The 72,089-nt window shown below is 44.3% G+C and overlaps 1 protein-coding gene across 1 annotated transcript; it reads left to right on the top strand.

Moving 5' to 3' along the window:
• Window positions 1-24,811: 24,811 nt before the first annotated feature.
• On the top strand, window positions 24,812-42,395 carry LOC103697276 (dihydrolipoyl dehydrogenase, mitochondrial-like). Its single transcript, XM_008779108.3, has 2 exons — window positions 24,812-25,266; window positions 40,804-42,395. Exons 1-2 carry the CDS (start codon window positions 24,856-24,858, stop codon window positions 42,052-42,054), a joined length of 1,662 nt encoding a protein of 553 aa, XP_008777330.1. The 5' UTR covers window positions 24,812-24,855; the 3' UTR covers window positions 42,055-42,395.
• Window positions 42,396-72,089: the final 29,694 nt, after the last annotated feature.

The raw sequence follows: 72,089 nt of genomic DNA, 5'->3' as shown, positions 1-72,089 counted from the left end.
AGGAGTTCGGGATCGAGCATCGGTTCACATCTGTGTCGCATCCCCAAACCAACGGTGAGGCCGAAGTGACAAATCGGACAATCCTCCAAGGAATTAAGGCGCGAATCGGTCGGACGAGGCAAGCTTGGGTCGAAGAACTCGAGAACGTCCTTTGGGCGTATCGGACCACGCATCGGACCCCTACCGGGGAGACGCCTTTCGGCCTAACCTATGGCACGGAAGCGGTCGTCCCCGTGGAGCTCGGACTCCCCTCGCCCCGGGTGGCCGCGCACCGACCCGAGGCCAATTCGGAGCAGCTCCGAGGGAACCTGGACCTCTTGGAAGAAGCGAGAGAAATGGCGCAGGTCCGAATGGCGATGTATCAGCGGAGGGTGGCCCGGTATTATAACTCCAAGGTCCGACCAAAACTTTTCAGAATCGGAGATCTGGTGCTAAGGCGGGCCAAAGCATCTCAGCCCGCGGAAGGTGGGAAGCTGGCGCCAAATTGGGAAGGCCCGTATAGGGTTCGCTGGGTAAACCGACCTGGCTCCTACCAGTTGGAGGCACTAGATGGTCGAGAAATTCCAAGGAGCTGGAATTCCGCTAACCTGCGGGTATATTACCAGTAGAAAGACAAAGCCAGAAAGACAGCTCAAAAAATATATAGTTCTTTTCATTTCAATAATTCCTGGTTACAATGGCGTGTTCGTGTGATTACAAAGAATTCCCAAAGGGGGATTGGGGAGTAAAGAAACTAAGGAAGAGGTGGGGACTCCGTGGAGCTGAAGATCTGGGATCCCGAACCCTCCGCCCGAAGCAGCTGCAATCCCACTGGCCGTGGGTGCTTCCCCCCGGAGGCGCCATCGACGCCTCACGCAAAAGACGAAGAGCCGACGCGGATGAAGAAGAAGTTCACACTGCTTCTAGAGGAACGCCACCTCCAAGGGATATTCCGGTCCTCCCCAGGAGAAGGGGAGGAAAGGAATATAAGGGAGAAGAGCGCGAGGAGGCGTGATCCCGGATGAAACGCCTAGAGCGGAGTTCCACCGGGGAGAATCCTCCCGTTGATCCCAGATGAAACGGCTAGTTGGTGGAAGTCGCGAGGGGCGCGCCTCCCGTTCCTTCGGCTGGGATTTTCCAGCCACGCGCCGGAGAGGAGGTCCACGATCCATGGCAACCTGAACAGCTCCGGCTTGGCAGGCTCCACCGCACCTGCGCTTATATTTATAGCCAAACTGTGGCCCCCCGGTCGTTCCGATGCGGGTGGCTCCAATAAATGCGGGCACATCGAATCCGGAGCCGTTCCGGCTCTCGAAGTTTATCCCCCCACGATCTCCTAGGCGTCATTCTCCTTAATTGCATTCTTCGTGCAGGACACTCCGGACGGCGTGTATCCCGCGGCCCACGTATCTCCGCATGCGCCCAGGCCGCATCCGCCTCGAAGAACGCGCGTATCACGGCCGCTTAACTGGCACTCCTCGCAAGCAGCAACTGGCCGGTCCGATTTCCCAGGTAATGCCTCAATTAGCATTTAATGGCCTTCTAGTGTTCCCCAGGCGACGCTTCGAGAGGAAGAGAAACACGATCGCAGCTGGCCACGGAGAAACCCCGTCGAGCGGCAAGTGACAGGCGCGTGGCCAACGAGCGGAATTCTCCGAGGCTCGGCCCTCGGATGCCAGGCTAACCCGATGATCATCCCGGGAGCAGACTAGCCTGAAGCCCCGACCGGTCGCCTCGGCTTGCGCCAGCCTTGGCCGACCAACGAGCGGAATTCCCCGAGGCTCGGCCCTCGGATGCCAGGCTAACCCGATGATCATCCCGGGAGCAGACTAGCCTGAAGCCCCGACCGGTCGCCTCGGCTTGCGCCAGCCTTGGCCGACCAACGAGCGGAATTCCCCGAGGCTCGGCCCTCGGATGCCAGGCTAACCCGATGATCATCCCGGGAGCAGACTAGCCTGAAGCCCCGACCGGTCGCCTCGGCTTGCGCCAGGCTTGGCCGACCAACGAGCGGAATTCCCCGAAGCTCGGCCCTCGGATGCCAGGCTAACCCGATGATCATCCCGGGAGCAGACTAGCCTGAAGCCCCGACCGGTCGCCTCGGCTTGCGCCAGGCTTGGCCGACCAACGAGCGGAATTCCCCGAGGCTCGGCCCTCGGATGCCAGGCTAACCCGATGATCATCCCGGGAGCAGACTAGCCTGAAGCCCCGACCGGTCGCCTCGGCTTGCGCCAGCCTTGGCCGACCAACGAGCGGAATTCCCCGAGGCTCGGCCCTCGGATGCCAGGCTAACCCGATGATCATCTCGGAAGCAGACTAGCCTGAAGCCCCGACCGGTCGCCTCGGCTTGCGCCAGCCTTGGCCGACCAACGAGCGGAATTCCCCGAGGCTCGGCCCTCGGATGCCAGGCTAACCCGATGATCATCCCGGGAGCAGACTAGCCTGAAGCCCCGACCGGTCGCCTCGGCTTGCGCCAGCCTTGGCCGACCAGCGGAAGAATTTCCTGAGGCCTAACCCTCGGATGCTCGGCCTAGCACCAGAAAAATTTCCTGAGGCCTAACCCTCGGATGCCTGGCCTAGCGCCGGAAGAATTTTCTGAGGCCTAACCCTCGGATGCCTAGCCTAGCGCCGGAAGAATTTCCTGAGGCCTAACCCTCGGATGCCTGGCCTAGCGCCGGAAGAATTTCCTGAGGCCTAACCCCCGGATGCCTGGCCTAGCGCCGGGAGAATTTCCTGAGGCCTAACCCTCGGATGCCTGGCCTAGCGCCGGAAGAATTTCCTGAGGCCTAACCCTCGGATGCCTGGCCTAGCGCCGGAAGAACTTCAAGAGTCAGGAGTCGGCGAGACGCTACCAAGAGTTAAGAAGAGGAAGGACGAAAGTGAAATGAGGAAACACTCTGTTTGCATTAACTTTCGTTGCATCAGGGCCGAGACCCATACAACATGGCAAAACGCCAACATACAAAGAAAAGAACAAAGAAAAGTACAGAGAGTCAGTTTGGAGGAACCCCTGAGTCGGGAACGGCGAGCACGTCCACGAAGGGTGGGGAGACGGTTGGAGAATCGGCAGGCAATGGCATCGGAGGGGAGTCGAGGAGGGAGACCCCACTCAGGTCAATTTCGGGGTATTTAGCGGACACCCTTGCCAGGCCTTCATCGAAGCCTAAGGCAAAGGAGTCGGACCCCGCGTCCGACATGTCACGGATGAACTCGGCGGACTGACGATAGGCCTGTACCGCCTGACTCCCGATTTCCGCGCTCTTCTCGGCCAGCGCAGCCTCCGCTCGCTCCGTAATCTGAGCTTTCGCTTCCATGACCTTCGCCACAATCCGGTCGTCCGCCTCGGAGGAGACCCTCAGCAGATCGGCCCGAGCCTCCATGTGCCTCGCCTCGGCAGCGACGCGAGCAGCCTCAGCCTCCTCCAGGCGTGAATGAAGCTCCTGGTTGCTCGCACGAGTCCCCTCCAAGGCCGACTCCAATTCGGCCAGCTTGGCTTCAAGAGATCGGGTTCGGTTGCGGGCGTTGTTGGCCGACTGCTGGGCCTTCTCCCACCTCTCCCGGAAGTCAGCAGCCTTCCGGGACTGCTTTTCGGCCCGCTCCTCCGCCTTCCTGATCTCGCTTTCGAGACCCGAGGCAACCTTGAGTTGCTCCTGAGCATCCAACAGTTGCCTCTCGAGGACGGCGAAGCCGAGTGCCCGCTCTTCGGCCACCTGGAGCCTCGTTTCGAGGTCCCTGATCGTCCTCCCCGCCGCAGCCTGGCCTCCCTCCTCTACAGTTTTCAGTCGGCTCTCGGTCCTCGCCAGAAGCCTCGCCTGTTCCTCGTGGCTCTCCTCCAGGCGGATCATGTACTGGGCGAGCTAAGAGATAGGAAAAATAAGAGCGTCAGACGGGGATCAACATAGCCTATAAACGACGAAAGCGACCAAAAGAACACTCACCGACATGAGACAGACGCAGCTGGCAGCTCCGACTTCAGGGATGCTCATCTGCCAGACCTGCCTACGGTCCCTCTCCAGCAGCACCGTCTCGACGAGGTTTCGGGCGCCGGCGAAAGTGAAGGCCGACCCCGACTTCGCCCCGGAGCCGGACGGTGGTTCTGCAGCCTTACCCTTACCCATCGCTTGGGAGAGAGTCATGCCGACCGTGCGCGGGGCAGGGGCCGCGCCAGAGATCGACAGGGTCCCGCTCGGCCGGGGCCTCGGCGCGCCCCCCCTTCTCGTATCATCCGAAGCCGACCGAGTCGAAGATCGGGCTGGGGACCGACTGCATCCGACCCGGCCGCCCCGGGCGCGCTCGGATGACACCTCCGGAAAAACGATAGTCTCATCACCGGAGGGCTGATACGGCGCCAACTGTCGGTCCGAGCCCGCGGCGTCCCCCTGATCGATGGGCCCGGACCCGTCTGTCGGCGTCGGAGTCACCTGCTGGCGGGGCTTCTTCGCCGGTGGGACCCCGCTCGGAGGAGTCCGTTTCTTCCTCCGGACCGCTTCCAGTAGGGACGCCCTACTAACAGCCATTGCCTTGTCCGACTGCATGACGTCGTCGATTTCTGCAAAAAGGACGAGATGGTTAGAAACTAAGAAACCGATGGAAAGAAAAAAGGAAAGAGGAGAAAAGAGCTAAAAAAGAAGAAGTGGTGGCGGGCTCACGGTCGGCGGGGACCGAGCTCAGACCGACGTTCACCAAGGCATCCTCGGAAATAAGGCTAGCCACCGGGGGGAGCCGGCCCTCGGCAACCAACCCCCTCAAGACGGCGACGCCATCGGACTCCTCCCTCGACAACCTCGATAGGCCGATCGGGGACTTCATCGGCGTCTCCCAGGTTGTCCCGATTCCCCAAGAGGGATCTACGTCGATGAAAAAGAAACGCTCCTTCCAGCCATGAATGGAGGAAGGAGCCTCCTTGACGAGGCCGCACCCTCGCCGCGCCGCAAAGCACCACCACCCTCTGTCTCGGGGGTGGCCGTTCAGGCCATAGCATTCCCAAAAGACGTTCAGGGTGGCGGGAACCTCGTGCATGCGGCAGAGAACCTGGAAGGCCGTCAGGGTACGCCATGAGTTCGGCACCAGTTGCGTCGGCGCCACTCTTAAACCTCGAAGCACCTGCACGACTAAGTCCGAGAGGGGAAGGCGGAACCCAGCCCGAAGGATGTCCTCATTGATGGCGACCTTCCCTGGAGGAGGATGGGACATCCTCTCCTCAGGCCCCGGGAGCGTAACGTTGCAGGTTTCGGGAAGGTGGTACCGGGCCACGAACCTATCTAGGTCTTCGGGGACGAGCTCCGACTGAATGCGGTCTGCTCTTACTTCGTCCATCCCTAACGGCCAGTGAATCTACGGTCAGGATGGGGTCAAGAGGGGAGAAGGGACCGGAACGACTGGGGTACACTAATACGAAAGGAGAAAGTACGGAGGGCCCTAAATTGCAGAGTGGGGCAACTCACCGGAAGGGAAGGAAGAACGGCTCCGAGAGCGCCAAAGGAGGAGCGAACGAACAGTCCGACGGCAACGGCAGCAGCACAAGGGAGAAACTCGAGGATGCCTGTGAAGAGAAAGGCGGACGGGGGAGGGCCCCCGGTTAAATAGGCGGAAAGGCGGGTGACGCCTCGGTGACGCCAGAGGACGCCTGGCTGCCGAAGGTTCGTTCGCGCCCCAAAGGCGAATCGACGCCATTAAGGAAGGATGTCCGCCGAAATCCGCAGACCGCCAGATCAGCGACAACCGCCATACGCCGTAAAGAAGGCGGGGAGCTCGAAGCGCGCGCGCCTTTCCGAGGGATGGCGGCAATCTCGAAGCATCACTCCCTTCACCCGTTCCCCTCCTGGTTCCAGGCTCGGAAGTGGGGGGCTACTGTTACGGGGGAACTTAGCCACCATGCCCCACGTGACCGGCACGCGCGCCCGGGAAGACTACGGCTGCCCCTTGATCCAGCAATCCGACCTTGGGTCGGATATCTTCGGCTCCGCAGCCCGACCCCGAGTCGGCTGCCCCTTGATCCAGCAATCCGACCTCGGGTCGGATATCTTCGGCTCCGCAGCCCGACCCCGAGTCGGCTGCCCCTTGATCCAGCAATCCGACCTCGGGTCGGATATCTTCGGCTCCGCAGCCCGACCCCGAGTCGGCTGCCCCTTGATCCAGCAATCCGACCCCGAGTCGGCAATCTCTGACAACAACAGACTGTTCCCCTGAGGCACGCCGCGGCCCCCTGCTCCACTACTCCCTGCAACGGCCGTATCCGACGCTGTTTCACGATCCCCTGTAACAGCCGTACAAAGCGGAACTCCACTACGCCCTGCCATAGCCGTACCCAGCGCTGCCCCACGACGCCCTGTAACGGCCATGTCAGTGGCAACCCCATCGCGCCACACGATGACCAATCCCCAAAAGAACCCCCCAGCCTGGTATATATGCGGCTGGGGGGAAGGGGGAGGGTAAGCAAGATTTTTCAGAGTATCATCTTACCTGCTACCTCTCCTTGTCCTTCGATCTTTTCTAACTTGATCGTCGGAGGGCCCCCACTACCCCGGTGGTGGTGCGAGGCTTGCTTGCAGGTTTCCCGGCGGAAGGTGGAGCGCAACCGAAGCAATTCCAAGGGAACCCCGTTCACACCGCTGTGCCAATCGTTCTCGGTTTGAACCCCCAGCAACAGGAAGCATTACTTGTTCTTAAAAGATTAAAAAGAGTGATTACTATAAATTTTGAATAATTCTAGATCACTCTACATTCCTGATATCATAGAATTTCAGTTTTATTCACGCTCATCATTAAAATTTGAAATTCAACAAAAAGAAAAGAATGATTAAAGAAGAATGCATCTTTTGAGGGGGAGCTTTAGACATATCAATCCTTCTTCATCTTATTCAAAAGTTACCATCATATGATGCATACCTTGAATATTTTATGAATTGATTTTAATGAACCTCCTTGTGTTGCCATTACTTGTCTTAATTATATAAAGCCTATACCTTGAGTTGAGTTTTATAAAGGTTGTCTTATCTCAATATGCTCTCATTACTATAAGCTGTGCTGAAACTTATAGAACATATATTTTCAAGATTGATAATTTGAATATTTTATTGAAAATTATCTTCAAATTCTAAACTCTTAAATGGAATGTTCAATTAAGGGGGAGAAAGAAAATTTTTAGGAGGAGAGATCATATAGAGCTTAATCGCATAAATCCATAACTAAAGGAGAGAGAAAGAATATTAAATGAGAAGTGATCCTAATACTCTCCATTATGTATCATCTGAAATTTAAATCTGAAAATCTGTATGATACACCTTGAGGCTTGTTATTTGGTTAGTGCATCAATCATGAACCAAATTACAATTCAAACAGTTGATCTTAAGCGTCTCTAGTTTAATGAAAGAGGGGGAGAATAATGTGTTGAGCTAAATTTCCTTCTGTATTTCTTATGAACACAAATTTAAAGTAACTACTATATGTGATAGATTTATAGATGGTAAAATACACCTAATTGGCAAATCAACTGTTTTGAAAATTACTTTTTTTTAAAAAAAATCCATCTATCTCTATTAGAAAATCTATTTTGGAATTCACTAATGAGTTCTTATTGATTTGCTCTTTAGAGTTTCAATCCTGTGCCAATTCATTATTATATATATCAAAATGTGTTTCTCTCTGAAGGAATAAAAGAAAGTCTTTAAAAGAGCTCTAAGATGTATCAAAAATTGCATGAATTCATATTTTGGTATTTGTGCCCCAATGCTCTTATTATCTTAAAAGAACTTTGAAGTCATTAAGAATTAATGATCTAACATGATGGTATGTTTTTCAAGTATATAAGTTTTGATCTTATACTCTGAAAATTAATTAAATTGCTCTAATGTTGCTAAATACTTAATATATTGGGCAAAAGATCTTAAATAAACAAACTTTCATACTTGTTATTAAAGATCTTTCAAAAAAGGGGGTTAGATTTTCATTCGTGCCTTCTTTGAATATCAGTCTTGATGCTCCTTGAATTAACTTGAAAAAGGTTTCACCTACACTTGACTTGAAAACTATCTTTGGAATCACATTCGATGTGCTCTCCTTATAATTTGCTCTGAAATCATCTTAATTGGCTCTTATCTATGCTGATTAATCTCATTCTGACATTATTGCCTTAAGTTATATGATTCATATTCTTGCAATAATTTGACATGCATTAACTGAAAATCAGAGTACAATAAGGAAAAGAAATATTTGAGTATTATTATCTTTGTGCTTAATATTTCATTATCTTGCAACCTTTTTGATGTTGTCAAAAAGGGGGAGAAATATCTGAGTATATGCTCATAATGCTTTATATGTTGATTATGTTAAGCTGATTAAATCTAAAGCATTATCATGAAGTATATTTTAAAGATATATGTTTTCTACTTCATGCAACTTAGTTATGCATTAGTTCTAGAACACAATCTATTTTATATTGCATATACTCCAAGTTTTGTCATCATCAAAAAGGGGGAGATTGATGACCCAAAGATTGATTTAAAGATTAATTTTGATGATCACAAAACCTTGAAGTATAATTACTAATGCTTGTGTTGCAAGAAGAAAGATAATTTGTTTTGCAAGGGACATAGCAAGTTGGAAAAATACAAGAAGGCCTCAAAAGCTCTCAAGAAAAGTTGGAAGAAAGCTACACTTCATTGGCCCAAGTTTCAAGTTCAAAGGATTCAAGTTGGAAGAGCAAATTCAAAGAAAGATTCAAAAGAATAGTCCTCGAGTCGACTCCTGGAAGTTCAGAGTCGACTCTGGCACTCTGGATTTTCAAGAAACAGTGCTTGAGTCGACTCCGGAATTCTGCAAGTCGACTCCGACTGAGAACAGACAAAAATACAGAGAGTTGATTTTCAGCGCTGCAGTGCTCGAGTCGACTCCCAGCCGAGTCGACTCCCAGCCGAGTCGACTCCTGCTTCAGCCGAGTCGACTCCTACTTCAGCCGAGTCGACTCGAGCACGCTGGAAGGCATAACGGCTAGTTTTTTCTCAACTCCAACGGCTCTATTTTTATCTCTAACGGCTAGATCTTTGTTCCCATGCCATCCAAAGCTATAAAATCAAGAGAAGAGCTAGGGAAGAAGTTAAGAAAGCGGGAGAGAACACATAGGAAAGAGATTTCAAGGAGATTTCAAGAGAAACCTTCCAAAAGCACAAAAGGGCCATTCAAAGCAAAAGTGAGAGAAGAAGAGCATTCGAGTGAATTCCAAAGCTTCCTCTCCAACTGTGTGCTGCCTCAATGATCCTCTAATTTGTGCGAAATCAGAAGAGGGTCAAGTAAAGAAGAAGCCGAGTTCCTTCATCTACAAAACTTGTTTGAGGGCTTCTTCTCTTTACTCTATTTGTTTATATTTGTTATATCTGCTTGTTTAAGAAGCTTGTATTTGTTTTAAACTCTTGTTCTAATATCTTGTAACTTGATTCAATCAAGGGATTGAATCAAGGGGTTAAGGTTTGTTGGTGAGCCAAAAGGAAAACCAACGGTGTAAGGTTGTGGTTGGTGAACCGGAGAAAACCAACTGGATTTGATTGTGAATCCGGAAAAACAATCGGTTGGTTCTAGTCGGTGAGCCTGTGAAAATCGACCGAGTTCGTTGTGATCTCGTGAAAACAACAAGTTAGGTTGTGAGCTTATAAAACAACCGGCTGTAATCTGAGGGATTATAGTGAAATTTCCAAGAGATCTTGGGGAGTGGATGTAGGTGCTGGGGTGCACCGAACCACTATACATCTTTGTGTTTGTGATGCCTTATCTCTTGTATTTCATGCCTTACATTCATACTTGATTGTATAATATCTCTAGCTTTGTTTTCTATAGATTTATAAGTGATTGTTTAGAACTTGCTTAGCTTCCACTCCATTCTTACCATTCACATAGATTAAAATTGATCATACAACTATAAGTTAATTTTAGATCAATTGCACCCTAAAGCCATAGGATAATTGCTCTAGCTTAATTTTCCACTGCTTTACTTGTAATTGCCTAGAGCTTAAGTAAATAACATCTTATCATTCCGCTGCATTCAATTCAAAGTAAATTAGGGAACATAATTTTTAGAAAACCCAATTCACCCCCCACTCCTGGGTTGTCACCTTGGGCAACAGAAATCAGTAAGAAAATTGACATGAGTAACAAAGCTTATGCACAAGCAGCTAATCGTCACAAACGAGCTAAGGAATTCATTGAAGGAGACTATGTAATGATTAGACTAAAACCTGAAAGGTTTCTCCTGGGAACTATGAAAAAATTGCATGCCCGCAGTGCAGGTCCATTTAGGATATTAAAGAAAATTGAACCTAACGCTTATGTGGTTGACTTACCCCTTGATTTTGGTATTAGCTCGACCTTCAACATCTCAGACCTTGTAGAGTATAAGGGACCAACATTGATACCTAGTGAGCCTTTTGATCATGCTCCCATTGAGAGTGAACCCACACCTGAGAGCCCTCCAGCCACATTTCCAGAATCGAGAGATAGGGTTGAACATGTTTTGGATGATCAAGCTATCACCACCCGGAACAAAGGGTACCAACGCTATTTGGTTCACTGGAAGGGTCGACCAAAATCTGATGATTCATGGATTACTGGAGATGACCTACAGAGACTCAATCCAGATCTTCTAGAAAAGTACCACAGCCAAACCAACCCCTGTTCGACAGAGTCGAATTCTTTCCACCCCGGGAGAATTGGTGCGGGCACCAGAATCCAGAAAAGACTCCAATCAATTAACTCAAGGTCACTGTGGCTTTGATCGAGTCCTGTAAATAAAATCAATAAGTCAGAAAGCAAGCCAAGTCAGGACAGGTTGTATGTTTCTACTACCACCTTGTATGTTTCTACCACCATCTTTGCACACCCTTGAAGCACCACCTCGGCATCCACATCAACATCAGCTGGCCACCTCACCACCACTCCAACCAATGGAAGCACGCCAACCAGGATGAAGTCAAGCATAAGGAGCCGACCACATCATCTCATCAAAAGAACCACTGCAACGTCATGCCACCTCATCAGAAGAACCAATTACTATACAACATGCTATGTGACACCTATTGGGACGCCACCTCAACACCACATCAGCAATCATCTCAACCAGACACCATGATCGGTCCTTTCAATTTCGAAAATAAACCACGCAATAGCACGTATCCTGTAGGATAGTGATTACGGGTGTCGGTCCACAGAGATTGGAGAATAAGTTATTTTTCTTTAAAAAATAAATCAAAAAGAAGAATTTGCTAACTTGATTTAACTAAATTAATCTATGAGTACGAATTAGAATTTATCAGAGTAAATGGATCTAGGGTTTGGAGTCCACCACATAGCATTGCATCAAGGTCTGTGTTCTTTATTTTTTTTTAATCTTTTGGAGAGGCATGCAATATTGGCTACAAGCCTTTTAAAATAAAAGCATAAAGAGTTTTAAGAAAATCCATTTTAGGTATAGCAAGAAGTTTCTACCTAATTATGCTAACCTAGGGCGCAGTACACCTCTTCTTCCTAGGCATGGATCATCTTAGACTACTTTAGCAAACATGAATAGTAACTAGCATGCTCAAAGTTTAAATATCATAAAGGAATATTTCATTGAAAATTAGAATTTAAACAAGCTCCAAAAAATTTAAAAGAGTAAGAACTACAAATGCCCTTTTACATTGCTAGGGCTTCATCCAGCCCTAGATTAGAGGTTTAGCTGCGCATGGCTTCCGGACGACCTCCCATTTTCATATGAAAATCTTCCGTTCCATTTGGCATCCCTCTATTTCCAAAATACCCAAAATATTCTCTCTCCCCCCTCCTTTCTCTTTCTTTTTTTTTATTTCTTTTTCTTCTTTCTCTGGCTCAGCTCTTTTCTCTCTTCTCTTCATCGAAACAGAGTCTCCCCTATTTTCTATTGAACCGAGCTCTCTACCCCCTCCTTTCTCTTCTTCTACCCTTTATATAGATCTCTCCCTGGCAATGAATCCAAGAGGAACGGACGCATGATCCTTGGGCGGAATGCACATCAACGGCTGGATCATGGGAGCTAGTCACGGAAGAGTGGTCCGTGGAAGATGAATACAGACGGGAGAAGGGGTTGAATCCATATCCCGATTTGGATGCATGATCCTTGGCTTGATGCAGGAGGGCTGAATCACCGGCTGCCGGGATTTGCTTCACGGATGCAGGGGATACGTGGGAGGAGCCAATCGAAGGATCGATGGGAATCCGGAAGAGGAAGAGACGGAACGCCATTTCTGTGATTCGACAGCTGGTGGCTAGGTGGATGATGATCGCGGAGGAGATTGGTCTTCCACTCGGTCGCTGGCTGGAATGGGCTGATCGGAGGATGTGAATCTCGGCTGCTGGGCGGTTGGAACGGCTTGTTGATTGCAGCCGGCTGGGATCGTGGAGGAGTGGTCGCTGGCTGCATCGACTGATGGCGGAACACCCGGGGACGATGACGATGCCGCAGCTACCTGGATGCGGAAGACACGCGGCTGATGCGGCTGGAACGGGCGGCGGATCTGGTCGCGGGATCGACGGGAGGAAGGTGGATGACCGTGATGCATTGCGGGAGGAAGAAGATAAGCAGTGGATTATATTTTTTTTTTGTAACACTGTTCATATGAACAGAGTTTTTCACGGAACACTGTTCATATGAACAGTGATTCCAATAATTTTTCCCGAAATTACTGTGGATATTTAATTATTTTTTTTAGTTTTAAAATTATAAATTTTATACAAAGGCAGATAAGGAATTGGTTGGGAATTGGCTTTGGATTTGAGGTGGGTCATGATCGTTGATTTGCTTGAACTTGTTCTCGAGCCCAATGTTATTTAAATTTAATTCTTGCTAAACTGCTTCAGACCGAACTCGACCAGATAAAATAAACAAGACTGTGACTTAATAAAAAGGGTTACTCAAACCTTTTCCCCATACAAAAATAATTAATTATAACTTTCAATCTAATCAGGACCAAAACCCATTTAATTATACCCTTAGCGTGATTACAATTCCATCAGGTTACCGAACCGGATCAACACAATCTCCTCCTTATATGTTTTCCTGTAGTTTTCATGAAAGATCGCAACCAAGAGAGAGACAAGTTCAGAGTCTGGTTTAAGAAAAGAATTATTTACTTCTTACCATAATTTAAATTTATTTCAATGATTATTCAATTTCATGGTAAAATATGTATTTATCAGTTTAGGAACATTGATAAGTGCCATGGAAAGATAACTAAATTATAAATTATTCAGCACTTATCACACCCCCAAACCTATGTTTTGCTAGTCCTTGAGCAAAATAAAACTAGAAAAGAAAAATTCTAACTCACTTTCGTAGTTATAGTCTCGTGAGGGTTTTCAGTGAAGATACCCACAAACTTCAATCTTAAAATGAATCATTTTATTATTATTGTTATTATTAATTTCTTTTATTTTTATTTTTATTTTTTTAGATCGATTGATCTATGAAGTGAAAATCAAATTCCAAATGCATACTAGCAAAGAATTTCAAAAACTCTCCCTTTTTTTATTATTATTAAAATCTAATTTAAGATACATAAATGATAAGAATTTCAAAGCACACACGATTTTATTTACTAGGTCAGCCCAAATCCTAGGTCAAAATGCAATTCAAGTTGAGGTCATTAAATTTCCGTTAGGGAGTTGTAAGATTTATTTATACTGGAGTGCTCGGTGAAATCTGGACCGTACACAAGTTAAGAGTTCGGATCTCCAAAATATTGCTAAGACTAGTAGTTTCCAAAGATTGGTCGAAAGGGACCTACTCACCAATTCAAAATCATCTTATCTGCAGAATTTCGAGAGTTGTGGATGTTTACTTTAGTACCTCACGGGCTTTATCTGTAATATTCTAGTTTACTCAAATTTTTACAACGACGGCTTTCACACTATTGTCTTTTACAAGGTCAATACAGAGTTTTTTTTTTAAAAGAAAAATGTATAAATTGTGCACTTTTACTCTTGTGGTGACTTTTCCGTGTAACGAGCAATCAGTCGACAACTCTCACACCAGTTGGCACAAGGTGTCGGGTATCAAGACTCCCCTACGGACTTATGCTCGGAGTTCTCATCACAAGCCCACCTGACCTTTGACAATAGGTAGCCCTTTCGATGTTCCTGACTAAATCCATTTTTATTGATGATTTTTTTTTTTGGATTAGATAAGTATGATTCATCAGGGTTCAAGGTTGCTACTATACTATCAACATAATGTCGAGCCTAGACCTTAGAAGGGTCGGCCAGTGTGTAGTGAAATTCCAAAGTATTAATTAGCTTACAACTCCCTAAGAGAGACTTAATAAAAAGAACTTAAATTTGTATTACTTCCGACTAGTCATTGGGCTTTTTAGATTTTATATACCTTGTGTGTTTATCATTCTCGCATTAATGTATAGAAATTAGGTAAAAAATATTTTTTTTATTATTATTTATTATTTTTTATTATTTTTTTTTAATTTATAAAAATGAAAATGAACACTATTTTTTTTGAATGAAAATCAAGATGAAGACTCCCAAACCTAAACCTGACATTGTGAAGTGAGAACGAATGCAAGAGATGCAAACAAAACAAAAATGCTTTAAAAAAATTAAAAATACCCCCAAACCTAAACCTAACATTGTCCTCAATGTTAAAGAAATCTAAGAGAATTGGGTTACCTCCCAACAAGCGCTAAGTTTATTGTCTTCAGCCAGACACAGTGCATCCTTAATTATTTTGGTAAACAGGGTTCATCAAATTAAGGAATTCGATCAATTGTCCGTCGGCAACACAGTCCACATAAGGTTTTAACCTTTGGCCATTGACTTTTAAAACATGTCCACCATTGAGGTGTTGGATCTCTACTGCACCATAAGGAGAAACCTTTTTCACTACGAATGGTCCATCCCACCTAGAGCGAAGTTTACCCGGGAAGAGTCGCAACTTGGAATTGAATAGCCAAACCTTTTGACCATGTTCGAAGGACTTACGGTTAATGTTTTTATCATGAAAAGCCTTAGTCCTTGCTTTATAAATTTTAGCATTTTCATAGGCTTCATTGCGCAACTCTTCAAGTTCACTTAGTTGGAGTTTTCGGTTAGGACCAGCTATTGCCATGTCTAAATTAAACTTTTTGATAGCCTAGAAAGCTCTATGTTCAAGTTCTACCGGTAAGTGACAAGCTTTTCCAAAAACTAATCGGTAGGGGGACATGCCAATGGGAGTTTTGTAGGCAGTAGGTAGGCCCAGAGTGCATCATTTATCCTTTGAGACCAATCTTTTCTATCGGGACGTACCGTTTTCTCTGAGATGTATTTTAACTCCCTATTAGACACCTCGACTTGTCCACTCGTTTGGGGATGGTATGGGGTAGCAACTTTATGGGTGATGTTATATTTCAATATTTGCGAGCCAAAGCCTCGAAAAATCGGTTGCAAAAATGAGATCCCCCGTCACTGATGATGGCTCGGGGTGTGCCAAAACGTCAAAAGATGTTTTAATGTAAAAATTTAACCACAACCTTGTGGTCATTAGTTTTAGTTGCGACAGCTTCTACCCATTTTGAAACATAATCAACCCCTACAATTAAAATATTCGAAACCAAAAGATGGTGGGAAAGGGCCCATAAAGTCAATACCCTAGACATCAAATATTTCTACAATTAAAATAGGATTGAGAGGCATCATATCTCTACGGGAGATGGTACCCATCTGTTGGCACCGTTCACAAGTTGGCAAAAGTTATGGGCATCTTTGAAAAGTGTGGGCCAATAAAATTCACTCTGTAAAACTTTTGCTGCAGTTTTTCTACCCCCAAAATGTCCCCCACAAGCTTGTGAATGGCAGAATGAAAGAATACTTTGAAATTCGCATTCGGGGACACATCGACGGATTACTTGATCGGGACAATACTTGAATAGATCGGGATCATCCCAATAATAGAACTTTACTTGTGAAAAGAATCGGTTCTTGTCTTGAGTTGACCAATCATCAGGAATTCGTCCTATGGCAAGGTAATTCACTATATTTGCAAACCATGGCGTTTTCATTCCTTGTACCTCAAATAATTGTTCATCTGAAAAAGAATCGTGTAAGGGTGAGGTATTTTTAGAGGGCTCAAGAAAAATCCTAGATAAGTGGTCCACTACGACATTTGCAGTTCCTTCTTATCACGAATTTCTAGGTCAAATTCTTGTAGTAAAAGAATCCATCGAATCAGACGGGGTTTGGTATCCTTTTTTGCAAGAAGATGTCGGAGGGCAGCATGATCAGTAAATACGGTAACCTTGGATCCTAAAAGGTACGATCGAAACTTGTCTAGCGTGAATACTACAGCTAGTAACTCTTTCTCAGTGGTGGTGTAGTTCAATTGTGCATCTGAGAGTGCTTTACTAGCGTAGTAGATGACATGAGGTACCTTATCTAGCCGTTGCCCTAAAACTGCCCCAATGGCATAGTCGGATGCGTCATACATCAGTTCAAATGGAAGGATCCAATTAGGAGGCCGTATGATAGTTGCAGTGGTCAATTTCGAGCGAAGATTTTCAAATGCCTCTTTGCATGCTTCATTAAAGACAAAGGGAGTGTCCTTGGCAAGAAGATTGCACAAGGGTTTGGAAATCTTACTGAAATCCTAAATGAAGCGACGGTAGAAGCCAGCATGGCCAAGGAATGAACGGATTTGTTTCACAGTTTTGGGTGGAGGGAGATTGGAAATAAGATCGACTTTGGCTTTATCTACTTCAATGCCCCTCTTGGACACGATGTGTCCCAAAACTATGCCTTCTTGAACCATGAAATGGCTCTTTTCCCAACTTAACACTAGGTTGGTCTCCTTACATCTTTTCAAAACTAAGGTCAAATTATCCAGACAATTGTCAAAAGATAGGCCAAGACTGAGAAATCATCAATGAACACTTCTAGAATATTTTCCACCATATCTGAAAAAATGGCCATCATGCATCGTTGAAAAGTTGCGGGTGCATTGCATAGTCCAAAAGGCATCATTCTATATGCAAATGTCCCAAATGGGCAGGTAAAGGTGGTTTTCTCTTGATCGTCCGGGTAAACAGGTACTTGATTATATCCAGAATAACCATCTAAGAAGCAGTAGAAATCTTGACCAGCCAACCGTTCCAAAATTTGATCTATGAAAGGTAGAGGAAAATGGAGGGCAGTCAACACTTTCTCCTGAAAGGCTGTATTTCTTTGGGTTGGAGGAGGAGGGTGTTGAAATTGAGTTGAGGGACGGTAGAGATGAAAATTCTGAGGGTTTGAAAATTTTGGGAGTAGGGTTGGGCAGTATTCGAAGCTTGCTGCCTCCAATAAAAATTTGGATGATTCTGCCATCCTGGGTTATATGTATTGGAAAATGGGTCATTACCCGGTCTGGGCTGTGTTTGGGCAGCATTGATGTGTTCTTGCACGAGTTCGAAGAATTGGGGTGCTGAGGGGCACTCATGAATATGGTGCGATGGGCTAGAACAGATAGCACACACTTGTGCTTGGAAAGAGCTAACGACATGTCCTCCTATCATCAGTTGGTCAATCTTATAAGACAATGCATCTACCTGCTAGACAGGTCCATAGAATGACTTATTTCACAAATGGTCCCTTTTCTTTGAGAACTCGGGGGTACTTGACGAGAACAAGAAGCATGGTGGAGGGAGTTTTCATTAAGATTTTCAAATAATTGCCATGCTTCATGCTCATTTTGAAGCATGAAAGTCCCCCCGCATGCGGCATCAATCATCTGACGGTTTCGTTCAGTTAATCCGTCATAGAAACATTGCACTAGCTGCCATTTAGGTATTTGATGATGTGGGCATTTTCGGATTAGGTCCCGAAATCTCTTCCAAGTTTCATGAAATTCTTCTCCCTCGGTTTGGGAGAAGCTCGTGATGGCACATCTAAACTGGTTCGTTCTTCCTATGGAAAAGTATTTTTTTAGAAATTCTTGTTGCATTTGATCCCAGGAACGAATCGAATCGGCTTCTAAAGAATTCAGCCATTGCTTAGCTCCGTCTTTAAGGGAGAAAAGGAATAATCTAAGTTTCAGAGCATCATTAGTGAAGTTCTGAATCTTGACAGTGGTGCAAATCTCAAGGAATTCATCTAGGTGTTTATATGGTTCTTCGTTGGTGAGCCCATAAAAAGATGGGAGCATTTGGATCACACTAGACTTTATTTCGTATTGTACAGCTGCTACCTCAGGTAATCGAATGCAAGATGGGGAAGTGTAAATGGTGGGAGTAAAGTACTTTCTCAGGAGTTTGGGTTGTTCTTCAGCCATCTCAGGAGGTGGGGATGATTCTAATGTTCTGATCTCAGCTCGAATATTCTTAAGGGTCCGTTCTATTTCAAGGTCAAAGGGTAATAGGTTACATACTCTAGAACGACTCCCTTGCATACACTAGTACTTGATCAGTCAAGCATGCAATAAAAGAAAAATAATAGGTCACGTACTCTAGAACGACTCCCTTGCATACACTAGTGTGGCTCAGCCCACCTGATCACCTATTGAAGGTACACTCGACTCATCATATATTGAATGATAATTCCAATGGTCAAATAATCACCAGGCGTGTGGCGCCTCCAATGATTATCTAGCCATTGGACCCATTATCATCCAACTTAATGGGAAGCTATGACCTAGTTATCTCTATAACTATTTTATTTTAGGAACCTAATAATTTTAGAGAATTTGATTTAATTAAGAATAGATGAGAAAAATCGGTTAATCTGGATCCTCCCACTGACTTCATTAAGTCAGATTAATAAGAACTAGATTTAATCCGGTTAAGGAGACACCTAAAACAGTCATACTGATTTTTCTTAAAGGCTTGGGTCAACTCGAATCATTAAGTGATTTAATCAAAATGTGATTGACCATGTCCACCAGGTAAGTGAGATCGGTGGAAGGGATATGCCATTAACTCGACAAAGACGAATCAGTGCGAGTAGTTTTCAATTAAAAACCACCAGTCAAGTCTGCCAAACTTACCTTAGACACCGACTAGTTAATCAATTTCGATTTGATCACTCAAATGACTCGAGCTCTACCTCTGAGCCTAAATCAAGTTCCATCTTGGTCTAATCAAAGACATGCACTTGATCAATCTACAATTATTGCAAATTGAACTAGAATTACCTTGACCTAATCTAGTTACTACTTAATTAGATTTGATCAATTAATTTTAATAGTCCATGAATGATTCTAACCTTAAGTCTAACCCAATCTTAAGAACTTGATTCAAGCTAACCCAAACCCCCAAGAATTATGCAATATCATTGAATTGAGTTCATAATTCTAGATATAGGTTTTCATGTCACTTAATTCTTAATTAAGTGTAAGCTTATGAAAATTTCAGATCATTGCATATTCTTTTAATTACATATTAATTATAAAGTTTCAGTTCTTAAAACTTATTTTCAAATCTGAGATTTGCAATTAATCATATTTATTTCAGATTTAATTCATGTTTAAATCTTAGATGATTTGTGTTCACATATCACATATACAAACTAATATGAATTAGCTTAAACAACATGCATCATATGCATTTGTTTTCAGATTTGATTTGTCATACAAAATCAGAAAATAAATGAATCATAAATTTTATTTAGATTTAATCTAAACAAGTTTATGATTTCAAATTTATTCATGTTCTTTATATCACGTATACATCAACATGAATTTACCTAGATCTCATGCATCACATGCAACTGATTTTCAGATCTGATTAATTATGAAAAATCAGTAACTAAATCATTCATAAATACTCTTTAGATCTGATCTAAACATATTTATAAATCTTGTATTTAATTACAAAGATTAAAACAGATTTTAATCTACCTTTCATTGTTCATCTTCAAGGATCAATCACAGTGGCACCCCTACATGCCATAGGAGATCCCATCGAATGGGAAAAGAGGGTAACGAACCCTTCTTTCTCCTATGACCAGACGGCCTGATGATTAATCCAATTAGATTACTAAACTGCTCAGATTAATACAATTATTTTAAGCATAAATAATTTAAACATTCAATGAACCTTGGCTCTGATACCATTGAAAGAAATCCTTGCGGGTTGCATGCACTTATTTTCAAAAAATTACAGCGGAAGCATTTAAAAATTAAACTATTTTATTTTTATGCATGCTAGAGATCATATCTCTACAACAAAAATAAGAACCATGATTTAAATATTTATGTAAAGCATGAAACAATGATTCTATGTCTAATATAGAATTCTGAAATTTCAGTAACCTTGAAATTTCAGCAACCATGTTTAAGATCTAATCTTAAATTTAATGAGATCAAATCTCATACCTGATTTTTTGGAGGTCTTGGATGACTCCTTGATCACGCTTTGCAGCCGTACACATGTCCGGCCTCTATAGATTGTCCACGCGAAGCTCTAGGTAGATCGTCTTTTCGCGGGAGTGCTAGCTCGCGTAGGAACGCTGCAATGGCTGAAGCTTTCCCCTTCTAAACACTCAATCTTTGATTGTTCTTTAAGGAGATGGAGGATGGACGTGAGGAAGAAGGAGAAGAAGGGATGGATGCCCTCAGAAAATTTTTTCAAAATTTTTTGAAACCTCTAAATATTTTATATTTTGAACCCTAGGCGTGGGGGTCTTTTATAGCCAAAAGAACCCTCATGTCTCAAGGATTATCCTGGCCAAGATTTTGCTAAATTGAACATAAGGGCAATATCTCCTGTCACCAGGAGGGGTCAATTCCATCTTGACTCACACACCGACTTCGCAAGTACTTGACTGCACCTAGTAACCTTCCGTCACTGAATTAGAAACTCAGATAGTTCGGTACCAAAGTACAATGAGTTGCTTATTGGTCATCGTGATGATCTCAGGTCGGAGGGACACATATACCCATATCCACTCGGAATAATCTCTTGACAGTAGAGTGTTCCGGAATTGGTCACGTTTAGTGAAATGTACTCTTACACTTCATCTGTGTGACATATCAGTGTCTCCACACTACTTGGTTAAGAGGACAACCAACATATATGTCACACAACGACCTAATCTCGATAATGCTGTCGTCCTAGTAACAGCATATCATTTGATCACGAACAATTTTAAGGACTTGAAGATAAATCCTCCTTTATCATAAAATAAGTCCTAAGGACTTCATTATATAAGAGTTCATTTGAAGATGTACAATGAAATGATAAATAATGCCAAATAATACTTTATTAATTTATCAATTTATTTACAAAATTCAATCATCAACATACTGACGATTGACTCTTAGGATACAATTTCCAACAATCTCTTCTGAAATTTTAGAACCATCCAATGCGAACACGGTTCCATCTTCATGCTTGATCTCTGCTGAATTTTTTGATCTATCTTCCTTTGGCAATTCTTCTGGAGTTACATCAGAAAAATTAACTAAAATATGCTCAGATTCAGATAGTATCACTTCTAAAATTTGTTCTTCCACATTGTCTTTCTCTTTGTCCTCAACCTCGGCGAGCTTAGGAGAGATTTCAGGGGAAGGGAAAGGGATCTCAGCGGTAGGAACATCATCAGACGACGCTTCTGAATTTTCAAGACTAGCGCCAAGATCTTCTTCAAAATTCTGCTGATCTTTAGTGGAACAAATGTCAGTGAGGTGTCATCAGCCACCGCACTTAGAGCAATCGGGTTTGCTTTTTCTTTGTGGCATAGGACTCATTGTTTTTTCACTGAATTTTGTTGTTCTTCGCTTCGGATATGTATCCCTATTTGCAAAAATTTTAGATCTTATAGACGGAGAAATACCTCGAGAAGAAGGGGTGCCTTTGTTGCTGCATTCTGAAGGTCGTTGCTCAACTTGTGGTTTGACACGGCTACGACGTCATAGTTCTGCCTTCACAATATCCATCTTTCATGCTAGGGTAGATATTTGATATCGAACTTCATCCATCAGATCATCTTGTTGTCGTTCGATATTGTAGGGATAATATTGATTGTCATAGTAGGTATCATAATAATAGGGATGGCTTCTTCTTGTACTCATGTGGATCGATTTGCTCTGATACCAATTGATACAGAACGAAGGTGAGATGGTTGCTCTGATATCAATTGATGCAGAACGGAGGTGGGGTTTATGTGGTGGACTCAGACGGAAGGGCTGATCTTTGCTCTCTCTTTTTGTTTTTATCAAGTGGCGGTTAGGATTTTGATTGATGGAAAGATGAAGGAAGAAGTAGAAGATGATGATAAAGAGATTGGGTTTTATGAATGGCAGCCAAGTTAAGAAAATGGTGAATAATTGGACTAAGTCTGGAGTTAGAGCGTGGTGATGATGGATGCAAGAAAGATGTAACGAAGATAAGATCCAATCTTGCTGCCCCTTTCTTTTCCCTTGCGGATGGAAGAAGGAAGAGAGGGGAGGGATGGAGGCCGCACGCATGAACCAAGAAGCCAAAAACCCAGGGGGGTGGCCCCTTTTTTATTTTCCCTTTTTCATTAAGCCCTAGGCATGGCTCTTCCTAAAATCTAGGAAGGGCCACGCCATCAGCCCCTTTGGAATCCAATTAGGAGGGGCGTACGCCCCTCCTTTTCTTTTCCCTTGTGCGCACCCTTGATCCAATCAAAAGGGACGTGGGCTGATTTAATTTGGATGTTTAATCCTCTTCTAAAGAGGATTAGGTGGCCTCCAAGACTTATCCATAAGAGTCCTAATTTAATTAGGATCCAATTGAACTATGACTCAATTGAACTCTTCAATCCTAATCCAATTAGGAGTTATCTTTATGTACTAGATCAAAATTAATTAGGACTTTAGAAATCCTAATCCAATTAGAACTCATATAATTTTAGTCTTAATCCAATTAGGACTTTAAGAATCCTACTCTAAGTAGGACTTCTAATTTAATAAGATTAAGCCAAATTAATTAAATCCAATTGATTAAATTTAAATTGCAATTATTCCTTCTTCAACTCACTAACTCTTAGTGGATTAAACCAATTATCAATCAAATTGATAATTATGAACTATTGTGATTCCAAATCACAATTCAACCATCGGATCGGTCAATACCTCTAATATGTGTGACCTCATAGTTTCTATTCTGTCTGGTGGTGAGATATATTGCGATCTCTATCATAATATTATTGAAACTCCTTTCAATGGGTTGAAATAATTTCAACTCTTCTCTTTTGGGTTCACTGATCATCAAGTGAATGCCTTTGAGTCTCACAATCCACCAGTGACACCTAGCAGCATGTAGTAACTACCCAGCATAATGGAATAGATGAACCTCTAGGTGTAGTTAGCATATGATATAGTCCCTCTATTATGGATCCCAACAGGATGGAGGTCATGGATAACTTGTCAAACCCCATCGTCTGTCATATGTCAAGATTTATTCGACTCTAGTTCGAGATTGAAAAACACTTTTTCCAAAAACTACCTTAACCAAGGATTTACGAACTTAGTCTCATAAATTACATAGGATCTCTCCTAATCTATCAAGGTCGATAGATTCCATCTATATGCACCCCTATTCCTACAATGAACCTACTACCGCCAATTTGCACCACAAGGACCCAGATGGATAAGGCCTATGTTTATGTGCTCGTTAAACCACAACAACCTCACTGTGAATAGCCGAGGCATCGCGGACCAGTCATGCAACTGCAACATCAAGTAAGTCACTGACGAGTGGATAGACATCCAAGTGACTACTTACTATGGTCATGCTTAGTACCTTTGTTATCTAACAAGTACTTACACAATTACTCCAGTGTCCCCACACTTGGACTCAAGACTCGTCCATCAAAGAAAGTGATCCGTGCACTAATATCAACGGATCGATCACCGTCGTCATGATGATCCATCGACTAGGAGCAATTCAGAAATTAATCACCAATGACACATACCTCAAATTCTCAACTCTTGAGAATATGCGTCATCATTTTATTAATTTCTTGGACGATTCATGGACACATAAGAACATGAATGAAAAGAATGCCCAACTTAATAAATTCATAATTAGGTCAAGTACAAATTTATGTCTCAGAACAAAATAATGCGTCAGCCAAATTAGCTTATAAGGCATACTTCTAACATGTGTGTGCACGTATCTGTGGGCAAAAAACGATATATGAATTTGTACGTAGCAAAATGCAGGAATTGATAGGCAATTGGGCTTTTTGATGCCATATTAAAATCCAATCCAAAATCTTTAAGTAATGGGTGGATAGCACTTGATGAACAATTCCTAGCCTATTAGACATGGGACTATTCCTCAATAAACTTTTTCTCTGGAAAGAGCTTTAAGAACAATTGAAATCACACTTACCAAGCAGAAGACTAGTTCAATAGCTTCTGATGAAGCATCCTGTAAGGTACTCTACAGCCAAGACACGTCCATGTTGGTCATATCTGGATTTGATTTTATTTATTACCCATTAATTTGGTGTTGCTTTCTTCCCTTGGATTCGTATAAGATTTCTAGTAATCCAAAAAATTATTTACAACTGTTTTTTTCAGAGTTTTTAAAATGCGAATAGGTCTGAATGGATGATCATGAATGAGAGAAAAAAAGGGATGAAGATGGTAGGCTGTTTGTGGACACCATTTTCCTTGGGGATCAACGGTGCGGCGCAGCGACCCCACTCCTCTCAAAGGAAACTCATATGCACACTTCCATTCTTTATGGACTGCACTCCCCTAAATTCACTTTCTCTCACAAGGGAACTGAGGATGCATCTCACAGAAGCAAAATGGACGTGAGTTTATCAATTACGCCAGACGGCCAGGAACCACGATGTCGACGGTCCTTGCTTCATCCATCGCTTAATCCAACGGACCAATTTCTCCTGCACGTGGCGACGGCAACCATCGGACGATTATATTTCATGGGCCGGCACCAGGGCCATTTGATAGGTTCCTCCGCTCCCACCGCCGCTTGTCCATTTATATTACCGAACTGCCGTCAGCCCCAAAGTTTTGCGTCTCTCGATCGCTCTCTCTCGAAGAGAAGAAGGGGAGGAAAAGGCGGCGAAGGAGAAGCGATGGCGATGGCAAGCTTGGCGAGGCGGAGGGCCGGCGACCTCCTCCGGCCGGGGGCAGTGCAGGGAGCTGCCATCTTCCGCGGATTCGCGGCAGCCGCGTCGGCGGAGCAGAACGACGTGGTGGTGATCGGGGGCGGGCCGGGAGGGTACGTGGCGGCGATCAAGGCCGCCCAGATGGGGCTCAAGACCACCTGCATCGAGAAGCGCGGGGCCCTCGGCGGCACCTGCCTCAACGTTGGCTGCATCCCCTCCAAGGTAAAACCCCAAACCCCTCTATCTCTCTCCCTCTCCCTCTCACTCTCTCTCTCTCTCTCTTTCCCCCCTCATTTTTCTGATCTTTCTTCGTGCTGGGGTTTCTTTTTTGATCTCATTCTTTGTATTTTGTTTGTTGATTTCGATATATTTGACGCTTGATTGCATTAAATTATGCGTTTTCCCCCATATGTTTCTGCTTACCTTTTTGGATCTGCAATCTATTTCCCCCTTATTGTGTTCGTATAGATGGGTAAGGACTTTATTCGCGATTCATGGGCATATATTGAGCCAGGAAATAAAATTTTGGTGTTTGTTGTGGTTTTCGTGGCGTTTCCTGAGTTGGCTATTTCCACATCTGAAATTCATGGGCATATATTGAGCCAGGAAATAAAATTTTGGTGTTTGCTGTGGTTTTCGTGGCGTTTCCTGAGTTGGCTATTTCCACATCTGAATCTTAATAAAATACAAATATGGGAATTAGACCAAATCGATTGGGGCAATATTGATCATGTAGTTTGTTTTTTCTTTCATTTGTTTCCCTTTGATTGGTGTCTGGAAGTTGGTAGATTGGTTTGACCTCCAGTAGGGAGGGCTACTCGGGCATGGGGTAAAGGGAGTGTGGGAATGAAGAAGCATAGATTTCTCGGAAATAAATGTTTGTTTGTAGGTGACGTGGGAAACGGCATACTAGATATTCGGAAAAAAAAGGAAACAGCCGATTGTTCGCATCAACCATGAGTAATTTTTCTTTGATTTTTTTTAACGCTGTTATGCTAAATTTGTGCTTTACTCCACCCTCCTTGTATCTGGGGTAATAGGAATCATAAATTTTTTTAGCTAATTCACTTTAAGGGAGTTTAAAATTGAAATCAAGGCCTAATTAAGAAATAAAAGATATTTAGGTGTGGTTGTTTTCTTTGTCCATCCCTGTTTTTATTTTGCAAGGTAATGCAGAGAAAATCCATATTTATTTCCATTGAATTACAGTGGGATTGATGAGATGGAGAGGTACCTTTTGTTTGTCATGTGTTCACTTGCATTATCTAAGATAGGAAAGAAGGCAACTTTGAGGTTTTTGTGGATGTGTGGCGAAGGTAGGAATATAAGTTTAAGGGAAAGTGAGGATGAGATTTATGAGAGAACTTGAAAGAACTTGCACAGACAATTTGGTAGCATTGAATGATAAAGCATTAAAATACATATAGACACCTAGATACAGATGCTTATATATCTTTTTGTGTCTGTGTTATATATGCATGTGCCTATATATTTATGGATATGTGGAAAAGGTAAATTGAGGATCCACTTTGTTGGTCTTGAAATATCATATTTAGAATACCTAGAAATAAAATTTTTATCTAGGAGTCTCGTACCCATGCATCAAATGGATAACAATAGATGATAATAATTCAAGGTCCGCCGTACCGGTACCGGTCGGCGTACCGATGGCCGGCCGGACCGGTACGGTACCGGTCCGGTCCGATACGTACCGGCTGGTACCGGTCCCGTACCGGCCGGTACGCAGTGGTTTCAAAAACCACAGCGCGCGGCGCTGTGGTTCTAAAAAAAAAAAAATTCGTACCGGTGCGAACCGGCCGGTTCGCACCGGTACGAGGCTGGTACCGGCCGGTACGGGCTCCGAACCGGCCGGTACGGGCCCGAACCGGCCGGTACGCACCTGTACCGGCCGGTTCGGATAAAAAACCGGGAAATACCGGTTTTTTATCCGTTCCGGTACCGGTCCACGGCCGGACCGGTACGTACCGGCCCGTATCGGCCGGTACGGGCCGGTACGGCATTCCATGGATGATATCAATAAAGTTAGTATTCTAAAGTATATTGTAGGCTGTAAATCTTGAGTCTTCAAATTGTTGATCTTAATTTGTACATCTTAAAACACATAGAAACCAAAATTCCAACTCTCTCTCTTTCCCTCAAAAAACAAATTTGGATGCTTCTAAAACATAAATCAAATAAAAATACTGTGTCCTGTCAATAAAATTGTCCATTGTGGGGCCACATGATGCATAGAGAATGTCCAAAAGATTTGACCTTTTCTTTTAAGCATTTAAGTGCAGTATAGCATGTTTAACACTCTGGTTTTTCAATTTAGATGTTGAATCGTTAATTTTGCACCAGAAGAATTTAAGCTTCTTTCCTACCGTGAAGATAATAGCTCAACTTTGCTTTTGTGTGTGTGTGTGAGTGTGATAAATTTTTGGAATATTTAGGATGGACAAATAGACAGACAGAAGATTCACATATATTCACACATGCTATTTGGAATAGTTACATACAGATGTCTAAAATTCCCTAAGTGAGGACACATGATTCTTATGGTGACCTGTTTGTATATAACTTAGTTGGTCATGTTGTAGTTGGGCTGTCCTTGTCCTGTGTGAATTTTTGTAACTTATATGTGCTCATGTGATGTGAAAAATCCTATCATTTGGAAGGCATGCCTTGAAATTATGAATTGTAATAGCTGATTAATCTATATTTAACCTATGATATCTGGGATATTTACACACATATATCTGAAATTGCATTAGTGAGAATACATGATTCATATGGTCACCTGTTTGCATATAACTTTGGTGGTCACTTTGTAGTTGGTTTGTTGTACATATCCTCTGTGAATTTCCATGACTTACATTGTTGTGCTGATGTGATGTGAAAAATCCTGGCTATTTTGAGGGTGTGCCTTGAAATTTTGAAATTGTAAATGATTAAAATGCCAAATTGACACAGGAAGAGTGTTGTGATACCAACCAATAAAGGTTTGGTGTGAGAATTTGAGCCAACTGTTCTGGAATTAGATTAGTTGTGATTGGCGGAACTTGTAATCACATCAATTAGCAAAAGTTGCTAGTGTTCACATTGGTCTACTCATGAAGGTTAAACACTTTCGCTATTTCTTACTTATATATTCCCTACAAATAAAGAAGATAATTATTAAAGACTATTGGAGGAAGCATTTTCTAAATTGAAGAGATATTTTACTAAAGAAGAAGATGTTTCAAATCAATCTATGAAATGTGACAAATCATGGAGAAGAAATCAATATGAAATGTGGAAATTAATTGTGGTCCGATAGATGATTTTCATGTTTTAGGGGCCTATGCTAATTAATCCTTGAGTCGGCCGCTGATTAATCAACTGCCAGTATTCAGTATGAAACCTCATGATATGTTATTGGAAGATGTACTAGCCGATGAGGGTGAATGCTGACTTGAATTATGAGAGGAAACTGATCCTGAGGACTAGTTAAGGTAGAATAACATTATATGATTTGTTGTTTGGGGATGCTTCTGCATTATCCGATTTGATGAAATATGATTAATATAGTTATGATGGAATAATCTGAAGAATATCTACTATAGGTTTTACTTCTCTTTTTGAGGCCTCAAAGCAATTTAAACCATGCAAAGTAAGTCAACCTTGCACCATGGATTCGTGATATGCGTTGTCTTTGTAGCTTTGGTGCAATCTTAACACCAAAATCATGCTAGTATTCATTTAAAACTTCAATAGGTATTGTTGCTGGAAATTGGACTCGGGGGCGACCGTCGGCTGAGAAGGAGGAGCTCCGGTGATGGAACGGCAGGAGGAGGCGGTCCGTCGGCGGGCGGCGTTCTCCGGGAGACCTGCAACAAGCCGGTGGCCGGGGTTTCCGGCGCCGGCCCTCCGATGCTTAAGTTAGAGGGGGCTAATATGTCAGAGGAGAGGGGAGGTATGCTTTTTCTGGGTTTCAGAGTCCAACCCCCTCTAAGGTGGAGGGGTTCCCCTTTTATGGAGGGGTTTCCCTTTTATAGAGGGGTATTGTATTACCTGTGAAGTGACGGGGCAAATTGTTCTTTTTTGGTCATAATTGAACACGATCGTGTGCATTAATATAGTGTCGTGGGAGATCAAACCGGAGTCAGTGAGTCGTCGTGGCTGATCAGACGTGGCGGAGTAGCTCAACTGCCTGCCGTGGAGAGCTTGAGATCTGTAGATAACAAGCGCATTGATTGTTGAGTGAACCGGAGATCAGCAGAGGCTATACGCTTTAATGGTTGAGTGAACCGGAGATCAGCAGAGGCCATATGCTTTAATGGTTGAGTGAGCCGGAGAACAGAACAGGCCATGCGCATTAATTGTTGACGGCGAAGCAGGGTATGGTCTCCGGTTGAGCTACGGAAGGGCGTGACGTTAGTAGGTGAGCGGCGAGGTTGGGCTTTTGAAGCTAGGCTCCCGAAGGAGATTAGACCGAGGTCGAATACTATGACGGGGCGTCTCGGAGTCCAGCATTTGGTCGGGCGCCGAGCTGAGCTAGTCACCTTCAGGTTGGGCGCCTTCTGGTCGGGCGCCCTCTGGTCGGGCGCCTCCTGGTCGGGCGCCCGCAGGTTGTTCTGGGATAACTTAGTTTTTTTCCTAACACTACCCCCCAACTTCCTAGTTCGAGAAGCTTGCGAGCTCGGATGTAGGAAGTAGTTGTTTAATGGCGCTCCACACTATTTAATGTTGCATCGGTGGGGGCCAGAAAATTTCGAATTTTTACGGCGCTCCGCACGTTTCAAGGTGTCATTAATAGGAGAAGGCGGGACGACGCCTTTTCACCGTCTGAAACGGCCTCGCGTCGTGGGCTCATGATGGGGCTCCACAATCCGATGAGACGCCGCCTTGATTCGGTATTCAAAGCGTCGATCTGAATAGGATACGCCACTTTGGCCTCCTGGGGCCGACGCGTGGCACAATCGGGACGGGAGGCGGGATTCTGTCTCGCCGATTTGAGCCGTTGGAGGGGTTTATATAAACCCTTGATTCGGTTTCAGGGTTTCTATTCGGTTGTCGTAACCTGGTGTTTCCCAGTATCCCCTTGTTTCTTCCGGCGGCCTCCCGAAGCGGTTACTCCGGTTTTCTCTACTACTCGTCATCTCCGGCGAGGTTTCAGTAGGTGCTTTCTCCCCCCCTCTTTTGTCTGCTTGGAGGTTTTTGTTTTTTGGATTCCTTCCTCTTCTTTTGATTTTTTTTTGGGATGGGTCGTGGTCCGGATGAGTTCGGGTCCACCATGAGTGGTGAGGAAGTAGAGATGGCTGAGGAATGGTTTTTCCCTCAGCGGGGGTTCCGTTTGGAACCTGCGGGGCCGGAGGATCGGATAACGAGGCCGTCCCCTGGTCGGATCGGGGTGTATCTGGAGATACTCTGGGCCGATCTGCGGTTCCCCTTCCATGCGTTTGTGAACGAGCTCCTGGTGACTTACCAACTTGTCCCAGCGCAGTTCGCTCCAAACGCGTGGAGGACGATCATTGGTTTTCTATCCTTGTGCATTGCGCACGGGATACCGACTTCTGTCAACATCTTCCGGTGGTGCTTCTTACTGAAGTCCAACCCGGGAGATGGAGAATGGCTTTACCTTGCCCTTCGGGGTGGCCGGTCATTCTTTCGGGGTGCTCCGACATCCATTCATGGGTGGAAGGAGAAATTCTTCTTTTTGTCCTCCGAGCGGTCATGGGGGTTCGACCCTAGGTGGGGGCAGGCTCGGCTCAAGAATGCTAACAGGCTCCCCAAACTGTCCGAGAAAGAGCAGAGGATCCTCGATGCTCTAAACGGCTTCGAGGAAAACATTCTTCTGAATGACCTCATAAGTGAGGATGCGTTAGTCAACGTAGGCTTGAGCTCGGCGCGCCCTCAGGGTAAGGATGATGGTTTTTGTCATTTGTCCTGCTCTGTCTCTTCTTTCCTAATATTCTGACTTCTCCCTTTCCTGCCTCTACAGACGTTCCGAAAATGGTGACCAAGAACGCAGCCCTCTATGCTCGTTTTCGGAAGAGGGCGGCCGAGATTGGTGGGGCCTCGCCCAAGCCGAGGAAGAAGGCCAAGCTTTCATCTGGTGCCGGCGCCGAGACAAGTACAGCCCAGGGCGGGCCTTCTAGGCCTGCTCGGGAGGTTCCGAGCACCGACCACAGGGGCTCGAGTTCTGCGGGAGCTTCGGCAATGTTGGCTTGCCCGGCTCCCATCTCTCAGCGCCCTGGTCGACGTCCTGTCGAGCAGCGGCGCTCGGCTCCCGAGCAACGGCGCTCGGATCCCGAGCCGGGGAGTAGCCAGGGGGCTCCGAGGTCGCCCCCGCCCCCGCCTAGCCCAGCAAGGCCGAGTCTCCCCGGTCCCTTGGAGGCCGATTCTCAACCAGAGAGGAGGCCTTACCTCCCCTCGTGGGAGGTTTTCGAGGGAGACTCGGCCCTCGACGATCCTGCAGTAGCACGACAGATTTTTCGAGTCGCGCTGCTCCCGGCCGATCAGGCCAAGATTCGGTCCACGAGCTACAACAGCTTCTTGGACGGGATCTACTGCTCCGCGGTCCGGGTAAGTTTACCTCTAGACTCTTGTTTTCATCTTTTAATTTTTAGCCTTGACTCATTTTTTTTCCTTTCATTGTTAACAGCATCTCCACGAGGTCGAGACTCTAATGCACATAGCGTCCGACTATCGGAAGCGGGGCCGAAGATGCCAGCGCGGGCAGGAGGAGGCCGAGAGGAAGCTCCGCCAGGCCGAGGTGAAGCTCGGCGAGGCCGAACTCCTGCGAAAGGAGCTGCTCGCAAGAGTAGAGGCCAGCGAAGGCGAGCTTCGGTCGCGGACCGCGAAGCTCGAGGAGGAGAAGGGCGCGCATGCCCTGGCTAGGTCAGAGGTGCGCGCTACCAAGGTGCGTCTGGCCGAGGCCCGCTCGGCGCTCGCTGTCCGCGAGCAGGAGGTGAAGGATGCTCACCTCAAGGCCCAGGAGCTCGAGGTCCGCGAGAAGAGGGCCCAGAAGGAGGCTCAGCACGCGGTCCAATTCTTCCGAAAATCGGAAGAGTTCCGCGATCTGCTGGAGGAGGAGGCCGTGGAAGGGCTCATCCACGGCTTCGACGATTTCCGCAACCAGCTGAGGCGGCTCTGCCCCGAGTTTGACCTCAATCTGCTCCAATCTGGGGCAGGAGTCGAGGAGCTCGACGCGCCTGAAGACCCGGCTGGGGCCGAAGTTCAGGCGGCCGAGGGCGAGGTTCCCACCAAGGGGGATCTAGAAGGAGCTTCGGATGCTGCCCTCCAAGCTGCTGATATGACTCAGGCCGAGGCGACGGCTGCGGATGACCTCGGAGCAGGGCCCGCCTCTTAGGGTTTTGTTTACCCTCCTTTTTTGTTTATTTTTTCTAAGCAAGGTCGGCCCTTGAGAGTGTATGGCCGAACCTTGGTCTTGTACTTAGCTTTCAGGCTTTCATTAATGAAAATTTCTTTTCCCTAAATTTACGATTGTTCTGTCTTCCACATGGATGAATTTTCGATCATTTAAACTAAAATTCCCTTCGACAAATTTCTCGGGCTCGGCCGAGCCCCGTTTGCGCCTGCCAAGCATGGATCCACTAGGAAACTTTCCGAGCTTCATCGTCTCCGAGCTCGGGTTCGCATTTCGCTAAGTCTTTGAGTTCGGATTCGGATCCTGCCGAGCCCTTGAGCTCGGAATCGAATCTCGCCGGGCCCTGGAGCTCGGATCCGAATTTTCGGAGCGCCGAGCTCGATCTTTTGCCCCCGGAGGGGTTTTGTCAAGCCTTAGGTTAATCTTCCGGAAGGTCTTGGCGGAGTCTTTAGGCTCGGCTTTCCGGGTGTAGGCTTGCAAAGACTTTAAAGTTGGTCCCCGAGGGGATTATAGACCCAAGTCGAGCTATTGTTAGGGCCTTTGTGGCAGTCAACCTTGAATTCGGTTGGCGTCCCGACCAGTAGAATCGAAACATAGTGACTCGGCACTACTAGGCTCGGCTAGAGTGTTTAGGGTCGAGACCGTCGCTACAGGTAGGCGTCGACCTGGACCAACTTTTAGACTCGGCCGAGCCCTCATTTAGGGATTTGCATAGATTAACCTGTAGACTAGTGGTGAGAGCATGCCTGAGGTCGAAAAGACCTCGGCTTATGGTTGGCTCAGACGGGCATCTCGACCTTGATCGGGGGAGCTTCCGAGCTCAGTCGGGATTTTGTCAATCGTTATGGTGCATAAGTAAATGCAATAATGTAGGTGCTAGGTGAGAAGTACCTTTCGCACCGTCGGGGCCGAGCACTCTAGGTGGAGATAGCCGATTCCGCTCTGCGATCGGCTTTTAGAGGCATTCTGTGGCCTGTGGTCCGCTTCCGCGGACAATATTGTCCGTTTGTAGAATGAGACGGCGCTTTGGTCAGGGTCTCGCACAACAGCGTAGCCCACTCCAGCCGATCAGGGGAGAATGTTGTGTAGTCTTGTCTTAGGCGCGCCTGCGCGTTGGAGGGTCCGTGAAGGTCCCATCCTTTGTTGTCTTCCCGAGGTTGAAGGAAATTGTGCTTGCTGTCGACACGCGGGGGATCTTGGCCTTTGTCGAGGGATGAACACGAGGTCGGAGGAGCTCGGGCTTGTTGCCGATCTGGTGACACTTTCCGAGGTTGAGGGAGTTTGGGACTCTACTGTCGACTCACGGGGCATCTCGACCTTAGTCGAGGGATCGTGCGCAAGGTCGAGGGATCTGGGAACGCACTATCGACCTGCGACGCTTTCCGAGGTCGAGGGAGTTTGGGACTCTACTATCGACTCAAGGGACATCCCGACCTTAGTCGAGGAATCGTGCGCAAGGTCGAAGGGTCTGGGAACGCACTATCGACCTACGACGCTTTTCGAGGTCGAGAAAGTTTGGGACTCTACTATCGACTCAAGGGGCATCCCGACCTTAGTCGAGGGATCGTGCGCAAGGTCGAGGGGTCTGGGAACGTACTATCGACCTACGACGCTTCCCGAGGTCGAGGGAGTTTGAGACTCTACTATCGACTCACGGGGCATCCCGACCATAGTCGAGGGATCGTGCGCAAGATCGAGGGGTCTGAGAACGCACTATCGACCTGCGACGCTTTCCGAGGTCGAGGGAGTTTGGGACTCTACTATCGACTCATGGGGCATCCCGAACTGTGTCGAGGTGTTTGAGGGAGATCGAGACTGAGCTCGATAGCAGCGCAGCGAGGTGCTTCGGGCTTAACTGGAGCATCCGAGCTTGGTCGGGCATCCGAGCTTGGTCGGGATTTCCTGGGATTCACGAGCGTCCCAACATAAGGAGTATGAAATGATTAATGGAGAACCGTAAGCAAATCATCATAAGTGGAGTGAGAGTGGTATTCCTGTTTGTCGATGATCCGAAGGGTTCATTGGTAGTACATTCAAAGGTTCTCGGAGTTCTAGCTTCGAGGGATAAAAGTTTCCTTAAGAGACTCCAATTTGTACGCTCCAGGCCGCTGGACTTGCGCGATTCGGTAAGGTCCTTTCCAGTTTGGGGCTAGTTTTTCCTGCTCGGTGGGCTGATAAGCCTCAGCCCTCCTGAGGACGAGATCTCCTACTTTGAAGAGCTTGGCTTTTACTCGGGAGTTGTAGTGTTGTGCCGTTTTCCGTTGATACCTCGCCATACGAACTCGGGCCGCCTCCCTGATTTTCTCGATGAGGTCCAGGTTGCCTCTGAGTTGGGAGGAGTTGGAGGCTGTGTTGTAGTGTTCCACCCTTGGTGAGGGGAGTTCAACTTCCAGAGGAATAACAGCTTCCGTTCCGTATGCCAGGTTGAAGGGGGTTTTGCCGGTGGGGAGCCGAAATGTTGTTCTGTAGGCCCAGAGGACATTGTAGAGGTCTTCAACCCATTGCCCCTTGAATCGGTCGAGCCTGGCTTTGAGTCCCTGAAAGATGGTGCGATTTGTCACCTCGGTTTCTCCATTTGTTTGTGGATGGGCGACCGAGGTGAAGCGGTGATCGATGCCGAGCTCGGAGCAGAATTCTCTGAAACGGATGTTGTCAAACTGACGACCGTTATCAGATATAAGGATGCGGGGGAGTCCAAATCTACAGATGATTGACTTCCACACAAAGTTCCGCATTTTTTGCTCGGTGATCCGGGCCACCGGTTCAGCTTCGACCCACTTGGTGAAATAGTCGATGGAGACGACCAGATATTTTCTTTGCCCAGTTGCCAGGAGAAATGGCCCTAGGATGTCGATTCCCCACTGGGCGAATGGCCAAGGGGCACTGATCGAGGTCAGCGGGGCCGAAGGTCGGCGCTGGATATTAGCGTTCTGCTGGCATCTGTCGCACCTTCAGACAAAGTCCGTTGCGTCCTTTTGGAGTGTGGGCCAAAAGTATCCTTGGCGCAAGATTTTATGAGCCAGCGCTCGGCCTCCCAGATGGTTTCCGCATATTCCTTCATGAACCTCTCGCATAGCATAGTCCGCTTCTGACGGGCGGAGGCATCTGAGGAGAGGAGAGGTGAAGGATTTTCGGTAGAGCTTGCCTTCATACAATATGAATCGGGAGGCTAGACGCCTGATTCGGCGAGCTTCAGGCTCATCATTGGGGAGGACTTCACTTTGTAAATAATTAATGAGCTCGTCCATCCAACTCGGCTCGGTGTCTATGCACATGAGCGCGCCAGCGGAAGGAGCGTGCCGGCTCCGCGTTGGGCGCCTCATACTCCGCCTCATTGTTCGAAGCTGGGAACTCGAGGCACAGGGCCTGCTCAGCCACTACTCCGTCCGGGCTGGTGAGGATGAGACCTGCTCCGCTACCCCCCGAGGTCGAAGAGCCATCCATATATAGGGCCCATGGCTGCCCCGGGGTTTCTTTTGTTGGCATGAGCGGGTGCTCGGGGTCGTCCGGCAAAGTGCACTCCACGATGAAATCGGCGAGTGCCTGGGCTTTGATTGCCGGTCTTGGACAGTATTCGAGGTCGAACTCCCCGAGCTCGACTGCCCACTTGGCAATCCTCCCGGCACGATCCGATCGCTGCAGAATCTGCTTCATCGGTTGGTCGGTCAGTATGGCCACAGTGTGAGCCTGAAAATAGGGTCGGAGCCTCCGAGCCGAGATGACCAGGGCAAAAGTTATTTTCTCCAATTTGGAGTATCTTGTCTTGGCATCCCTCAGGATCCGGCTGGTGTAGTACACTGGTCTCTGGAGCTTATTCTCTTCCCGTACCAGAACTGAACTCACCGCAACTGGGGAGACGACTAGGTACAAATAGAGGAGCTCGCCCTGCTGGGGTTTGGTGAGCAACGGAGGAGAGGCGAGAAGGCGCCTAAGCTCTTCGAAAGCTTGCTGGCATTCCTCCGACCATAAGAAGTCCTTCGGTCGCTTGAGGATTTTGAAGAATAGGAGGCACCGCTCGGCCGACCTGGAGACGAATCTCCCCAGAGCCGCGATCCGTCCGGTGAGCTGCTGTACCTTCTTGACTGTCTTTGGCGGCACCATCTCCTGCAGTGCCCGGATCTTTTCGGGGTTAGCTTCGACTTCACGCTGGGTTACTATGAAGCCCAGAAATTTGCCTGAGGTGACTCCGAACACACACTTCGCCGGATTGAGCTTCATTTGGTACTTTCTGAGCTTGGAGAATGTTTCATTGAGGTCAGCCACATGGTGCTCTGCTGTTCGGCTTTTCACCAGCATGTCATCCACATAGACCTCCATGTTTCGGCCTATCTGGTCTTTGAAGATTTGGCTAACCAGTCTTTGGTATATGGCTCTTGCATTCTTCAACCCGAACGGCATCACTTTGTAACAATAAGTACCCTTATCGGTGATGAAAGCCGTCTTCTTCTCATCTTCTGGCGCCATTCGGATTTGATTGTATCCCGAGAAGGCGTCCATGAAGATCAGCAGCTGATGTCCCGAAGTAGAATCGACGAGTTGGTCGATGCTGGGGAGGGAGAAACTATTCTTCGGGCAGGCCTTGTTCAGGTCGGTGTAGTCCACGCACATACGCCATTTTCCATTGGCTTTTTTCACGAGGACCACATTGGCGAGCCAGTCCGAATAGAAGACCTCCCGAATGAAGCCGGCCTCGAGGAGTTTGTCCACCTCCTCTGCTGCTGCTCGTCGTTCCGGGGCGGAGCCCCGTTTTTTCTGTCGCACAGGTCTGCAGGTTGGCTTTACTTGGAGCCGGTGGACCATGACCTCAGGGTTGATTCCCGGCATGTCGGCGGACGACCAGGCGAAGATGTCCATGTTGGTCCGAAGGAACTCGATCAGGCGGTCCCTCTCGAGGGAACTCAGGCCGGAGCCGACCTGCACGGTTAGCTCTAGGCAATTTTCTTGTAAAGGAATCTGAGTAAGAAGCTCACCAGGTTCCACCCGTTTCTTCCAAGTGTTGTCCCGCACCTCCAAGGTTTCAATGGGCAGCGCCTGATTTGATGTTTGGGTTGGCGCCTCGGCAGTTTGTTCGCCATGGCTTGGTGCTTCAGCTTTAGCCGGTTGCTTTGCTTTATGGGTTGCCATATAGCACCGCTTAGCTATCAGCTGATCTCCACGAACTTCGCCTATTTCTTGGTCGGTGGGGAACCGTACGAACAAGTGGTAAGTCGAGACCACGGCTCGGAGAGCATTTAGCCCTGGTCGTCCGAGAATGGCGTTGTAGGCCGAAGGTAGGCGGACCACAAGAAAGTCCATCCTCACAGTACTTTCTCGGAGGGCGAGCCCGACCATGAGCAGGACTCCACTGGGATTGAATCCTCGGTAAATCCGACCAACGGAGCATTCATTCTCCGAAGCTGGTTCTCTGTCATCCCCATTTTTTGATAGGTGTCATAGTACAAGACGTTTGCCGAGCTTCCATTATCTACTAAGACGCGTTTTACATCAAACTTATTTACAATCATAGAGATGACCACAGCATCATCATGAGGAGTTTCAACTCCTTTCAAGTCTTCGTTCGAGAACGAGATGGCTTCAGAAGTGCGCAGGCGCTTCGGGGGATCCCTTTCCTCGGCTGGCCCTCCGACCGAGGTTCCTCCGATGGTGTTGATGGTGCCTGCGATGGGTCTGTTGGCATTCGGATCTTCGGGCTGCTCGGCGTTTTCTGCTGGCCTCCTTTCCTCGCGCCGGTTCCGTACAAACCGGTTCAGCACTCCACGACGGATGAGTGCCTCGATCTCGTCCCGAAGCCGGAAGCAATCCTTTGTATTATAGCCGTGGTCTCGATGGAAGCGGCAATACTTCCTAGGATTGCGGTAAGCTCTGGGATCCCTTATCGGGGGCGGAGGCCAAAAATAATCTCGGTCCTCGATCTCCATCAGGATCTCTGTCCGGGGAGCGTTGAGGAGAGTGTAATTCTCATACCTCCCTGGCGGTACTCGTGGCCGTGCTGGAGATCTTGGTCGGGGCGGGGACCTTGGTCTGCGCTGTACCTACTGCCGAGGTGGACTCCTTAGCCGCGGCAAGTTTTTGATTCGGCGGGGAGACAGGCTTCGCTGGCGGCCGCGCTCCTCGCGGCGTTTCTTCTGCTTCTTTGAAGCCTGCTCGGTCGCACCCCGCCTGGAGGCGATGGCCTCCTCAGCCTTTGCATACTTCCGAGCTCGGGTCAGCATTTCGGTGAAGTCAGCAGGAAAGCTCTTCTCGATGGAGAAGAGGAATCTGTAGGAGCGAGCCCCAGTCTTCAGTGCCGACATGGCTATCGACTGGTCGAGCTCGCAAACCTCCCAGGTTGCAGCGGTGAAGCGGTCGAGGTACTCCCTGAGAGATTCACCCTCCCGTTGCCTGACGTCCAGGAGGGAATCCGACGTTCGCCGCTGGCGCCGGCTGGCAGCAAAGTTGGTGGCGAACTGCCTGCCGAGCTGCTCAAAAGAGGAGACCGTGCTCAGCTTTAGCCTAGAAAACCAAATCCGAGCCGTTCCCCTAGAGTTGCTGGGAAGGCCTTGCAGAGCACAGCCTCCGAAGATCCTTGCAGTGCCATAAGGGCTCTGTAGCTCTCCAAATGATCGAGGGGGTCGGCAGTCCCAATGTAGGGCTCCACTTGGGGCATTTTGAATCTGGGTGGAACCGGCTCATCCTCGATCTGGTGGGAGAAGGAGGTCTTGGTGGTAAACTCGAAGTCGCCCTCTCGTCTTGCTTTTCTGCTGTGAAGCGCCTCGATCTGGCGCTCAAAGTTTTCAACCTTCCTGTCGAGTTCTCCAACCTGGGGGATTGCCACAGTAGTCTGCTCCGGCTCACGGCGGTCCGGGGCCGACTCGGCCTCCGAAAACTGTAGCCTCCTGTCTATGCTCTTCCCCGGCAATTTTCTTCGAGGAGACGCTCGGGCCGAGTCTTGGCGACAGCATCGCTCTTCGTTGTTGGCCCTTGAGGAGCCGTGAAGGTTTTGACCCTAGGGCACTAGTCCATTTGGGGGGAGCACTGGCCGGAGCTGGGCCTGCGAAGGCGGCATAGGTGGGGCTTCCCCATGTTGCAGTCCTTGAACAGCAGTGGCCAAGGCCTGAACCTGCTGGACCAGGATGTTGAACTGTTCCGGCTGGACCTGGGGAGTTGGATCAGCCGGAGATGGCGAGTTCCGGACAGAGTGTCCGAGGCTTTGTGGGAGACGCCGGGAGACATTAGAGGCTCCTTTACTTCTCAACTTTATGGCCGCGACTCGGTCCCTTCCTCTAGCGCCAACTGTTGCTGGAAATTGGACCCGGGGGCGACCGTCGGCTGAGAAGGAGGAGCTCCGATGCTGGAACGGCAGGAGGAGGCGGTCCGTCGGCGGGCGGCGTTCTCCGGGAGACCTGCAACAAGCCGGTGGTCGGGGTTTCCGGCGCCGGCCCTCCGATGCTTAAGTCAGAGGGGGCTAATATGTTAGAGGAGAGGGGAGGTATGCTTTTTCTGGGTTTCAGAGTCCAACCCCCTCTAAGGTGGAGGGGTTCCCTTTTTATAGAGGGGTATTGTATTATCTGTGAAGTGACGGGGCAAATGGTTCTTTTTTGGTCATAATTGAACACAATCGTGTGCATTAATATAGTGTCGTGGGAGATCAAACCGGAGTCAGTGAGTCGTCGTGGCTGATCAGACGTGGCGGAGTAGCTCAACTGCCTGCCGTGGAGGGCTTGAGATCCGTAGATAACAAGCGCATTGATTGTTGAGTGAACCAGAGATCAGCAGAGGCCATACGCTTTAATGGTTGAGTGAACCGGAGATCAGCAGAGGCTATACGCTTTAATGGTTGAGTGAGCCAGAGAACAGAACAGGCCATGCGCATTAATTGTTGACTGCGAAGCAGGGTATTGTCTCCGGTTGAGCTACGGAAGGGCGTGACGTTAGTAGGTGAGCGGCGAGGTTGGGCTTTGGAAGCTAGGCTCCCGAAGGAGATTAGACCGAGGTCGAATACTATGACGGGGCGTCTCGGAGTCCAGCATTTGGTCGGGCGCCAAGCTGAGCTAGTCGCCTTCAGGTGGGGCGCCCTCTGGTCGGGCGCCCGCAGGTTGTTCTGGGATAACTTAGTTTTTCCCCTAACAGGTATGGTAAGCTAGTTTGGTATATTATGAGCAAGCTAGCTGTTGGTAGACTGTTCTGGTTGAGTTGCAGTAATGTCTTGACTGTATCTTAGGATAAGCTTAGCCTACATATGGTTAGATTGGATCTATTTGCTTTCTTTCCACACCCCTTCCCTCTTCGAAAGTGTAGTTCAGTAGTTTTACAGTTTAGTGGTAAAGTATCATGTAGTGGACAACCTCATCAGTAGAGGCATCAAACAAGCTTCATTTATGACACTGATTTATTTACACAATTTTCAGGCACTTCTTCACTCCTCTCATATGTACCATGAAGCCAAGCATGCATTCCCAAGTCATGGTGTCAAATTTTCTCAGCTTGAAATTGATCTTCCTGCTATGATGGCACAGAAAGACAAAGCTGTCTCTGGTCTAACCCGAGGAATTGAAGGCCTTTTTAAGAAAAACAAGGTAAACTATGTCAAAGGCTTTGGTAAGTTTGTTTCGGCCTCTGAAGTATCTGTCAACACCCTTGAAGGGGAGAATACTGTTGTTAGGGGCAAGAATATCATAATCGCCACTGGTTCTGATGTCAAATCCCTACCTGGAGTTGCAATTGATGAGAAGAAGATTGTATCATCCACTGGGGCTCTGTCTTTGTCAGAGATCCCAAAGAAACTGGTGGTTATTGGTGCAGGCTACATTGGATTGGAGATGGGTTCTGTTTGGGGTCGACTTGGTTCAGAGGTGACTGTTGTTGAGTTTGCACCAGACATTGTCCCAACCATGGATGGTGAAGTCCGGAAGCAATTCCAGCGCATGCTCGAGAAACAGAAAATGAAGTTCATGCTCAAGACGAAGGTTGTTGGGGTTGACACATCCGTAGATGGGGTTAAGCTGACCGTTGAACCTGCAGCTGGCGGAGAGCAGAGCACACTTGAAGCTGATGTAGTTCTTGTGTCAGCTGGTAGAGTCCCATTCACAGCTGGGCTTGGGCTGGAAACTATTGGTGTCCAGATTGACAAGGCTGGAAGAATCTTAGTCGATCACCATTTTATGACAAATGTGAAAGGAGTATATGCCATCGGAGATGTGATTCCAGGGCCAATGCTTGCTCACAAGGCAGAAGAGGATGGTGTTGCATGTGTAGAGTTTATTGCAGGTAAGGAGGGCCATGTGGACTATGATATGGTTCCTGGAGTGGTGTATACCCATCCTGAGGTGGCATCAGTTGGTAAAACAGAGGAGCAGGTTAAGGCCCTGGGTGTGGCTTATCAGGTGGGCAAGTTCCCATTCATGGCAAACAGTCGTGCAAAGGCCATTGATGATGCTGAGGGATTGGTGAAGATACTGGCTGAGAAAGAAACTGACAAAATTCTAGGAGTGCACATAATGGCACCTAATGCAGGGGAGCTTATCCATGAGGCTGTGCTAGCACTGCAATATGGGGCTGCAAGTGAGGACATAGCTCGAACATGCCATGCACACCCAACTATGAGTGAGGCTGTGAAGGAAGCTGCTATGGCTACTTACGACAAACCCATTCACATGTAGTGGGCACTTGCTAGCTCAAGAACTTGGAAGATTTTGAAATAATTTTTGGATCCCTTCAGAAAATTTCTTGAATTTCTTACGATGTTTTGTTGTTGTTGTAAGCACCTGTCTATAATTTAGCTCATGTTGCCTCCCTTAGGTCATCTGCTTTGATTTGCCTTTTCTTGTAGAATCAGAATAAAAGCAGAGAACTATAGAGTGAGACAATTGCCATAAGCATTTGAGTTCAGAAACACAGGAACCCTGCTAGGGTTCCAAGAAAATTTGGTAAACACTGCTTCAGAAAAACTGGATTTCAGTTTATTCTGTTTTTTAGTTAGTGCCATGTTTGATTTGAATTATGGGATGCTCAGCAGATGAAACTGCAGTTTTCAATGGTCATGCTGGTTTTGGTTGCGAGTGCTGAAAATATATAATAGAAGGCATTTGATCTTGTTATCAGGTTTCAACATCTTGTAGACGAAACTGGACAAAAGTTTCATCAGTTTTTGCTTTCATATATAAAAGACATGATACCTTTGCCGCAAGTATCTCAGGCTTATCAAATTTAATGAATACTTTTTCAGCATTCTTGGTTTGGGTTTAAGACAGCAATTTGACAAGTGTGGTTATTGTGTAGGTACCACTATGTTGTTTTCTCACTCTACTTTTATCTCATTTTCATTTCCACAGTGAAACTCTAGAAGACGAGAATTTTTAAAAGTTCAATGTCTCGGTTGGGTTGGTTTAAAGTTTGATATGCTGAAGTTGTGAAATGATCACTAGCAGCCTATATGCAGCCTTGCCTACTTTTAAAAGCTTTAGTTTCAACGTTGGATATCTTATAGGTGGCCAAGAAGTGAAGAATTTTATTTGCATGTTAGCACTTGTTCACATTAGAGAAGTCAGACTCTGTCCTGTATGGTTCAGGAGCAGGATCTTAATTTCAGGGAGAAATTTTGCTCTCCATCAATAAAATTTTACACAGCATGGCAAGCTTTCTACTAGTCAAAAATGAGTAGGGAGGATCTTTATATTGGATATTTAAACCGTCATGCAGCTCTAATTATATCTTTTGAAGGAGAAACTTGGATTAACAAGGATGCAACGCATGTGCATCTGTTACTTTGGATACAGCATTGAAGCGGCATATTCTTTCTATATGAATGCTTTTGGGTATTGGTACAGGAATAGCACTTATGCTTGCTTAAGTTCCAGCATCGACTTATTTGGTCCGCAGCGGTGTCATCCGATTCCTTCTCTTGTCCCAAGCCGAAGGGAAAGAGGATCCAGATCACTGAGCAGCTTTACCTGAGCTTGTGCACAAGCTCGTCCGACTTTGGATAAGAAAGGGATCAATTCATATAGCTCTAATGTGAATACATCCAGCCACATCAAAAGAAAGTAAAGAGTAAAATTATTGATGCCAAATCATGCAAATTTTGAGAATTAGCTACTTGTAGATCCTTATGCAGTTAAGTGAAATAGGCTACATGCAGTGTTGCAACTTGATTGAATTAGCATATTTTAGATGTGAAATTGATCTAAAGCTAATCCAATCCAACCCAAATTGAAGTTATTTAGATGATTATTATTATTATTATTATTATTATTATTATTATTATTATTATTATTATTATGGTGTAAATGGTAATTCATATAGCTCTAACGTGAGTACATCCAGCCAAATCAAAAGAAAGTAAAGAGTAAAATTATTGATGCCAAATCATGCAAATTATTGAGAATTAGCTACATGTAGATCCTTATGCAGTTAAGTGAGAATAGGCTACATGCAGGGTTGCAACTTGATTGAATTAGCATATTTTAGATGTGAAATTGATCTAAAGTTAATCCAATCCAACCCAAATTGAAGTTATTTAGATTAGGCTTGAATTCAAAAACATGATCCATTTTGATTGCAGATTGGATTGGCATTACTAATTTCCCAATTAGAACCCTAACAAATCAAGTCAAGCCAAAACAGGCAAACTATATATTTTATAATCCCCCTCTAATATTAAAAAATAATTTTTCATAATAAAGTTAGTTAATAATTTGTTGAATGAGATTGAGGTGGAGGTAAAATCCATTGAGAACAAATTGAGAGACGAATAATTTAGATGGTTTGGGTATACATAATGTAGAACGACGGATATCTCCGTGTGAATAAATGATTTGATACATATGTAGAAAAGAGAGATAGAGGTAAAATGAAGATCGCATGAGAAGAAGTAGCAAAGGACTTAAATTCGCCGTATTGCAGAAGTATAGCCCAAAATCGACCAAAATGGAGGAAATGGATTCATGCAACTGACCTTGATTTGTTTGAGATTGTCTTAGTTGAGTTGAGTTGAGTTAACTATAGATATATGTTATTATCAATCAAATCTTATATAGCTTGTATTTTTGTTAATAGCTTTATGTTGCTTACTATAATTTATTACATAATATACTTATAGAAATAAAGCAATCAATTTATATGTGTATGTTAAGGTTTGTTTTGGATTATTTTTGATCCCCGAATTGATCTCAAAAGACCAATGGATTGATATAATGAATATTAAACTCGAAGCAATCCAAAAATTGGGTGGTTGCCAACTTGTTAGGTTGGTAGAGTTATCCTAACCGCACCGATCAATGTACATTAAAAGAGCATCCACAAATTTCGCGATCTTATCAAACAAATTTGCATTCTCTTCTCTATAAATAATAGGCACGAGGATACCCCAGGTATGATGAAGGAAACTTCCATCAGCAATTCTATAACTTTTACCTCTCTTTTATCCCTCCTATTTTCTCTTGAAACTCTGCATGACATAAGTATCAAAGAATTCCCTGATTGTTTTTTGTTGCTACAGAACAACACCAATACGGTGCTGCACTTCTCCAGCTCCACTGGGTAGAGCATTTCACTTGTCAATCTGTCCACCTGTTAGGTCAGGTTTTGATTGGGAATAGATTGGTGCTAGAGAAAGAATCATCTTCTTTTGAGGTTTCCCTAGAAATCTAAGAGAGATGAAGTCTGGACAAACAACCATCACTCTACCAATCAGCCCCAGCAAAAGTCTCACAGCTACCAACCTAGCCCTCGGCGGTCTCCAACTCCGCAACCAACTCCCAAGGCGATAATTAGTGAACAGTTTAATCTGCTCGTCCAACAAGTGTAGAATTTGATAGAGTAGTTCGAGGCATGTAACGCCCAAACCAAAAATGATCGTCGTGCAACTAGATCAACAAGATGACTTGGCACACCATGCTGGTCGCAGCCCTGGAAACTCCAGCCGTCACTACGAAGATGATTTTCCTAGCGCCCATTCCGAAATGAGTTTTAGCCCGAGAGATTCGAAATCACCCTAGCCAGAAAGGCTCTCCAAGAGTGACTGACCTAAATCGAAGAATCGAGGAGATGAACATCAAGATCAGAGCCCTAAGAGAAAGGCAAGTTGACTAAAGAGAACATCAAGATATTACCACCGATCCATATTTCTCCAATGCGATTATGGACAAACTACTGCCAAGAAGATTCAAAATACCCCATTTTGAGGTGTACAATGCCACTTCTAATCCTTTGGACTACCTTGAGAGCACTAAGACTCTTATGATGCTATAAGGGGGCCACTTATGCAGTCTTATGCTGAGATTTCCTAGCCGCTCCAAGAAAAGTATTATATATTTGGTATTCCAACTTCTAGACAGGGTCCATTCATTCTTTTGATCAATTTAGCCTGCAATTATTTTGTGAGCAGCCGGAGGCAGAAGAAGGATACCACCAATCTATTCACAATGAAATAAAGAGAAGATGAGTTCCTCAAGAGTTACATAAACCACTTCAACATGGAGATGTTAGAGATTCATGGTCTGAATAAGAAAACCACACTATCAGTAGCATGAAAAGGGCTAAAATCTTGTTGTTTCTACTTCTCCCTAGAGAAGAGAACTCACAAGAATCTAGCTGAGTTGCTATCCTGAGGTGCTAAGTACATCAAGGTCTAAAGCAATGGCATCCTAGAGGGAGGAGACAAGAGGTAGAAAGGGTTGAATAAGGGGCCACAATGAAAGAGAAGAACTCACCAAGATGCCCAGATGCAAAACGGACAGCCACCGCCGATCGAGCAGCCTTACCACCAAGATCTAAAAGATGTACTCTTCTCAACATGCCTAGAACCGAGATTCTGATGGAGATAGAACATCGGGAGTCTATGCATTGGCCAAAGAAGATGAGGACCCCATTAGCAATTAAGAATCCTAGAAAATACTATCGTTTCCACAAGGATCATGACCATGACACCGAAGAGCACGTGCAATTGAAGGATGAGATCGAAGCTCTTATCCACCGAGGATATCTTGGTTGTAAGGGTCAAAGTGGAACATATAAACCATTCGGATCCATTTTTGTATCCAAATCTATCTAGATATAGATAGAAATTTGAGCATCCGACTAATATCTGTATATGTATCCATATTCGTCAAAGAGAAATAGATATGAATATGGATAGATAATTGTCCGATCCGTATCTGAATATTCGATTTCATTTATAACCCTATTTAATTTTATATAGCACTCCTAAACTTTTAAGAAAAATAAATGACCATATTGACATGCTATTAAGTTGTATCATCTACTTAGTAATTTATTTGATTTTATGGTCATAAAGTTTAATTATTTGATTTATATCTATATTTATATCCATACTTTGGGTAATCAATTTGTATTCGTATCTGTTTAAATCAATATGGATATAAATTTTTGCATCCGACTAACATCCCTATCTATATCTGTATTCATTAAATAAAACAAATATGGATATGAATATGCTACTATCAGATCCGCATCCTATCCAATTTCAGCCCTACTTGGTCGGTACATAGAAAACCGACACCATGAAGAGGGAGCGCGGTGGAAGAGGCGATCACCTGAGAAGCTTGAATACCACTAACCTACAGTGGGGATCATTAATACAATCTTAGGAGGACCTACAGCAAGATGGTCGAGTTCGACGACCCAGAAGAATTATGCTCGAGCGGCTCAAACTAGGGACTCAGCCCTAAGTGACCAAGATCTGAAGAAGTCATATCATTCTTAGATGCCAACCTGGAGGGAGTAATGACCCCCCATGATGATGCAGTTGTTATCTCTCTTGTGGTAGCTAAGTATGATGTACGAAGAGTTTTAGTAGATAATGGAAGCTTTGCAATTATCTTGTTCTATGAGGCATTCGAGAAAAAGAATTTGCTCGCAGATTGGCTAAGGATAAATAACTCTTCTTTGATCGGTTTCTTCGGATAACCTATACTAGTAGAGGGAGTAATCATCATTTTGGTCAGTATACCAAGAACCTTGATAGGCGACCATCATGCTACACTTTATAATCACCAAGGTTCTTGTAGTATACAATGCAATCCTTGGTCGGCCCAAATTAAACATGATTTGAGTCGTGGTATCCACCTACCATTTGATGATGAGATTTTCCACTAGAAATGGAGTAGGCAAAGTAAGAGGCGACCAAGTAGTGGCTTGGGAGTTCTACCTAGCCATCCTCAGAAGAAATACCAAATCATTAGATACTTTATCCATTGAAGGTTTGGATGTCTAGCACAAGCAGAAGGAATAGTGTGGAGAACCAACCAAGTGACTTATCTCCATTCTGCTTTTTGATGAGGAAGATAGTCAAGCAATTCAGATTGGCTCGTTGCTCGACGATAAAACAAAGAACCAGCTCATCCAATTCCTCCACTCCAAAACTGATGCATTCATCTAGTTGACCATCAATATACCAGCTATAGATCCTTCTATTGTGATACATGGGTAAAATGTAGATCCCAAGCATCAACTGTTACACTTGAAAAAAAGAGGAGCTCTGCCCCAAAATGACAACAAGCCATCGACAAAGAAGTCGTCAAGCTCTTGGAGACCTGGATCACCCATAAAGTCGACTATCAGGAATGGATGGCCAACATGGTGCCCGTCAAAAAAACCAACGGGTGTTGGAGAGTCTGCTTTGATTTCACCGATCTCAACAAGGTCTATCCGAAGATAGTATTCCACTCCCGAGGATCGACCAACTTGTTGATGCCACCTAGGGTTATCAGCTTCACAGTTTTATGGATGCATTCTTAGGATACAATAAGATCAGAATGTACCCTGAGGATGAGGAGAAAATGGCGTTCATCACCGACACGGGATCATACTACTGCCAGGTGATGCCATTCAGGCCAAAGAACATTGGACATACATATCAATAACTTGTCAGTCAAGTCTTCAAGGATCGAATTGGTCGGAATATGGAATTATACATACACAACATGCTTGTGAAGAGCCAAAAGGCTGAACATCATGTCACCAACCTACATGAAACTTTTTAGACCCTAAGAAAATACAACATGAAGCTCAATCTAAGTAAATGTGCCTTCAAAGTCACTTTAGGGAAGTTTCGAGGCTTCATGGTGATGCAATGAGGAATTGAAGCCAATATGGAGAAGATACAAATAGTGTTAGCAATCCCAAAAATGGTGAAGGAGGTCCAGCAGCTTGTTGGTCGAATAACTGCTCTAAGTTGATTTGTGTCCATATTGGCAGAAAAGTGTGCCCCCTTTTTCAAGATCCTGCCAAATGCAAAAAAATTTGAATTGAATGAGAAATGCCAATTGATGTTCGATCAGTTGAAGCAATACCTCGGGTTTTTGCTGAAATCAACACCTAAGAGGGAGAGTGAATTAGGTACCCTATAAACACAAGTATAAAGAGATAGGGATAGAGAGATGAAGCCAACATTATGAGATGGTTTGGCCAAACTCTTGCCTATGTCCACCTTCTCCCAAGGACAGTTTCGTCTTGAGGTTTGACTAGTTATAAAACTCCTTACAATATCTAAATTGAAGACCACCAACTTGCAACAGCATCACAACTTGAAAACTACCAAATTGCACTCTCCAATCTAGTACTCTACTAGATTGAATACAAAGCCCACAAGCTTGATACCTCACAAGCTTGTTCTCATAATTACAAATTTTGATTCTCACAAATCTAATACACAAATAAGCTCACTACACAATTCTCTCAAGTAAAATAAGAGTACAATAGGAGCAATATAAGAGCACTTTGAGAGGAGATGAGAGCTCGATTGAGAGAGGGATGCTTTGACCGAGTGGTGTGCTTTGAGACTGAAGGGAAGAGCCAGTTTTTGCATGCATATAATGTTTAAAATTTCAGAAAATTGCAACGAAAAGTTAGAATTAAATAATTTAATTCTAGGCATGCATCAGAGATCATATTTCAAAAATAAAACTCCAAAAACATTTAAACAAGTTTATGTAAAAACGACTATGCATGATTAAACATGTGATCATAAAAATACAGCCCTAGTTAAATTCTAAACTTAACTAATATTAAAACCATACCTTATGGTGAAGAAGATGAATCTGAAGATGGAGAAGGTCGAGCCTCACAGCCACACACGTGTCTAGCCTCTACGGATCGTCCAAGCGGAGCTCCGGTTGATTTGATCCTGCGGAAGTGCTAGCTTGCGCAGAACCTTGCTGAGGCTGATTTCGTTCTTACTTCTATCAATCAACCTTTAATTGATCTTCTTGGAAGATGGAGGAGGAATGGTTTATAGGGAATGAAGAGGCTTGAGATCTGATCTACAAACCTCAATCAGAGATCCCTAAACCCTAATGCGTGGAGGACTTTGGAGGAGAAGAAGAGGAGGCGTGGAGAGCAAACAATGAACCATGGCGACTCAAAATGAAACCCTCCTTTTAATGCCTCGCCATCCATCATTTGAATTCAAATTTCAAACGCCCAAAACCTCTTTTGTTGGCTGATTTTGTGCATAATCACAACCATAAGATAACTCTTATCTTGTGGCAAGTTTGAATTTAAATTTTAAATTCAAACTTCATGTGATATGGGAGGAAAGATGTGATCATGAAAACCTTCCTTTTAATGCATCGCCATCCATCATTTGAAATCAAATTTCAAACTTCCAAAACTTCTTTTGTTGGCTGATTTCGTGCATAATCACAACCATAAGATAACTCTTATCTTGTGGCAAGTTTGAATTTGAATTTCAAATTCAAACTTTGTGATATGGGAGGAAAGATGTGATCATGAAAAAAACTTTCCTTGTAATGCATTATTCCCTTGATATTTGAATTCAAATCACATGCCTCAAAACTATTGTGAATTGGTGGATGAATGGGTTAATTAATTCATAAGATAAATACATATCTTATTGGTTAATTAGAATTTAAATTCAAACATCCAATGATGTCGCCTCCCTTGGATGTATGCAACATGTTCATGTGGACTTTAAGATCTGGACAATTCGGATCAAACCCAATCTAATTGGGTCAAGTCCCATTTATAAGTGAAGCCTAATCTCCTTGGGTTGAAACTAATCCAATTAGGTCAAACCCTGGTTAAGCACAATCCTCTTAGGTTGAACCTAATCCAATTAGGTCAAACCCTGATTAAGCACAAATTGAGCCTCATTCAATTTTTCTCAACCTAAGTTCAATTACTCAATCAATTGAGTTCATTAGCAATCAAATTGCTAATTAATCCTCCAATAAATTATTAATTATTTTATAGCAATATTTTACTTAGGATAATTTATCAATCGAATTGACCAAATTATCCCTGGATGATTCTTGATCGTCCAACAGCCTTTATGATCAATCTAGAAAACTTCTATGCGTGTGACCCCATAGGCTTGAACCTAAGCCGGTAGCACAGGAATAACTTTCTATACTAATCGATGTAACCATCTAGCAATGGTACCCGACGTCTGAATAGGCCGAATATATGCGAAGCAATATTTAGGAACTCTGGACTATGGTTACCGTATAATTCATCCCTATGACTCCTAATGCCAGGATGAGATCAGAGTTCTGTCAACTCTGTAATAGTACATCCACTCTGTGATTCAACTTTAAAAATTCTGTGACTCCTCACAAGGATTACCCTGGTCAAGATTTTGCTAAATTGAACATAAGGGCATTATCTCCTGTCACCAGGAGGAGTCAATTCCATCTTGACTCACACACCGACTTCGCAAGTACTTGACTGTACCCAATGACCTTCCAACCCTGAATTAGAAATTCAGCTAGTCCGATATCAAAATACCGTAAGTTGCTTGCTAATTCTATGGTGATCTCAGGTCTGAGGGACATATATACCTATATCCACTCAAAACATCTCTCGACAGTAGAGCATTCCAGAATGATCACGTTCAATGAAGTGTACTCCTATACTTCACCTATGTGACATATCAGTGTCTTTACACTCCTTGGTTATGAGGACAACCAACGTATATAGCACACAACGATCTAATCTCGATAACGTTGTCGTCCTAGTAACAACACATCATTTGGTCGCAAACTATTTTAAGGACTCGTAGATAAATCCTCCTTTATCATAAAAGAGTCCTAAGAACTTCATCACATAACAAGAGTTCATTTGAAGATGTATAAACAAAATGATGAATAATGCTAAATAAAATTTTATTAATAAATCAATTCTTATACAAATCTAATTATCAACAGGCTGACGATTGACTTTTAGGATACAATTTCCACTTAGACTAAAGCCAATCGGTACAGTATCGTATACTCATCTTCAACTTGTAGTCGTTGAACTCTTTGATGCCAAGGACTTTAGTAAATGGGTCAGCCAGATTTTTCTTTGAGTCAATCTTCCGAAGATCTACGTCACCTTGTTCTACAATCTCTCAAACCAGGTGATATCGCCACAGAATATGCTTGGTCCGCTGATGTGCTTTAGGTTTCTTCGCTTGAGCTATGGTTTCAGTGCTATCACAGAATATAGGAATTGGATCATCAATGGAGAGTGCCACTCCAAGCTCGATGATGAACTTCCGCATCCATACAGCTTTTTTGGCGGCATCAGATGCTGCGATGTATTCTACTTTACATGTTGAATCTGCCACTGTATGCTGCTTGAAACTTTTCCAGCAGACAACACCACCTTTCAGGGTAAATATATAACCCGACACACTTTTACTATCATCTTGATCTGACTGAAAACTGAAATCAGTGTATCCCACAAGTTTCAAGTCAGTATCTCCATAGACAAGCTATTGTTCCTTAGTATTTCTCAAATACTTAAGGATGATTTTTACAACCTTTCAGTGGTTGCTACCTGGATCAGACTGGTATTTTCTTACTACTCCTAGTGAGTATGCCACATCTGGTCGGGTACATATCATGCGTACATAATAAATCCCACTGCCAAAGTATACAAGATTCTATCCATACTCTTTCTTTCTTGAGGAGTTGTCGGACAATCCCTCTTATAGAGGTAAATTTCATGGCTCATCGGAAGATAGCCTTTCTTGGAATTAATCATGCTGAACCTTTTCAACATAGTATCTATGTACGTGGATTGGGACAATCCAAGCAACCTTTTTGATCTATCTCTATAGATCTTCATCCCTAGGATGTAAGTTGCTTCTCTTAAATCCTTCGTGGCAAATTGTGATGACAGCCAGACCTTTATTCCTTGTAATGCTGGGATGTCATTCTCGATTAAGAGAATATCATCCACATACAAAACAAGAAATACTATCATTGAACCATTTGCCTATTTATAAATGCAAGATTTTCCTTCATTCTTAATGAAGCCATATGTTCTGATCACTTTATCAAAACGTATGTTCCAACTCCGAGAAGCTTGCTTTAATCTATATATGGACATTTGAAGTTTGCACACTTTAGATTCATCTGCAGATGTAAAATCTTTAGGTTGTATCATATACACCTCTTCTTCTAAATCTCCATTTAGAAAATCAGTTTTTACATCAATTTGCCAAATTTCATAATCTAAATGTGTCGCTATCGCAAGCACAATCCGAATGAACTTGAGCATTGCCACGAAAGAAAATATCTCGTCATAGTCAATACAATAACATTGACGATATCCCTTGGCAACCAGACAAGCTTTATAGGTCTCTATCTTTCCGTCTGCACCCCTTTTCCTTTTGAAAATCCATTTACATCCGATGTGTTTAATTCCTTCGGGTGGGTCAACTAATGCCCATACATCATTGACCTTCATGAATTCCATTTCGGATTGCATGACATTTAGCCGTTTATCGAAATCGTACCTTTGCATAGCATCCATATAGGTGATCGGATCCTCATCGTTTTTATCAAGTTCGATGGGATCTCCGTCCCGGACCAGAAAACCGTAGTATCTATCCGGTTGATGTGGTACTCTACCAGATCGCCTTAATGGTGTATCTATGACGAGTTCTTGGCTTGACCTAATCAAATTTGGTTCTAAAGGTTCAGTGGGAGTCGGTTTTTCTACATGTTGAATTTCTTCAAGTTCAACATTAGAGCTATACTTCCTCCTCCAAGGAATTCCTTCTCTAAGAAGACAGCTCTATTACTGACGAACAACTTTTGTTCTTCAGCAAGATAGAAGTAATACCCCTTAGTTTCTTTAGGATAACCAACAAAGAAACATTTGTCAGACCTAGCTTCGAGTTTGTCCGCTTTCAAATGTTTGACATAGGTCGGACACCCCCAAACCCTAAAGTGAGTGAGCATCGGTTTACGTTCTGTCCACATCTCATGTGGTGTTTTATTCACAGACTTACTTGGAACCTTATTAAGAATGTAATAGGCTGACTCAAGTGCATATCCCCAGAAGGATATCGGCAGACTTGCATAGCCCATCATGGATCGAACCATGTCTAACAGAGTTCGATTTCTTCTTTCTGACACACCATTATACTGTAGTGTACCAGGAGGAGTCTACTGAGAGAGGATCCCATTCTCTCCTAGATATGTCATAAACTCACTGGTGAGGTATTCACCTCCTCGATCTGATCGAAAAGTTTTAATACTCTTTCCAGTTTGTTTCTCTACTTCATTACGGAATAGTTTGAACATTTCAAATTATTCTGACTTATGTTTCATAAGATAGACGTACCCATACCTAGATAGGTGTCACGACCCCCGCCCCGTTCCCGGCGGGCCGCCGCAACGGTCCTAGGGTGCGGGTAGGCATAAGGCCACCAGCCACCGCGTAGAACCCTACTACCTATCAATCATCAATAAATCTTGAAAAATTTTGGCATGATGCATGCACAAAATGATCACCTTTCCTATGGTGACCTGTCAGGATTATCTCAATACATATAACACACTACCTATCAGAGCAGTAATCACATAATCTGTCACATAATAAACCTGGACAATATATAGCAATACATTATCACAGGCACACAACTGATCTGCACACACATATATATATACATGCTTCCCAATCCATCCATGGTCAAACCCATATCCACAACAGGATCTATGACTGTAACTATACACTATATACAATAGAAGGTTTATAATACACCAAAAGGGTATAAACCTCTATCTACATTATACTATACTATATTATGGAGCGGCACAGCTAGCAGGCAACCACTAATCTTGCTCTTCTCTATACAATACCTGCCCTGCAATCAAAAACACCAAACTGGGGAGTGAGTATATAAATACTCAGTGAGTGGAGTAGAGAGTACTATGCACATGAGACAAGATATAATTATGGCTCGAGGTAAAATCTCAAGATCAATAACAAGATGAACATGAACTCAACATAAAGAATATGGAGTAAATCATCAATATCACCACAATCAATATCAACTCATCTGAAGCATATATGGAATAATCAAGTCAACATATATGCTACTCATGAATATGCTCAACAGATCATAATGCTGGAACATACAAATCAGGTGTCAATATGCTGAAATCATCACTAGACAGCTATCGGGAGGTGGGTTTTACGCCCCAGGCGAACCAGCAACAACTCCCTACTGCCATATGCATATATCGAATATGACACCACACCAATATGTAAATCATCACTAGACAACTGTCGGGAGGTGGGTTTTACGCCCCAGGCGAACCAGCAACAACTCCCCACTGTCACATGCATATGCAGGATAAGACACCATATCGATAATGTAAATGCTAAACAGCTATCGGGAGGTGGGTTTTACGCCCCAGGCGAACCAGCAACAACTCCCCACTGTCACATGCATATGCAGGATAAGATACCACACTGATCATGTAAATGCTGGCCAGTATCCAGAACAGAAATCCATCTCACATCTACATACTAAACGGCACCTCGCGGGAATTCTACATCCGCGGAAAGCCATACTGCACCTCGCGGGGTCTTACTATGCCCGGCGGCAAGCAGAATATAAGTCATAGGACCGGCCGATCCTACGCCTAGGGCCGTGTCCCCCCCTAGGAAGGGACTGGGCTCCGCCCACCCAGAAGGCTACTATGTGCACAAAGGCCGATGTTCAACCCCATCGACTATAGGTGTCCTGCAGATACTGCCAAGCCATGCATAAATGCCATAATGCACCCTCCCAATACTCTACTAAAAAGGAGCATAATCAAGACTACCACTCACTCGGCCACGACCCAATTATAACTAACATCAGGGTTGGGAGTGAGGAATCACGGGAGTGCAATACAACTCAATATACCACTAAAAAGGCTCTACAAATCTTTGAAATAGAGGAAATGAAATCAATTTACAAAAGAAATCATTTCACAATTTGGAATCAATTTGATTACTCATCAACCCCTCGTAATTCCTCTCAATGTTTCCTCAAATGCATGTACAGAATAATCAAGCATGGAGAATCAAGATTATAGAGAAATCTACTACAATATCAGTCAATATGCACAAGTGGAATCAATTCACACTTGGCGACATTTATGAAAATTAATTAAGGATGCTCATGGTGCAAAGTACATGACTCCCACTCACCTGCCAATCCGGCACGGCCTCGATACGCCTCTAGAATTCTACAGCAGGCAGTGGGAAACTTCTTCCTCTCGTTCCCTAGCTTCTTGCCCAACTGTGACATGCATTTACCATACATTTAGTCTTGTATCAAGGTCATAATCTACGTGCCAATTATAATATAGGGAACTTTAATTGATTCAACTCCCCCGTTCCCTAAATCTTTTCTTTTCTTTCTCTTTTTCTTTTTCTATTAATTAACTCATCATTTATGTGTATTAGGGACTCCCTTGCACGAGTACAAGGTCTCCCTTAGCCTAATCTAGGCTTAATACCCTATTATGGCATGAAATCCCTTATTTTCCACCCGGATGAACAGTAACCCGAACTGACAGTGGGTTACTTCATCCCGGTTTTGATCCACTTTCAGGACTCCAAATTTGATGAAATTTTTACCTAACATTCTACACTCATAGAGGATTCCAAAGAGATAACATGCATCATCATCGGAGGCCGTTTGACCCCCTAAATAATTCGCCGAAGTTGGGACTTCGACACAGTTTTTCCGTAGTGCCGGAAAAATTTGTTAAAATCCGATTCTTCCTCTTTTAACCACCTCTACAACCCTTATCCGATCCCTCTAGACTATATCCACCCTTTGTATAGCCTAATGTCATCAAAAGACTAGATAGGGACGGATATTTACCTTTTTCTTTTTGGAAATCGAGGTCTTTGCGTAGAGGGGAAGGAGATCTATGTTTTTCCCTTCAGCTGGCAGCGCAACCGGGATCTCCTTCTTCTTCCTTTCTTCCTTTCCTTTCCTCTTCCTTTCTTCCTTTCCTTTCCTCTCCTTCTTTTTCTTCCTCTCTGTCCGTCTGAGACTCCCTCTCGGTTTCCATCCAAAAGCCACAGCAAACCCCCTAATTAAATCACATCAAAACACTATTCACCCTTTGTTTAATATTATTAAATTCCCATTTTGCCCCTAACACTTCAACATATCTACCGTTATGCCATTAACTTTTGATTCCTTCCTATTTTACCCCTTATATTAATTGAAAAGGACTATTCTATCCCTTTTTATATAAAAAAAATATTTTGGGGTTATTACATCCTCCCCCCCTTATATAAAATTCGTCCTCGAATTTAAAAGAGTAAATTACCTGTCATAGCTGCATTCGATGTCTGTGCCTCCTGTGGATTTACCGTGAACACCCTTCCTTGCCCTCTACCTACTGGAGCTGATGGCTGAGATGGTCCAACACTCTGCTGTGATGCTGGTGTCTGACCTCTGCCTCTGCCTACAGGCCCCCTACTACTAGGCCTGTCCATCTGCACAGAAGGGTAGGATGCCAAAGGCACAAACTGCTGGGTGGCACCCTGCAGGCATTCTCTGGCAAAATGACCCGGCTGTCCACATCTGTAGCACACTCCCTGGCCCATTCTGCATCTGCCAGGGTGCTGCTTCCCACATATGCCACACACTGGCCATGATTGGAACCTAGATTCAGTTCTGGCCATAGTGACTGGAGGACGAGGTACTGATGGTAGAAAAGTATCTTGTGATTGACCTCTTTCCCTCCATTTCCTCTTACGTGGGGCAGGTGGAGCTGAGCGTACAGACTGCTCCATCGGGCCCTCCGAGAGATCTACTCCCTCAGATCTATCTCTACTGCTTTGCCCTTTCCCCATACTCATTTTCCTCTGTTCTCTTTTAGCTCTTTCCTCTTTGTTTCTGGTCTCCCACTGTTTTGCTTTATCAATCAGCCTAGATAAGGTGGGGACCTCTACTGCCAGTACTGCATTATAAAGCGGGAAAATCAGACCCCGCCTGAATCTTTCTATCCTGGCAGCTTCAGTGGGGATGATGTAAGGAGCATACTTCCCCAATCTAGTGAACTCACGAGCGTACTCAGATACGCTCATTCCGGGCATTTGCTTCAGCCTCTCAAACTGAAGAGCCCGATTCTCCCTCTCAGCTGGAGGCAAGAACTCATCCATCACTGCTTGCCTGAACTCTTCCCAGGTTGGAGGATTCCTACTGTACAATCTGTCCTCCACGTGCCTCTGGTACCAGCCCCAGGCATCTTCTTTCATTGTGAGCCCTACAAGTTCTATTGCCCTTGCATCAGAACAGGGCAGTCTCCGTATCATCTTTTCAGTCTCCTCCAGGAATCTCTGAGGATCTTCACCTTCTTCCCCCTTAAACTCTGGGGTTCTGAGCCTCAGAAATTCCTGTACAGTAATCCCCTCATCATCTAGAGCCCGCCTGGCCAAACTTCTTGGCACAGGTACAGGAGGTGAGATGGATACTACTGACGGGGCAGGAGGTTTCCCCCAAGCAATCTGTTCCCTCAGAGCCTGATTCTCTGTCAGTAACTGTTCCATCAATGCATCTCTATTTCCTACCTCCCCCTGATCATCAACCCTCCGTCTATCAGCAGGAGGAGATTTTTCTCTTTGGGCTCGACATGTGCGGAACCCGCATCCAATGCTATATCTGGCTCCATCCTCTTTCCAGGACGAGCAGGTCCTCTCCTTGGAGGTATTCTTTATATGTCTCTAAAAGGGTTAAAAAGAGAGGACAGTCGTTACACACTGAGTCATGATATATTTTACTGAGTTGTAAATAACTCATAAAATAACATACAGAAAAACCCTATGCTCCATAGTATAATCCTATACTTAATCCTGACTCATCCTATTGCTCTGAAAGGACTCTTCTTAACCTTTGCTCTGATACCAAGCTTTGTCACGACCCCCGCCCCGTTCCCGGCGGGCCGCCGCAACGGTCCTAGGGTGCGGGTAGGCATAAGGCCACCAGCCACCGCGTAGAACCCTACTACCTATCAATCATCAATAAATCTTGAAAAATTTTGGCATGATGCATGCACAAAATGATCACCTTTCCTATGGTGACCTGTCAGGATTATCTCAATACATATAACACACTACCTGTCAGAGCAGTAATCACATAATCTGTCACATAATAAACCTGGACAATATATAGCAATACATTATCACAGGCACACAACTGATCTGCACACACATATATATATACATGCTTCCCAATCCATCCATGGTCAAACCCATATCCACAACAGGATCTATGACTGTAACTATACACTATATACAATAGAAGGTTTATAATACACCAAAAGGGTATAAACCTCTATCTACATTATACTATACTATACTATGGAGCGGCACAGCTAGCAGGCAACCACTAATCTTGCTCTTCTCTATACAATACCTGCCCTGCAATCAAAAACACCAAACTGGGGAGTGAGTATATAAATACTCAGTGAGTGGAGTAGAGAGTACTATGCACATGAGACAAGATATAATTATGGCTCGAGGTAAAATCTCAAGATCAATAACAAGATGAACATGAACTCAACATAAAGAATATGGAGTAAATCATCAATATCACCACAATCAATATCAACTCATCTGAAGCATATATGGAATAATCAAGTCAACATATATGCTACTCATGAATATGCTCAACAGATCATAATGCTGGAACATACAAATCAGGTGTCAATATGCTGAAATCATCACTAGACAGCTATCGGGAGGTGGGTTTTACGCCCCAGGCGAACCAGCAACAACTCCCTACTGCCATATGCATATATCGAATATGACACCACACCAATATGTAAATCATCACTAGACAACTGTCGGGAGGTGGGTTTTACGCCCCAGGCGAACCAGCAACAACTCCCCACTGTCACATGCATATGCAGGATAAGACACCATATCGATAATGTAAATGCTAAACAGCTATCGGGAGGTGGGTTTTACGCCCCAGGCGAACCAGCAACAACTCCCCACTGTCACATGCATATGCAGGATAAGATACCACACTGATCATGTAAATGCTGGCCAGTATCCAGAACAGAAATCCATCTCACATCTACATACTAAACGGCACCTCGCGGGAATTCTACATCCGCGGAAAGCCATACTGCACCTCGCGGGGTCTTACTATGCCCGGCGGCAAGCAGAATATAAGTCATAGGACCGGCCGATCCTACGCCTAGGGCCGTGTCCCCCCTAGGAAGGGACTGGGCTCCGCCCACCCAGAAGGCTACTATGTGCACAAAGGCCGATGTTCAACCCCATCGACTATAGGTGTCCTGCAGATACTGCCAAGCCATGCATAAATGCCATAATGCACCCTCCCAATACTCTACTAAAAAGGAGCATAATCAAGACTACCACTCACTCGGCCACGACCCAATTATAACTAACATCAGGGTTGGGAGTGAGGAATCACGGGAGTGCAATACAACTCAATATACCACTAAAAAGGCTCTACAAATCTTTGAAATAGAGGAAATGAAATCAATTTACAAAAGAAATCATTTCACAATTTGGAATCAATTTGATTACTCATCAACCCCTCGTAATTCCTCTCAATGTTTCCTCAAATGCATGTACAGAATAATCAAGCATGGAGAATCAAGATTATAGAGGAATCTACTACAATATCAGTCAATATGCACAAGTGGAATCAATTCACACTTGGCGACATTCATGAAAATTAATTAAGGATGCTCATGGTGCAAAGTACATGACTCCCACTCACCTGCCAATCCGGCACGGCCTCGATACGCCTCTAGAATTCTACAGCAGGCAGTGGGGAACTTCTTCCTCTCGTTCCCTAGCTTCTTGCCCAACTGTGACATGCATTTACCATACATTTAGTCTTGTATCAAGGTCATAATCTACGTGCCAATTATAATATAGGGAACTTTAATTGATTCAACTCCCCCGTTCCCTAAATCTTTTCTTTTCTTTCTCTTTTTCTTTTTCTATTAATTAACTCATCATTTATGTGTATTAGGGACTCCCTTGCACGAGTACAAGGTCTCCCTTAGCCTAATCTAGGCTTAATACCCTATTATGGCATGAAATCCCTTATTTTCCACCCGGATGAACAGTAACCCGAACTGACAGTGGGTTACTTCATCCCGGTTTTGATCCACTTTCAGGACTCCAAATTTGATGAAATTTTTACCTAACATTCTACACTCATAGAGGATTCCAAAGAGATAACATGCATCATCATCGGAGGCCGTTTGACCCCCTAAATAATTTGCCGAAGTTGGGACTTCGACACAGTTTTTCCGTAGTGCCGGAAAAATTTGTTAAAATCCGATTCTTCCTCTTTTAACCACCTCTACAACCCTTATCCGACCCCTCTAGACTATATCCACCCTTTGTATAGCCTAATGTCATCAAAAGACTAGATAGGGACGGATATTTACCTTTTTCTTTTTGGAAATCGAGGTCTTTGCGTAGAGGGGAAGGAGATCTATGTTTTTCCCTTCAGCTGGCAGCGCAACCGGGATCTCCTTCTTCTTCCTTTCTTCCTTTCCTTTCCTCTTCCTTTCTTCCTTTCCTTTCCTCTCCTTCTTTTTCTTCCTCTCTGTCCGTCTGAGACTCCCTCTCGGTTTCCATCCAAAAGCCACAGCAAACCCCCTAATTAAATCACATCAAAACACTATTCACCCTTTGTTTAATATTATTAAATTCCCATTTTGCCCCTAACACTTCAACATATCTACCGTTATGCCATTAACTTTTGATTCCTTCCTATTTTACCCCTTATATTAATTGAAAAGGACTATTCTATCCCTTTTTATATAAAAAAAATATTTTGGGGTTATTACATCCTCCCCCCCTTATATAAAATATTTTTGGAATTGCAAATATTAAATGGACTCCCAGTATCCAATACCCAGATCGAATTATAACAAATTGAGAAACTACAAGGTGTTATCATATAAGCATCTTGATAAGCAACTGATTGCATCTTTCTCCTTTGTCTGTTCGGGTCAAGAGAGGCAATGTATTGAGGACAGTTCCTCTTCCAATGCCCTTACTTCTTACAGTAGAAGCACTCTGCCTTACTTTGGTCTGCCTTCATCTTCTTGGTCTGACTTGGCTGAGATGACCTAGCACGTTGCACCTTTTTCTTTTGATTCTTATTTTTCTTTTCTTTCTTAAAGGGACGACGCCCTCTGAAAGAACCTCCCACTAAATTCACCGACTCCTTTAAGAGTTGGTGATCCTTCTCAAAGGTCAGTAGTAATTCTAGCAAACTGTGGTAATTCACTACAGGCTTTCTCATTCTATAATGAGTAAGAAATGGGCGGTATGATCCCGGTAGGGAATTCAGTATCGCATCTTTTCCGAGCTGATCATGCAGGGAAAATCCGAGTGTGCTCAGGCGCTCTATCAACTCGATCATGTACAATACATGATCAGTTACCGAGGCTCCATCCCTCATCCGGGCGCTGAAAATGGAACAACTAGTCTTATGTCATTCAACATTGTCGGAAATGCCAAAAGACTCATTCAACATTTGAATCATGTCTTCCGGCTACGCTTTCTCGAATTTGCGACTGAACTCATCATTCATCGCAGCCAATATAATGCACCAGACTATTATACGGTCACTGAGCCACTTCTGATAAGTTTTTCTAACCGTTCCTCGCGCATTAGCAGCAGGCTGCTCAGGTGCCGGATCCATTATCACATACAGTATCCGTTCGTGTTCTAGGACTATCTTTAGCTTTCTTAGCCAGTTATTAAAGTTTGGACCTGTCAGCTTGTCATTATCTAATAACGATCGCAGTGATAGATTAGTGGTCATTTATGTATAAAGAAAAAATCAGCTTATTAGTATATGAATTGACAAAACCTAGAGATTTGGACTTTAGTCTATAGATACTCCCACTATTTTATATAAATTGATAACCTCTACATTCAATTCGAAGAATTACTCTTAACCCTTTAGTGGGTATTAGAATCTATTTGATCGTATATAGGCCCGAGTGTGGCTCGGCCAACCCATGTGCACCAATAGGTAGGTTCTCAACCAATTGTTTCATCTAAATAATTTCTAGTATTTATTTTGCCCCAGGCTCCTCTTCGATAGGCATGTGGCACCTCCACCGAAAGTTCTGGTTAGGTCCAACCATCAACATTGTTGCCCAGATAGACAACCCAAGAGGAGGGGGGTGAATTGGGTTTTAAAATAATTTAGATAATTTAAAACGTTATGGATGATTAATTAAAAACTATTGCAAGTTATTTAATTAATTACTATGTGCTGTGAGTAATATGAAATGAGAAGAAGGAGAGACACTCAATCACAAACACAAGTTTTATAGTGGTTCGGAGCTAACCCTTGCTCCTACGTCCACTCCCCAAGTCTCACTTGGGAATTCACTATAATCCCCTTGGATTACAGCCGGTTGTTTTCCAAGCTCACAACCAAACTTGTTGTTTTACGAGCTCACAACGAACTCGGTCGGTTTTCCCAGGCTCACCGACTAGAACCACCCCCGATTGTTTTCCCGGGATCACAATCGAACCCTTACACACGTTGGTTTTAACTCGGCTCACCAACCAACCTCAATCCCCTTGATTCAATCCCCGATTGAACCAAGTAAATACAAGTTGTAAAAAGAAAACAGAAAATGAGCTTCTCAAAAAGCAGATGAAAACAATATGAACAATAAATGAAGTTAAGAAGCCTCAAACGCTTTTAGATTGGAGATGAGGAATGGCTTCTTAAACTTCTGGTCTCCTCTTGAAAGAGTAGTCGACTTGAATGCAGGAGAAGGAGGCTTTAATTGCTGGGAAGATGTAGTTGGAAGCAGTAAATGCAGATCTTCCTCTTTTTCGTTGAAGAGCACGTTGCGGAGCTTGAATGCTTGATTAGTTGGAGTGAAATAGTTGTTCTTTCACTTGCTACAGTCCTCTGTGGCTATTTAAGCCAACCCCCACGGAAACTAGCCGTTAGAGTGCTTTTTCTGCCCGTTCTGAACACTCTGCGCAGCCTGACAATATGACCGTTGGTGGGTTGGAGTCGACTCGCGCGATCAGGAGTCGACTCGGCTGTAGCGGGAGTCGACTCAAGCATTTCCGGAGTCGACTCGGCAACTGTTCCAAATTTGAATTAAAGTTGCCTTCACGACTGGGAGTCGACTCGTCTTGACCTGGAGTCGACTCGTCAACTTCTGGAGCTGACTTGGCAATCTTGGAGTCGGCTCATCCACTGAAGTCCGTGGATCCAATTTTGAATTTTGTCCACTCGAGTCGACTCGACTGTCCTGGGAGTCGACTCGAATCTCAGAGCCCGAACTCCCGATCCTCTGTCTTTTGGCTCGTCCAGTCTTGGAGTCGACTCGAACTTCCTTGGAGTCGACTCGGCTCTCAGTTTCCGAAAGATGGTCTTCTGCCTTTTGACGTGAAGCTGTCTTGGAGTCGACTCGAGCTGTCTGGGAGTCGACTCGAATCTCAGAGGCAGTAACTTGGTTTTCTGTCTGTCTTGGGGTCGCGGTGTCTTGGAGTCGACTCGCGTATTGCGGGAGTCGACTCGAATCTCAGAGTCCATAAAATGGTCTCTGACTTTCTTTGTGTACCGCTGAGAGTCGACTCTTGCTTTCTTTGGAGTCGACCTGTCAACCATCGGAGTCGACTCGCGTTCCACTGGAGTCGACTCGAATCTCAGACCCGAAAACTGCTCTCTGACTTTTCTGCCTGTGACTGCTTGGAGTCGACTCTTACTTCCCTGGAGTCGACTTGGTGAACATTGGAGTCGACTCGCGCACTTCAGGAGTCGACTCGTTGACAGGTTCTGAGTTGATCCTTTCTGTTCTTCTGTCTGTTCTCAGTCGGAGTCGACTCGTACTCATCTGGAGTCGACTCGAGCTCGTGCCAGTGAACTTGATACGCTTGGAGTCGACTCGTGATACTCGGGAGTCGACTCGAGTCTCAGACATTGGTTCAAACAGACTTCTTAACTTATCCAACAATTATGAACCAAGTCTTGGGACACTTAGACAGGATTTTCACTGAAACACTCAATTAAATTCATTAGTAATTAAAAGATATACTCAAATGCTTTGAGCTCATCAAAATCAAATGGGGTTTTAATCAATCACTCCACAATCTCCCCCTTTTTGATGATGACAAAACATTGAGTATATGTAAAATGAATTGCTCAATAAATAATGAAATAAAATCCATAAATGAATTCAAATGTCTGGTAATTCAATTTATCCAAGCTTGAAAGGAGTGAAACATTAAATTTCGGAGTTAAAGCTCCCCCTTTCATTTGGAATTATATAAGCCTTCATATTATGCAATCAATTGTTTGGCTTATATGTCATTAATGATTTAGTTTGATTAAAATTCAGATTCTCCCCCTCAACATATGCATTCAACTATGTTTTGATTCTCTGAATTTTCTTTTAATGCTTTGAAGTTTTTGAACTGAATTTTTTGGTTTTTAGAGGAAAAAATCTGTCAATTTGTTCATGAGTAAGATTCAGCTAATCTCCGAATATCCCTTGAATAGATTCTGGAGATTACTCCATTAGGAGCCCCAAAAGAGAGATAATGAGCCTCGAGGTACCGAATCCACTTAGAACAAATTTGTGTGTGTTTTTAAGAGTTTATCTTTTTATTGATTTCTTTTACATATTTTATCCATGTTTCTCCCCTTTTACATATTTTATACATATTTCTCCCCCTTTTTGTCATCATATCAAAAAGGAGGTAATCACACACAATCAATGGCACAAATGGCACAACCAATCATCAAATGGCACAGAAATGAAGATAAGATGTCTACTCATTGTATTGATATGAATGTGAATACATTTGAGCATACAATAAGTAAAGCAAAACAATACAAAACAAAACAAAAAGAACATCTATGGTCTCCTCGAGGATGAAGATCCCCCCCTCGAGGATGTATCTCCCCCTCTCGATGAGGTGGCTCCTCCTCTCGAGGATGTGGCTCCTCCTCTCGAGGATGGTGCTCCTCCTCTCAATCGGCTCTGCTCCATGAGGAGGGTGACTGCATCTGTAACATGTCCGAGCTGCGTGATAATAGACGTAGTGGCTCTGCTATGTGTAGTGGAGAGCTCAGTCACCGACGTCTGAAGCCCAGTCACTGACGTCTGAAATGCGTCCAGCTTGTCGATGAGTACATTCGACAAGCGCTCGGCCCCCTCGGTGGTGGTGTGCATGTCACGACCTATGTCCTCTCGCATCTGTCGAGTGGTGCTCGTGACCTCACTCATGCTCTGGAACTGGGCCTGGACCAAACTCCGGACATTGTAGATCTCTTCCCGTACATGAGCCGTCATGTCAGTCACGGCTGTCAAGGAAGGGACCAACTGAGAAGATACGGGTGCAGGAGTGGGAGCAGGCACCGCACCTCGGAGCTCCCGAAGCAGCTCATCCCTCACCTCTCTGACTATCTCCTGTCGCAGCTCCCGGAGCTGCTCAGGATCAATCCGGACCGCCATAGAGGGTGGTGCCGAGGAGGAAGGTCCGGCGGAGGTGGTAGGAGCAGGAGGAGTGGATGGAAGGTCTGGATGGTCTGGAAGGTCTGGGTAGTCTGAATCGGGCTCAGGACTGGGTGAAGGTCTGGTGGTCTGAGCGGTGAGGGTAGACTTCCTAACCCATACCCCCTCTCTCTTCCGAAACCCCATCCTGTGTAGGGTCCCCGCACGCGTGCGATCAGTCCATCGCAGAGCGCGAAAGGGCTCCCCCTCAGGAATGGGAACCTCGTACTCCCTAAACAGAAGGGTGAATATCATGCCATATGGGAGGGTGAGCCTAGGTCTATCTAGGGGCTCACACATGTATCGATATATGAGTTTAGGGAAGTTGATTGGGGTGTCATGAAGCATATAGAACATAAGAGCTAGGTCCCTCTCATTTACAAAATCAAATCTCCCTGTCTTAGGGAAGATGGACCTAGACAGTATACTCAAGAGGATCCGCATCTCAATCGGTAGTGAGCTGGCGGATACCTCGTCTACGGGTGACTGGGGTGGATGCCCGAGAACGGCCGTAAGGGCCTCAACTCTGTCCTCGGGATGTGTGAGAGCCACCCCTACTAGTGGAAGGTGGAGGATGTGGCCAATAAGATCCTCCGTGACAAACACAGGGACACCGGCTACTGTGCCCTCGATACCCCCATCTCCCCGATGGACGGTACCGTAAAACTCTCTAACGAGCCCTGGATATGTGGGGAGGTCCAATGTAAGGAAGAACTCTAAGCCCTGGACCCTAAGTCTTTCACCTATGGTGAAACCTTCCCGGGAGAGGAAGTCGAAATCGACATACCTCCTGGTGGAGACGACCTTCCCGGCCAATGGCCTCGCGGGAACCGCCCTAGGCGGGGAACGAGCCGGAGGTGGTTGCCTCGCGGGATCGTGCCGCGCCTTGGAGCGCCGCTCGGGACCGGCCTCGGGACGGGACCTCTTCCTAACCACGGTCTTACGTGGCATTTTGACCTAAAATGGAATGAAGAACCTAAAGGACGGAGAAGGGTCGACGGAGGAAGCTTGGGACGGACCGGAGACGACCTAGGAACGGACGAAAACCCTAAGAACCGGTGAAAAATCGACGGAAAAAGGGTTGGAGACGATCGGGGACGACCTAGGAGTCGGCTCTAGGGCTTTTTGAACAGTGGCGGCTTGAGAGAAAAGTGTTTTCGAAACGACAAATCTAGGGTTAAAAAGTCGGATCCCGACTGCGAGTCGACTCCACTGAGTCGCGAGTCGACTCGACCTCGAGTCGACTCCAGAATATGCGCGAGTCGACTCTCCTTATGCGCCTGTAGGCCTCGAGTCGACTCCCGACAATATGCGAGTCGACTCCCCCTCTGCTGCCATCTTTGCGAGTCGACTCCCGCCAATGCGCGAGTCGACTCCCCCTTAGGAGCCGGCTCTGTAACTTACTCGAGTCGTCTCTAACCTTGGCACGCACCTAAAAATCATGCTATAATCGTGCCAAATGAGGGAAAATCACCTAATTAAGATCTGATTTGATGATCATTGAAAAGGAACTCTATTTTAACCATATTGTAATCATCAAAATCAATGAATCTAGTGGAAACTACCACTAGGATGGATCAATCACTCCTAATCCCCTCCTAAGCACACTAAACCTCTCTTCACTTAGGGGTTTTGTAAAAATATCTGCTAATTGATTATCAGTACAAACAAATTGGAGTGTCACATCACCATTCAATACATGATCTCTTATGAAGTGATGTCTTATCTCAATGTGTTTAGTTCTTGAATGTTGAATTGGATTTTTAGTTAGATTTATGGCACTTGTATTATCACAATTAATGGGAATTTTATCTTGTTTAATGCCATAATCTTCTAACTGTTGTTTAATCCATAAGATTTGAGCACAACAACTCCCGGCTGCAACATATTCAGCTTCTGCAGTGGATAATGCAACCGAGTTTTGTTTCTTGCTAAACCATGAGATAAGGTTTTCTCCTAGAAATTGACACGACCCGCTGGTACTTTTTCTATCAAGCTTACATCCAGCGAAGTCTGAATCTGTGTATCCTATTAAGTTTAGGCTAGATTCTTTAGAGTACCATAGCCCTATGTTCTTAGTTCCTATTAAGTATTTAAAAATTCTCTTAACTGCAGCTAGGTGTGTTTCTTTAGGATTAGCCTGATATCTAGCACACATGCACACACTAAACATAATATCAGGTCTACTTGCAGTAAGATACAGTAAAGATCCTATCATACCTCTATAAAGTTTTTGATCTACAGATTTACCTGATTCATCTTGGTCTAATTTGCATGATGAGCTCATGGGGGTGCTGATTGATTTGTTTCCCTCCATATCAAACTTCTTGAGCATCTCCTTAATATATTTAGCTTGATTGATGAAGATGCCTCCTTCAGACTGTTTGATTTGAAGCCCGAGGAAGTAGTTCAGCTCTCCCATCATGCTCATCTCAAACTCACTCTGCATCAAATCAGCAAACTCTTCACAGAGGCGATTGTTAGTAGCACCGAAAATGATATCATCAACATAAATCTGTACTAATAACATATCCTTATTTTGCTTTTTCAGAAATAATGTTGTATCTACATTTCCCCTAGAGAATTCATGTTCTAATAGGAATTTGCTAAGCCTCTCATACCATGCTCTAGGTGCTTGTTTTAAACCATAAAGTGCTTTGTTTAGTTTATATACATGATTGGGATATTGATGATTTTCAAAACCAGGAGGTTGTTCTACATATACCTCCTCATTAATATACCCATTTAAAAAAGCACTTTTTACATCCATTTGATATAGTTTGAAGTCCTTAGAGCATGCATACGCTAATAATAATCTAATAGCCTCAAGTCTAGCTACGGGAGCAAAGGTTTCATCAAAATCTATGCCTTCTTCTTGATTATAACCCTTTGCTACTAGTCTAGCCTTATTCCTTATAACAATTCCATTTTCATCTAGCTTATTTTTATATATCCATTTAGTACCTATAATTGGATATTCAGAAGGTCTCTCTACTAGATTCCACACTTTGTTTCTAGTAAATTGGTTTAGTTCTTCTTGCATTGCATTTATCCAATTTACATCATTTTCGGCTTCTTCTATATGTTTGGGCTCAAAGTGTGAAACAAAAGCTAGATGGTTATTCAAATTCCTAAGGGATGCTCTAGTCCTAACGGGTTGAGATGGATCATCTAGAATTAGTTCCTTAGGATGCCCATGAGCATACCTCCAAGCTTTAGTTAGCCCATGATCCACAATACCCTCTTGGCTTGATGATTCTCCTTCAATCAACTTTTGATTATTATCTTGAAATTCCATCTCATCTATCTTTTCTTCAAGTATTTCAACATCATCATCAAAATTAATCTTCTTACTAGACGAGATGTCACTAGAGTCATCAAAAACAACATGTATAGATTCTTCTATAACTAAGGTTCTTTTATTAAAGACTCTATAGGCTTTACTAGTTGTAGAATAACCTAAGAATATTCCTTCATCCGATTTAGAGTCAAATTTACCTAGATTATCTTTTCCATTATTATGAACAAAACACCTACATCCAAAAACATGAAAGTAATTAACTTTTGGTTTTCTGTTTTTCCAAAGTTCATAAGGTGTTTTCTTTATAATGGGTCTTAACAAAACTCTATTTAATATATGGCAAGAAGTATTAATGGCTTCTCCCCAAAAGTACTTAGGGAGGTTACTTTCACATAACATAGTTCTAGCCATTTCTTCTAGTGTTCTATTTTTCCTTTCCACAACTCCATTTTGTTGTGGTGTCCTAGGTGCTGAAAAATTATGGGTTATCCCCTTTTTACTACAAAACTCCTCAAATGACTGATTTTCGAATTCGGTACCATGGTCACTTCTAATAGCTATTACTGAGTTATCTCTAGCATTGGTTACTTCTTTATGGAATTTCTTAAAGACAGAAAATGCTTGATCCTTATGTGTTAGGAACATGACCCATGTGTACCTAGAATAATCATCTACAATGACTAGACCATATTTATTTCCACCTAGGCTTGTTGTTCTAGTTGGACCGAATAGATCCATGTGTAATAATTCTAGAGGTCTAGAAGTAGAGACACATTTTATGAATTTAAATGAGTTCCTAGATTGTTTGCCAAATTGACATGCTTCACATATTTTGTTCTTTTCAAATTTTAATTTTGGCAAACCTATCACGGAGTCTCTTTTAACTAGTTTAGTTATTGTGTCCATGCTTGCATGACCTAACTTACGGTGCCATAACCAACTAGCATCATTTTCTTTAGTTTCATTAACAACTAAACATTGGTTATGTTTTGCAAGATCTTCTAGGTCTACAACATATACATTTCCACGCCTAATCCCTTTAAAAACTAAACTATTATCATTAGGATTTGTTATAATGCATAGTGATGGTTTAAACATAACATCATATCCTTTATCACATAATTGACTAATGCTTAACAAGTTATGCTTAAGACCATCAACATATCTAACATTATCTATAAAAGTAGAAGGGGTGATTTGAACTTTACCAATACCAATGATGTGACCTTGGTTGTTGTCTCCAAAAGTCACAGCACCTCCCTTCTTAGCTTCGAGGGTGAAGAATTGATCTTTATCACCCGTCATGTGCCTTGAGCAGCCACTATCCAAATACCAGCAGTTTTTGTTGACCTTGGCTGCAAGACACTCCTACACAAGCAAATCATGTCATCTTAGGTACCCAAGTTTTCTTGGGTCCTTCATGGTTAGTCAAGTTGGTTCCTTTTGGAACCCATACCCTTTTTATTTTCCTTTTTGTTTTACTTTTTCTATAGTCACATACATTTACCTTATGTCCGATAGTTCCACAACAAAAGCAGGTTATTTTCTTAGTTTTAGTTTCCCCAGCTTTAACAAAGAAGTTACTAAGAAGTTTTTGTTTATTTCTTGGTTTATATCCTAACCCCGCTTTATTAAATACGGCTCGTTGACTATTAAGTATCATGTTTAACTTTTCAGAACTATAGGTAAATTTTTCAACTAAGGGTTTGTATTTGTTAAGTTCTTTAGTTAGTGTTTGATTTTCTGCTTTTAGATCATTAAGTTCTTTTGTGAGATCCTTGTTTAGGATTTGTTTATGGTTTTTGGGTTCTAATGTTTCTTTATTTAGCCTTTCATTTTCTTTAGTTAAGGTATTAGTCTTTTGAGTTAAAAGTTTATTGCTTGTCTTAAGTTCCATATTTTCTTTGGTGATTAAGTCCTTATCCTTAACTAATTTATCGTACTTAAGTATGTATGATTGATTAGCTATTTTTAGTTCTTTATTCTTAGATTTATTGCCTTATATTCTATCATTAATTCATTAAAAGCATCATAAAGCTCATCAAAAGTAAAATCTAAAGGTGATTCGGATGTTACCTCACTTTCATTGGCCATGAAGCAGAGATTGGCCTTTTCCTCTTGTTCCTCATCCGATGAAGAGGATGATGAGTCGGAGTCGGATAGAGTCGTGACAAGAGCCTTCTTCTTTTTGTACTTGCTCCCCTTTTTCAGTAAAGGGCATTCAGCTCTTATGTGACCCGGCTTCTTGCACTCGTAACACCCAATCCCCTCGTTTTCCCTTTCCTTACCTTTGTCCTTGCGGTATAAATTTGAGGGGCCTCTCCTTTGATGATAGGACTTCTTGTGGTTGATGAATCTCTTGAACTTGCGCACAAGAAGAGCCTCACCATCATCTTCCTCATCCTCTTCTTCGTCACTGCTGCTACTGCAAGATAAGTCCTTGTTAGATGAAGTAGATTTTAGAGCTATTACCTTTTTCTTATGGGAGGACTCTTCCTCGTTGTGTTGCTTCATGGTTAGCTCGTGCGTCATTAGGGATCCAAGAAGCTCCTCTAGTGGTAACTTGTTCAAGTCCTTGGCT

This window comes from Phoenix dactylifera, chromosome 12 (assembly GCF_009389715.1).
Source record: "Phoenix dactylifera cultivar Barhee BC4 chromosome 12, palm_55x_up_171113_PBpolish2nd_filt_p, whole genome shotgun sequence".
Taxonomy (NCBI): Eukaryota; Viridiplantae; Streptophyta; class Magnoliopsida; order Arecales; family Arecaceae; genus Phoenix; species Phoenix dactylifera.
The sequence above is the reverse complement of the archived record's forward strand: the minus strand, read 5'-3'. Positions and strand labels throughout refer to the sequence as shown.

Coding starts and splice junctions, on each gene's coding strand:
- LOC103697276 (XM_008779108.3), top strand. CDS start 24,856: ATGGGCCGGCACCAGGGCCATTTGATAGGTTCCTCCGCTCCCACCGCC. Junction 25,267..40,803: donor TTGGCTGCATCCCCTCCAAG/GTAAAACCCCAA, acceptor CACAATTTTCAG/GCACTTCTTCACTCCTCTCA.